The 56,658-nt window shown below is 37.5% G+C and overlaps 3 protein-coding genes and 2 long non-coding RNA genes across 8 annotated transcripts; all 5 read left to right on the top strand.

Moving 5' to 3' along the window:
* Positions 1 to 10,508: 10,508 nt before the first annotated feature.
* On the top strand, positions 10,509 to 13,785 carry LOC109157391. The gene is made up of 2 exons (XR_002050231.1): positions 10,509 to 10,820; positions 13,492 to 13,785. It is a non-coding gene; the product is annotated as an uncharacterized LOC109157391 (long non-coding RNA).
* A 1,612-nt stretch (positions 13,786 to 15,397) lies between these two features.
* Positions 15,398 to 18,260, top strand: LOC109157390 (probable tyrosine-protein phosphatase At1g05000). Its single transcript, XM_019305303.1, has 5 exons — positions 15,398 to 15,803; positions 15,960 to 16,053; positions 16,921 to 16,975; positions 17,068 to 17,111; positions 17,722 to 18,260. Exons 1-5 carry the CDS (start codon positions 15,628 to 15,630, stop codon positions 17,971 to 17,973), a joined length of 621 nt encoding a protein of 206 aa, XP_019160848.1. The 5' UTR covers positions 15,398 to 15,627; the 3' UTR covers positions 17,974 to 18,260.
* Positions 18,261 to 33,897: 15,637 nt separating this feature from the next.
* Positions 33,898 to 34,527, top strand: LOC109157286. Its single transcript, XM_019305186.1, has one exon. It carries the CDS (start codon positions 33,898 to 33,900, stop codon positions 34,525 to 34,527), a length of 630 nt encoding a protein of 209 aa, XP_019160731.1.
* A 780-nt stretch (positions 34,528 to 35,307) lies between these two features.
* LOC109157293 lies at positions 35,308 to 35,906 on the top strand. Its single transcript, XR_002050207.1, has 2 exons — positions 35,308 to 35,445; positions 35,531 to 35,906. It is a non-coding gene; the product is annotated as an uncharacterized LOC109157293 (long non-coding RNA).
* A 3,015-nt stretch (positions 35,907 to 38,921) lies between these two features.
* On the top strand, positions 38,922 to 44,890 carry LOC109157354 (probable protein phosphatase 2C 33). 4 transcript variants are annotated; one of them, XM_019305249.1, is made up of 7 exons: positions 38,922 to 39,113; positions 39,219 to 39,339; positions 39,667 to 40,174; positions 40,789 to 41,169; positions 41,242 to 41,359; positions 43,277 to 43,500; positions 44,006 to 44,890. In XM_019305249.1, the coding sequence occupies exons 3-7, from the start codon at positions 39,923 to 39,925 to the stop codon at positions 44,423 to 44,425; spliced, it is 1,395 nt and encodes a 464-aa protein (XP_019160794.1). In that variant the 5' UTR covers positions 38,922 to 39,113; positions 39,219 to 39,339; positions 39,667 to 39,922; the 3' UTR covers positions 44,426 to 44,890. The 4 variants fall into 4 exon arrangements, with proteins under 4 accessions (XP_019160794.1, XP_019160795.1, XP_019160796.1 ...); XM_019305250.1 differs by having other exon boundaries at positions 38,922 to 39,233; XM_019305251.1 differs by having other exon boundaries at positions 38,922 to 39,339; positions 39,765 to 40,174.
* The last annotated feature ends 11,768 nt before the right edge of the window (positions 44,891 to 56,658 follow it).

The following is a 56,658-nucleotide window of genomic DNA, read 5'->3' as shown; positions in this document are numbered from 1 at the left end:
TGTATTTTTGTAGGCCATTATATATTAAATTGTGTGCATGATAGTAATTTGTTGTGTGCCCATTATTTGTCCTCACAGTCCTCTATATATTGTTGTCCTCATTTGAAATCAACCATATATATATATATATATATATATATATGGTTGCGTTCACATGAGGACAACAATATATAGAGGACTGTGCGGACAGATAATGGGTACACGAAAAATTAGTATCATACACATAATGGCACACAACTCTATTAATTAACAAATCTAAGCACACGACATACAAATTATGACACACAACTACATTCGGCCATGCACACAACTACATCTGTCCTCACAGTCCTCTATAATATAGTTACCCTCATTTTAATACACTTCTATATATATATATATATATATATGTGTCATAGACCAAGAGTCAATTCAGATGTTGGGCTCTAAACGGTTCTGATGATATTAAAGATGTAACTAGGGTGGCGAACGGGGCAGCTAACTAGACCCAGCTGGGGTTGGTGTCAGAGTGCATATTCCGTGTCAACACTGGGCTGCATGCTGAGCAAACATACGGCTACCTACAGTTTCATCCTAAATGCTGGCAATGGAGCTATCAATGCCACTGCGAATGGGCCACTGGTGTGTGCTAAACCCGTTAATTGCGGAAGACATGGCACTCCGAGAGGCTCTTTCGTTGATCAAGATGTGGGGTTTTCTAATATTCGAATGGAATCGGACAATTTGGTTTTTTGTTCAACGCTTATTGATAACTCTTTAGATCATTCCTATGTGGGGGCAATTGCACATGCTTGTAAACTTCTTATTAGTTCTATTGATCATTGTGAGGTCTGCTATATTTGTAGAGATAGTAACCATGTTGATATTCGCTTGCCAAAGCGGTTGGGGCGTGGTCATCCCATTCGGAGTGGAAAATGTACATCCAGATTGGTTGAACAACTTACAAGATTAATATATCTGAGTTGATTATTTCCAAAAAAAAAAAATGTAAATGTAAATAAAAATTAAATAAATAAAAATATCTCAAGTACCAACAAGTATTAAATGTAAACCAGACTTTTAAAGCGAAAATGCAATAAGTTGATATCATTTCCAGCTTATTGGTATCAATAAGTTAAGTGAAAAAGTTATTTACTAAACACTCATTAATAGCTATTTGACTAGTCAAAAGTTAAAACTGGTTAAACAAATAGACTTTGACTGATAAATCATTTCCCTAACAACCCCTCGAGTTCAAATATTTGATGTTATCAACAAATATTAAAAACTAGAAATTTTAAATATGTATACGTGTTTTTGATAAAGATTTTATTGTTTAATTAGGGCATCCTCAATAGTTGGGGTTTTTTTTCTATTTTTTGTGGGCCTCAACATCCACTCATCACTTACTATGTCACTCGATCACAAAAACTCTTATTCCCATTGTCTTTTCTAACTTTTTGTGGACCCACTATTTTACCACTATTATATTTTATTTCTTTATTTATTATCATTATACAAATTATTATTTTTATTATATTTAAATTATACATATCAAAATTAAAATATTTTATCACATAGAAATTTAATATAAAAAACTTAAACCAAAAAAAAAAAAAAAAAAAAAAAAAAAAACCCAAAGCAGGTTGCCAACGACGAGATTAAAAACAAAAGAAAAAAAAATAAAAATAAATTTCAATTGGTTCGCCAAGAATATGGTGATGTCCGGGGTCTTTATGGTGAAAGAAGCAGAGGCTTTGAGCATCCGGGAGGCTTTGAGTTGGTTGAAGCATACAGGAATGGGTTCCGTGGATGTAGTGATGGATAGTCAGGTTGTTTATCCTGCAATTGGTTCGCCAGCTTTTAATTCTGCTTTTGGTTTCGTTGTCGATGATATTAAAAATTTAGCTTTGGAGATAGGTAATGTTAAATTTTGTTGTGTTAGGCGATCTGCGAATAGTGCCGCCCACACTGTTGCTAGGGAGGCCTTTTCTGAGTCAGGTTGCGGGGAGTGGTTTGACTCTTCACCATCTTTTCTTGTAAACGTTATTCTTGGTGATTCAATGAATTAATCTTTCGTTTTCAAAAAAAAAAAAAAAAAAAAAAATCAATCGAGAGTGGCCGATAGTTGCCAGCCACTCTCAATGTTGGTAAACGCGTCTCACTCTTTTATTTTATTTTATTTTATTTTTTTTTTAAGCTGACAAGATAAAATTCACCCATCCCATTTGTCAAAAATTGAGTTTACAAGATTTTATTGTTTGAAGGACTTTGTATGAACCCCATTGGGAATGCTCTTATTCATTTGATATGGATGTATTTTGTGTTTTTAGTAATTTGTAATAGATATGTTTGGTTGACATAAATTGTAATTCAATGTCAATGTAATTCTATGAAATAGTAAATTACATTATTTAGTTGGAGGGAATAACAATTCCTTCAATTCAATGAATTATAGTTTTCACATACAAAGAAAATGACATATTTACCTTTAAATATTATTATAATTAATATTATTACATAATGAAATTTTAATCTTTATATCCACCTTATTCTTTTCTCAACAAATTCATTTCCTCCTTAATTATTTTCTTCCAACTCAATCCCAATCTATATATATATATATATATATATATATATATATATATATATATATATATATATATATATATATATATATATATATATATATAACTAGCATTTTGTACGCGCGATGCGTGAAAACTTATGCCCAATATTAAAATATTGTTAAGTAACAAAATTTAAAAAATTCGTTAAAATTATGTTTCACAATTCCTTAAAGTGATCCAAACAATATATATATATATATATATATATATATATATATATATATATATATATATATATATATATATATATATATATATATAATTTACAAATAATAATAAGCTAACACCCACATATATGATATATTGATATGTATACACAAAAAATATATATACATATTATTTATAATTAAAATTTAATATTCATATAAATATTTAATTAAAATATAATTTATAATTAAATTAATTGTTATATGATAATTTTAATAAAATGATAACTAAAAATAGGAAAAAGATATGATAGATGTAGGTGTATGGTAAGATTGGTGGACATATTAAATACTAACGGTGTTATAACGGTGTAAAGGTAATTTTGTCCAATACAAATCAAAATGTACAACAATTAAAGCAAGATGTATATATTTATTAGCATATAAAAAATGGACAAAAATCAAGGACATAACTTGTATTGACACTTATTATGTTTTTAGATAAGGAGAGGAGTTAATACCTCCCATGGTCCTCCGACTATTAATGATTTACTAGCTGTGGTCATCCGAGTTTTGAATGACCTCTAATGGTCCTCTATGTTTTAAAAATAACCACCCGTGGTCTTAATTTTTAAAAAACTCCGAGTTTAAAATGACCACAAGACGTTCTAAAAGAACCACGGCTGATTATTTTTTAGAACATGGAGGACCGTTGAATGTCATTTAAAATTCAAAGCTGATAAATCGCTAATACTCAGAGGACCATTAGAGGTATTAATATTAATATAAGGAGAGATATGCTTTTTTTTTTTTTTTGGCTCCGGATGATCTGTATTTGTATACTAGCATTTTGTACACACGATGCGCAAAAACTTATGCCCAATATTAAAATATTTGTAAGTAACAAAATTTAAAAAATTAGCTAAAATTATATTTTGTAATTTCTTAAACTGATGATACTTTTGAATTATCATATATTTGAATAATAAAGTGATCAAAACAAAAAAAATAAATTATACTTTACAAATAATACTAAGCTAACACTCACATATATGATATATTGATATTAATACACAAATAATATACATACATATATATATATATATATATATATATATATATATATATATATATATATATATATATATATATATATATATATATATATATATCTTCTTCTACTATAATAAAGTAGAGCCAAAAAGTTCCCGCCAAAGTAAAACACACTAAAACACACGGAAGCAATTAAGGGTGGCAGTTCAATGGGCGGAAGTATTTTTACAAAATGCATGCATTTTAATTTATTTTTTTGTTGTCTTTGAAATTGATATTTAAATATCTTGAAACTCAAAAGGTTGCTTGAAAAACTCTTTGTATCCTTAAACTATTAGTACAAGCCATTAATACATGTGTGAATACAAAATGAATTTAAATGAGAGATGACTGTTGCAATCTTCAAAACTAATATATATATATATATATATATATATATATATATATATATATATATATATATATATATATATATATATATATATATGGAGGAAAGAGTGCAAATAAGCATCATCCATTGTAACCAGGCTGCAGGGAAGACGGTCCAACGTTCTTGAGCTTTCAAAGAAGATTTGGGAAAGTATCTGAAGACATTTGGTTGAAGATTAAGGTGTCTGATGAGGCAAATGATCTTTTTACAGGGAGGAGGTGAGCTGATGACAAATGGCAGCTGCAAAAAGAATAAAATTTTGGAAAAATGAAAATCAAATGAGGTATCAAAATCAATCTATCTATCTGCAACCTAAAAAAAAAAATCAATCTATCTATCTATATATCTATTTATCTATCTATCTATTGTTGGAGAAAATGCAACGTCAACGCGCGATCTGGAAGCCTTTTAAGAAGCACGGACACTATTGGTGTATGGTTGAAAGGAAATCTGTGCCGTGTTATAATAACACTACCTTAAAAGCGTTATTTGCCTGGTAACGGTGCAGTTAGAATCCTGACACGCTTTCGACAGGCTACATAGATCTACTACGGATAGCATGCACTAGCAATCGCGTAGGCGAACCTCACTATTGCTCAGACGAAGGGAGGGAGAAGGAGAATAGAATAAATGACTCGAATTCAATGTGTGTTTTAAAACGATGTTGGGAGCTGCTATTTATAGTAAGCAGCCCCCTCCATCCAACCACAAAAAGGATGAAGTGTGTTGTCCACACACTAGCGCAAAATGTGCTGCTCCTAAGAATGGAGCGCACTGCGCTGCCACACAAATAATGGAGAACTCTAATTCTCCATTATTTCCCATAACAAATGTTGAAGTGTTATGGAGGTGGACCAACATCACATTTCATATTTAATTTTCCAACAATCCCCCACAAACTTAAAAATGAAATGAACTGACAATGTCTGAGCAATACAAATGAGTTGGTCTTAATGTCAGTGTTTGAGAACTTGAACTGACACGTAGTGACACTAAGTAATCTTCTTCCCGGGAGTGATGTGAATCTTGAACTCACCGGTTAGATAAATTTTGAACTCGAATGCACACACCAACTCAAAAAGCAGGTTCTACAAAAGTCAAACTCTTTGACTTCTTATGAACACCCTTAGTATTAAAGAATGTTAAGTTTGTCTCAAATATGGACTTCTACCCTGTCAAAGTCTATCACAAAATAGACTTTTAACTCTGACAAGTCTTACAACATTATAGATTTTTTTTCCGTCTTGTGAAGTCCATCTCAATACAGACTTTTAACTCTATCAGGTCTATCTTGGTATAGACCACCATTAAAGGCTAATAGAGTAGTTAAAGACATAAATCAGTTGTAAGTCTTTTCTTTCTATCATAGGCTGTTATTTGCAATGCAAACGACAGTTAGTGAATCACAATGAAGGAAGGTGTTGGACACCCCCACAATTACACGGTTATCACCATGTTTCTTAGCCACTCAGCTTCTTGGGATAACCTCATTATCTTTCATAAGAGGCGGTTAGCCCTTTTCTACTCAAGTTAGGGTTCTCTTTGGGTCTATCTCAACATAGACCATGGTAGCCATTTTCCACTCAAGTTAGGGATCTCTTTAGGTCTATCTCAACATAGACCATCCCAATTGAGTATAAGAGGCTAAACTTCCAATGTGGGACAACATGGATAGGCAAAAGGAAGCCTTTCCTTTTAAATGCTCCCAACAATCCCCCACCATTAAAGGGACTTAGGCTGATACTGTCATTGCCTGACAACGATCAAAACAAATTTTCATGGCAGTGTATAAAACTTGAACTGTCATATAGTGACATTAAGTACTTCTCTAAACGGGAGTGAATTTGATCTTGAACTCATCGAATAGACAAAGTTTGAACTTAACGCACTTAATTTGCTTTGGTCGCTTTAAAATATGTGAGGTCATACTCTTGACCCTGAGATATCCCCTGTTAGGCCTATTCTAGAATAGACCTTCAACTCTGTCAAGTCTCCCTCAACGCAGACCACCATGACTGGCTACAGAGTATCTATGGGCACCACGAGCACTTTGTACTCATGTCATTATGCGGTGAATTCATTAGGTTTGTCTCAACAAAACCACCCTTTCTCAAAGAGTTATGAATTCATTAAGAGTTGTAGCTCAACCTCACATGCGGTGAATTCATTAAGAGTTGTAGCTCAACCTCACATGCGGTGAATTCATTAAGTTTGTCTCAACAAAACCACCCTTTCTCAAAGAGTTATGAATTCATTAAGAGCTGTAGCTCAACCTCACAGGTACACACACTGTCGGAATGACCAACTAGTGTACTATTTTGTAACTCTTTTCATGGTTTCGTTTGACCACAGAAGTGGGATCCACCACGAATTCATTACCACTTGGACTTTAAGTCCTTCCAATGAGTCAACGACTAATCCTCATAATTAGCCCTCAAGTAAGTTGATTCTCTTGACCAAACTTACATGCACTTTGACGAGTACTTCGTTTACTCGTAAATAATCCCTTGAGATTTTCATGTTTAACATGACACATTCTCGTTCATCATTATTCTCAATACCACATAGAAACTTTTGATGAAAATATATGGAGTTTATTACCCCCAAAATGCAACACTTACAAATATTTTTGTCAAGCGTATTTGATCTCTTACCCAGACTGATCTTTGGTGCCCAACTTTAGCTCCTTTGTAGACTGAGTTTTGCCGATTTGCTTTGTGGAGCATTATAGAAGCTTCGCACTCTGCCTGATACATGCTCAACAGTTGAATATATTTCAACAAACTTGGTTATCTCAATTGATCACAATTACCCTTTAACTAGGAATTATAGGTATTTCAGTATGACTCAACCAAGAGTTTAAATAATATATATACAAATGCTCATTGTTAATAAGCCATAGAAATAATGTTGTCCACATGCTACATCAAGTTGAACAACATGATCACAAATTTCACACCATATTCTTATAAGAAATTAATCTCATACAAAAGGAATATGTTTGAGTTCATATTTATTCGGAATATCTCTCAACAATGAGACTTCAGAGTTGCCACTAGCACAATTTTTCCTTCCCTTGAGGAATTTAAAACTCATATAAAGCATTCATAGGATGCAGATCAATATTACTATTGCAGTACTTCAATGACTTCTATTGCAAGGCTTTGATTGTAGTAGCAACATATGAAAGTCAACCTCATTTCAGGTAAAGATCAAGTGGCGCTCTAACTAGCCTGCATGATCAACACCCTACTTCTTAAAAACTCCCAGGTCGAGTGGTGAAACCGAAGTTTACTTAAAAACCATCTTCCTAGACAGAGTGTTCAAGAATGATGACTTTTCCATGTTCTCACTAAATTACAATTGAAGCCTATGATATATGCTCTTATTTTTATACAAATAATTTTAGTAAAAATTTTTTAGCAATATCTATGCACGAATTATTTCAATCAATGTCATCAGTATTCAAAATACTAAAGAAATAAGTACTACTAAGTAATCAAAATCTAGACAGCTCAACTAGAATTCATGTGCTACGATAACCATACTTCATGCGAACCCTTAGAACTAGAGCAAACATAGTTACTCAAAATAACTATTTATTTAAAGAGACTCAATACTCATCTTGCTCTGTTAGATTGACTTTTGCTAGTTTTGCCCTTGTGATGGTAGCACTGGTGTGCTCGGTGTCCTTGCTTTCTGCACGTAAAACACCTTCCTTTAAACTTTTTTATTTTTCTACTCCTTTCGTTGTAGACGGTTCTGACACTTTGACTTTCAGTTCCATTGGCATCGTACTTTTCTGACAGTGATTCCCAAATGACTTTTGCCGAATCTTGTTTGACATAGATGTCGAACAAATCGTCATTCATTTGTGACAGCAGGTATCCTCTGGCTGGCGCATTGTCATTTCTAAATTGAATCAGAGTTACACCCGGTTCTTGACCCGGAATGTAATCTATTTCAGGACCGCTTTCTCTCGATTCTTCACCCGGAGTGTAATCAGGTTCATGATTACATTTTGTAGCACCAAACGGAGAGAACACTGTTGGAGTAAGTTCAGGTGCAACTGAATATAGCACGTAAACCAACTTTAATTGTTCAAAAAGAATAAGCATTCTTTGAGCCCATCTGCTGTAATTTCTCCCATCAAGCGCGGTGATTTTTGATAGATCCGGTATGACAGAAGGTGTCATAATGCTAAAGGTTGACTGTTGCAAAATAACGCTTTTAACTGTTGGAGAAAATGCAACGTCAACGCGCGATCTGGAAGCCTTTTAAGAAGCACGGACACTATTGGTGTATGGTTGAAAGGAAATCTGTGCCGTGTTATAATAACACTACCTTAAAAGCGTTATTTGCCCGGTAACGGTGCAGTTAGAATCCTGGCACGCTTTCGACAGGCTACACAGATCTACTACGGATAGCTTGCACTAGCAATCGCGTAGGCGAACCTCACTATTGCTCAGACGAAGGGAGGGAGAAGGAGAATAGAATAAATGACTCGAATTCAAGGTGTGTTTTAAAACGATGTTGGGAGCTGCTATTTATAGTAAGCAGCCCCCTCCATCCAACCACAAAAAGGATGAAGTGTGTTGTCCACACACTAGCGCAAAATGTGCTGCTCCTAAGAAAGGAGCGCACTGCGCTGCCACACAAATAATGGAGAACTCTAATTCTCCATTATTTCCCATAACAAATGTTGAAGTGTTATGGAGGTGGACCAACATCACATTTCATATTTAATTTTCCAACATCTATCTATATCTATATATCTATATATATTATATAAAAAGACAATTGCTAGCTGATTTAATACTTGGCTTTAGTATAAAAATACCAATAATGCACCTTAGTACGTCTAGATTTATAATGTCTACCATTAACTTTTTACAAAAAAATGTATTTGTCTGAATGAAGCTTTGGAGTCCCGCGGTGAATGGTCGTACAATATACCTCCCAGAAGGTAAGTGCAACTGATAGGTTTTATAGTTTAACTACAATCTGTTAAAAAAGAAAATAAAACAAGCATACTCTCATTTTGATTTTCAGTAGGACAAAGGACCAAACTGCATTCAAGCATGACTAATGGACTCGGAGTGAGAAATATGAGTATTTGTAAATATCACAAGAATGCAAATTAAAATGATTTAATATTTTTCATTTTATCAGGGCATTCTGTACATATAACTAATATTGTTGTTTTAAACTTATCTTGATGTAGTGCTTTAAATCTGAGTCTAAAATGTTGTTCTGTTATACATGTGTGATTACCTGTCGCCGGAGTAGCCGATGCCGGAGAGCCAGAGTAGCCGATGCCGGAAAGGGAACTGGAGAAACCGATGACGGAGATTCGGAGGAGATCTAGAGAAGGAAGAGATTATTGACAGATGGAGTAGCGGCGCAATAATGGATTAGGATATATATCCAACTAAGCTTTTAGTTGAGATGGAGCACATGCTTCAATTATGACAACGTACATTAACACATATTATAAAGGCCTATTTTATTATATATTACATGATTTAAAAATTTTAAATTTAAATACATAAAATGTACGTATAAAATGAAAACAACACCTAAACTACATTATTATATAAGTTAATAAATAATATTTTGTACAGGCAACAAAATGATATTCATTCAACTCATGTAGATAAAATTAAAAAAAAAAAAAGTAAAATTCACTAAGATCCATATACATATCTAAATTACAAATTACTAAAGACTTCCTTGAAAACAACATTTGTAATTGAAGAACAATATTCTCCCTTCTCATCGCACATTAAAATTTTAAAACTCTCAATGTAGCCACATATAATTAACCATGTACAAATAATAAATTCAATATAAAAAATATACAAAAAAAATTACATAATTAAATTTATATATTGCGACGCACAAATAGAACATATTATAAAATTCATGTAATAAGAAATTAGTACAACATAAATACGATCAATGATATAAAAATATATTATACAATTATTAAGTGATACTGTATAAGATTATTAACAAAAAAATGTGATTGCATGTAAATTCTTTTTTTTTTTTTGCCAAATAATAAATTGACCATAGTATGATATATTTTTTCCATAAATATTATCATATCATACACAAAGATGATATATGTACATCAATCTATACATAAAATATAAAATAGTACAAAAATGGCCCAAATGACCCAATACTTCTGCAACCCAAATTTTGTCCCACGGCCCATAGATAAAAGGAAAAGAAAAATCCTAATTTTCAAACAATAATCTTCTTTCTTCCTCCCTTCTCGCGTCTCCTCCTTCACTCTCACTTCTCTCAAACTTAATCTAGAAGGTTCACTAAAGATTTAGCAACCAATCTGTACTCATTTCATTCTTGTGCTGAAAGATTGCACTTAGCCAAATCCCCCTTCTTCAATCTTGACAGTTCACACATCGTCAACGATTTGAACCAAAAAACCCCAAATCCATAACCTACGGATGCTTGGATCTCAATTGCGATACAAAAACAAAGTCGTTCTGTGAGGTTATAAGATCATTCTACAGTATAAAAGGACAGAGAAATGCATCCAAACACAAGCCATAGGTAATATACGGTTTTCCCTACTTTTTTTTTTCATTCTGTACGGAAATGTATGTATATTTTGTGTTTTTTTGGGTGCATGTATAATATATAAATTCCATAGTTGTTAGAGATAGGAATCTATGCTTAAATCTGTATCATAGTTGAAACTGATCATGTTTGTGTCTGTGTGTGTGAGATAATATTTGTATTTTATTTTCTGTGCATTTATATTATGTAAATTGAAAGGTTGTTAGGGTTAGGATTTTTTTACTCAATCAGTAGCCTATTTTGAATCTAACTGTGTGTCCTTTGTTTGTATGCACATTTTTGTTTGGCAAAATTCTGTTTTTTTCAAAAAAAAAAAATAAAAAAAATTCTATACATCCATATTATGGAAATTACATGTTTGCTACGGATAGGACTTTGTCAACCCATCCTTACCCTAATTTAATATTGAGTGTGAAATTTGTTAACATATAATTTTTTCAATTTAAAATTGTTTACATATTCAGTAATTACCAAAAATAAAAATAAAAATAAAAATACAACATATACACACAAATTATAAAAGAATTATAATTTCCTTTTATACTCCTTATAAGCACCCATGCAGTATAGGAAAGGGATTCATATCTCAATATCCTGACAATTTTTTATGTTTTTTTTAGCTTTTGAATTGTCTGTCTCAACTCTCAAGTTTGTCTCAAGTTCTTTTCACATTTCATTCTAAAATACAACATTATCTAAGAAAATAGATAAAAGTCTTATAAAGTACATAATATGCAGATCATTTATAGGAAAAATACACAATTCTCATATATTGCAAAAATTGAAAAAATTTTAGTATTCACATCTACCATTTTTTTTCTCTTGACCTTGTAAATGTATAAGTTTTGTTATCTACCTACTTGGAAAGAATGAAATCTTATGATTCAACCCAATCAACATGTATTTCAATCTGCCTTCCTGCCACGATCTGTTGCATTTGCAGCAATACATCAGGCCTTCCCGTGGAATGAGTTTTTTGTTACATGCACCACCCTTGCATGAAACATAGAACCAGTTTGCCAAACTCTCTATTCCTACCATCTTTGCTGCAATCCAACACTCCTCCAGCTGTATTTGTAAAATATTACTTAAGTACTATTAACAATGCAAAAACATATGTCAGTCTAATATTATGTGAACTAAAAAAAAAAATCTTACTTCTTTTCTTTGATAAATCTCTTCAATAGTAGACACAACCATGTCATCACTCACCGAATGTGTAACCGACATAGACAAAGAGAGTCTAGACCCTGAATCTATACTCAATGGTGTGTGATGTTCTGGCAAACTGGAAAAAAACATGAGGCAAAAATAAATAAAATTAAATAGAGTTGTATATCAGTTAACAAAAAGAAAGGTTATTCTAACCTATTCCTAAATGCCCAAAATTCCGGGGAATCGTGGTTGAACAATAACTGTGTGGCATTAAAAGAGCCCGCAATACATAAATCACCATCTGAAATAAAAATAGGAGCCAAACTCATTAAAAAACCAGAATTGTACACAATCTGATAAATGTTACATAACTCATTTTAAGCCACAAATATTTATAAATACTCTTAAATCTGAATTGCTCTTTGTATGTACACAATAATAACATAACTTACTGTCCAAGATCTTGCAGTCTGCACAGCCAAATCTGATAAATGTTAACATAACTCATTTTAAGCCACAAATCTTTATAAATACTCTTAAATCTTAATTGCTCTTTATATGTACACAATAATAACATAACTTACTGTCCAAGATCTTGCAGTCTGCACAGCCAAATCAAAACAATTAGGGACTCATCCATACTACAGTTGTAATATGGGAGAACCTTGTTAACATGCTCACCCTAAACTGTACACTTTAGCTGCCTGTGACTGAATTCACAAATTTGAATACAACACTTTATACAAAATACATTTTCTTTTACAAACCTTTTTACCAAACAAACTAAAAACCCAGTGCATATGAAATTATAGTCTTACCTAGCATCCTCAATAAGAAAATCTATCACCCGTGTTTCTTTTCCAGATATAACTTTGTCAAGTGGAGAGTATATGTCCAATAACATCTATAGTTACACAAGAAGAAAACATATTTCAGTTACATGAAGAAAAAATACAGCAGTAAAGAAATGATTGAATAAAAAATACCTATTAGTTCTTTCTTGTCAACTTCTCTTTTGTCTAGCTCGTTTCGAATGACTTTAAACGAAACATTTGGTTAGGGAATTCCACTATCTTGTACTCCTTCACAGTTGTGTCATGCTTAAACTTTACCATGTAAAGTTCTGTGATTATTTTATACTTTAAGAAGTTTGTAATGACCAGGAAATTCTTTAGGCCATAAACCTTCCCTTCTTTGAAATGATTTTTGTATTTGTCTACATGTTCCTTTGGTATATGAGCATGCACAAATGTTCCTAAAGTAAGTGAAAAATATAGTTATTTCCAAAGCTATAATATGTTATATACAAATACATTTATTAAATTATGATATAAAAGAAAACTTCATTAAATTTTGCATTACTCACCTCTGCATCATGGAATACACATTCTCTCTCGGCTCTTGATTATACTTTTGCATTTAGCTTCACATACTTCATAGTTCATATGTATGAACTAACCTCACTTCATGACTTTCCTTGTCTGAGCAGGGTGGAGTTGAGTAGCAAGAACAAATTTTCAGAAGCAAGAACAAATTGTCCTGCCATGAGGGTTGCTGCTAAATTCAATTGCCCAAGAAGTTGAATTGTATTTGTGTTGTGTTTACCATGTAACCTTGGCTATATATATACACAAAGGACTGTAGAATCAAGTAGTACACTAATAGGGTAAGAGGGTAAGTAGGACACTAATAGCTTTGAAAGACTTTTCTCCAAAACCATACGGCACCTTCAGAGGTTTACTGCTTATCTATGAAATTCTATTCACGCTATGAAATTACTCTATTCACGCTATGAAATTATTTTATTATATAAACTGCTATAGGTTTACTGCTTATCTATGAAATTCTATTCACGCCTAAAATTTAGGCGAAAAAATATATTTTGTTTTTATTTTCTCACCTGAAAGTTAGGCGAAAATAGTTTATTTTTTCAGGATTTGATTTATAGTAATAACATTTGATTATTATTTCGCCGAACCAGTGGCCGATAATAGAATTCATTAATTCATTTCAATGGCCGAGTAAAGAATTGTATATGTTCATTGATGAATTATGTGATAACATTTATTTATTTTACCTTAACAGTTATGGCTCGGAGAATGGTCAATTCCGGTCCAATCGACACGTCTGTGCTGACAATACAACACAGTCATCGTTCAAGATCTATTTGGACAGATGCAAATGTTGCAAACAATCCACAGTTAAAGAGTTGTCGATACGAAGGGAATTTAGAACCACCGCGAGATCACAGAATGATCCAAAACTTGCGCATTAGCGGTTTTTATGGTGTGGCGCTCATTGACCGCGTTAGGTTAGATCATTCATTGATCTGTGCACTTGTTGAGCGTTGGCGTCCGGAGGTCCACACGTTTCACCTACCATTCGGTGAGGTCGGTATAACACTTCAAGATGTTGAAGTGTTATTTGGATTAAAGGTGGATGGTCTAGCTGTTACGGGAGTACATCAACGGACTAAACAACAATGGCAGTTTATGTGCGATAAATTGTTGCGTTTCGCTCCTCCCGCTGCAGCTTTTCGAGGCCAAAAAATAAGTATGGTGTTGCTTCTTGACATTCCAGAGTTGACAGATGCGAGCACAGATTATGATGTCGCGTTTGCAACGCGCGCGTATTTAATACGTGTGTTAGGGGGCTTTCTATTTCCAGACACGTTGAACAGCTTGTTAAATCTTAACTTGCTGCCGTTTCTGGAAGATTTCGAGGAGAATGGTCAGTACAGCTGGGGATCAACGGTTTTGGCCTATCTGTATAGAGCTTTGTGCAGTGCCTCTGAGAATGACAGAACTCATGTGTGCGGGTGTCTACTCCTTTTGCAAATTTGGGCATGGGAGAGGCTACCAATGGTAAGACCGCAGGGCTTTTTACCCGCACATGACGGACAAGACTTGCCACTTGCATCACGGTTAGTAGAAATATTAATTCTACAAAAACAACTTCGTTTTAGCACAGTATACTCTTCTTGTCCTTATTTAATTTCTCTTACAATTGCAATTCTAGGTGGGGAGGACCACATGCTTGGGCAACTGTGCCGAACCAGGTGAAATTGCATATATTTGGAGTGTTCAGTGGCCTAATTGCACTTTTTTTTTTCGTTCAGTGATCTAATTGTATTTTCAGGTTACGTTTAGTGGCCAATTTAAACCTTATTCCATTTATTTGTGTGACAGTTATATATAATAAATCTCTCATATATTATTTTGCATTTATATACTTTAAATTACTGATTTAAATAAACAAATTCAACATTTATTTAATTATGCATGAACATCTTCTATATAATATTGCATTGATATACTTTGAAATACTTATTTAAAAAGAATTATTAGACATTATCCTATAGAAAAACTAGTAATTATATATAAATAGGAACTCCGCCGAGGAGACGAATCCCCTAACCAACACCTCAATTTGCTTAGAATCCCATAAAAAAGCTTCCAAAACTCGAATCAACCCTGGACGCTTCTTCCGATTTCCTCCATCCCCGTATTACCAAAACAGCAACAAACCCTCTCTTGTTCTTCTTTTTCTTCTTCTTGGGCATTTGATTTTCAGCTTTTTTTATTTTTCCCTGGGGGAGCAGAAAAAGAAAGAGGAAAAGTGGGCAATGGGTTTGATTCATGATGGAGAAGAAGATGAGAAACGGAGTATATCTCGCGACGGGGTTTTGATGGCTCCGCCGCCCAATTTTTCCGCTGTGGAAGCTAAATGCATTTACCGATCAGGATTTCCCCAGCCCTCCAATTTTCCCTTTCTTCACTTCCTCAATCTCCGCTCTGTAATGTATGTATCTTGTTTTCTTCAATTCGGTTGTTGTTTTTTTTTTCTTTAATTTATTCTTCTTATCCTTTCCCGTAAATTATTTAAATCCATTATATTTATTGTTCTCATTTGACCCTTTTCTCCATTTCTTGATTTCAATGGTGTTTTTGAGCGCAGATATTTGTGCCAAGAGCCGTACCCGGATGAGAATAAGGAGTTTCTTCGACTTAACAATATTCAGCTTTTCCAATTCGGAATAGATGGCACAAAGGTATTGTCTTTATGCTGCTAATGATGTTATTAGTACTGTATTAACTATTCACTTTCAAACAAATTTAAGAGAATTTGTTGTTATGAGACTGCAAGTTTTACATTAAGGAACTCACATTTTGAATTCTAGAAATGCATTTTTATTTGGGAGAGAGATTTGTATAGGTAAATAAGGTCATATGTATATATATATATATATATATATATATATATATATAGGGAGAGAGAGAGAGAATCATAATCAGTTAAGAACCAACCTTAACCTGCTAATTACGAACTTTTGAAGGATTGTACAGCAACTACTACATGATTGCACCGTTACGGCTCCCAAACATCCCTAGACATCCTGGAGGACCTTGCGGTGCAATTGTATCCGGGTTCGGTGCAATCATATAGTAAGTTCAGTGCAATTGTATCGGGGTGCAGTGCAATAATATAGTAAGTGCGGTGCAATCCTTCGGAAGTTTGCAGGTTCGCACGTTAAGGTGAGTTTTCACCTGATTATGGACCTATATATAAATTTTTAAAAAGATCTGTTTTCTTTTCATCTTTGCTACTTGATATGTTTGAATTAGTGTCCATTTCAGAAGTAGCCTTTTTTGATCTGTTTTTGTTTTTCTAAGCTTTTCCATATCGTTAATGAGAATGCAGTGGTGTTTTAGAATTGAATTATGTTCTTTTATGTGGAAAGAACAAAAAAGAAAGAAACATAGGTTACCATTCCACAAGCCTTGGCTTTCTGATACCCTTTGCTGCTTGATAGAGATAAAATTATGTTACATGTTTCTATGTTGACTGTTGTGCTCCCATTTTCAGGTTTTGTAATATTGGTAGCGCCTTCGTTTTTTTTTTTTTTTTTTCCTTTCAGGAGCCATCCACTATTCCCATGACTACCATAACCGAGGCTTTGAAAGTTTTAATTGGTATTCAATCTTATCATTCTTCTCGTTCGTTGATTATCAATCTTTTCTGTTATTCTTCCCCGTGTAATGAATTTCTTTCTTTAATTGTGTAGATGTGAGAAATCATCCGGTCCTTATCCATTGCAAGCGCGGAAAGGTACTGCTCAAAATCATCCTTTCTTGTTCATTCACCTGTCTGAATATATGACTATATTGTGCTCTGACATTGGTGTCGTTAGGTAAAATCTCATGACAGCCATTTAATTCGTGGCTTGCGATTATAGATTATGAATAATACATAGTCTACCCTGGACTGATTATCGTCAACTTATATTCTTATAGAAGTGTATAATTGAATGTATAACCTCGAACTTGATAGTTTGATTAAGTGAAAATTGCCTAAGTTATAGGGAAATTGTAGGATTTGTCCCTATTTGCTGGTCGTGCTCACTTTTCATCCCTAAACTATAATTGACATTGCAAATTTTGTCTTTTCTCTAACAAAACAGTAGGGACGAAATTTGCAATTTTAGTTATAGCGTAGGGACGAGAAGTGAGAGCACGACCAACAAGTAGGGACGAGAAGTGAGCACGACCAATAAATAGGGACGAGAAGAGAACACGACCAGCAAGTAGGAACGAATACAGCAATTACCCATTACCTTATAACTTAGGACAAAAAGTGCAATTTCCCCTCTAATTAAATATCAAATGAGTCCAATATGACTTTAACCCAACACTATTTATGTTTTTTTTGTGTGTTGCAGCACCGAACCGGGTGTTTAGTTGGGTGCCTGAGGAAACTGCAGAATTGGTGTTTGTCGTCTGTGTTGGAAGAGTACAAGCATTTCTCGGGCACGAAGTGGAGGGAAACGGACCTAAGGTTTTTGGAGACGTACGATGTGTCGTGTGTAAGGCATTGCCTCCAGAGCGTTATCTATCGCTACTACACATCGAAGAATAGGCGCATACTCCACAGAGAAGATTGCGTAAAGAAGCCGGGGATAGCTTCTATTTAGCGGTCGGTCGGGCAGGCAGGCAGGGGTGGAGCCATCTTGGTTTTTAATATGGGATTGGATTCACCAAAAAGACATTGTGGTGTTAGAAGTTGCTGCAGCAGATTCTTCTTCTTCTTCTTCTTTTTATATGTTCATTTACTTGAAAATAGGAACTAGTTTAATTTGTTATATTCCCGGCGCAATATAAGCTTGTTGTGCCTGTGATTTCATTACTGTCAAGGATGATGGACATTTTACTTCCAAGGTGAAATCATTAATACAGTTTCTAAAGTATTTTATTATTGTTATTAGTAGTAGTAGTAGTTACGTCTGTAACATGGCCTTAGTAGAAAATACACATTTGTTTGAACTTAGTAGAAAAGTATGGTATATGGCCTATTTGGTAAAATAGTTAGCTTATCAATTAATGTTGGCTTATTTGACCAATATTAATTGTTTGATTTGGTTAAAAAATTAATACAAGTGTTTGGTTAATTAGTTTTTTATAATTCTAAAATGTTAAAATAAAAAAAGCTGTTCAAATCAACATTTTCAATTAGCTTTTTGAGAAAAGAAATTATATTAAACAGCTATCAGTTAATGTTATCAATTAGTTATATCTTCTAGTTAATGTTATAAACTAGTTATACCCTCTAGAGATGCATTATCTTTGTAAAAGAGAAGAAGAAATGCAGGAAGTTAACCGATCTACCAAAAACTACAGATGTACGTTAATACAACACCAAATCGAAATTAAAAATTAAAGTGTATACATTTCCCATCTCCAAGGAAAGAAATATCCCCATCATCAAGTTTCATGACTTTTGAATAGCAGTCTCAAAATCCATCTCGTAAGTTGCATTACCAGCTTCCTTCTAATTCTGTGCCTACGGCTTCCTCTTCTCCTCCTCCTCCTCTAATACTTTCGTGGGCTTTGCCTCTGGCTTCAGCTATGGAGTAGGTTCTCTGATTTGACTGGCCGCTTCCTCTCCAGCGAGTCTTCTTCTGGAATCTCTACATCTAATTCAACCTGTAATGTAACGACATATTTATATTATTGAATTAGATGTAGAGGTTGGAGTAAATACTCATTTTGAATTTTTAATTTCATCTCTAATCAATTAATGTTAATCTTTGAGATATTGTAAAAGTCATTGCTTGGGTTGATAAATACACTTGTTTATCTGTGCCAAAAAAATACACTTGTTTATCTAGAAGATTCCTTTTATTGAGCGGGAAAATTTTTCTTAATTTTATTTTCCAAAAATGTTTGGCTTTATTATAGTATGCATAATGCATAATAGAGTTTTAATGAGTTGCAACATCCTACTATCCTACTAATATAATAAAGCCATAAGATTTTGGCCAATCAAATGGCTCCATTTTCCCGCCCAATGGAAGTGACGTCTTTGGCCATTAACTAATTGTGTTTGTATTGGAATTAAATATTAAGTTATTATTATCAACCACATTTTTGGTTTCCCAAATTTGTGGGAAGTTGTTCCGCCATTTGCATTAAAAAATACATCACTGTAAATTCAAAATAAAAAAGATATAAATACATCATTGGAACTCTACAGCCTTCAAACCTCTTCTATAAATCTTTGTATACACAAACAATCCACACATTGCATTAACCCACCGCGTGTTTATTATTCACTACTTAGACTTTGCCATCCATCTTATATAACCTGAAAATGGCTCCATTATTCATTTTAGGGAAGGACATCTGCAGAACTTGAAGGCCGAAACACTGAGGTAATGTTTTCTTTACAAACCTGCAAATAATGCATTCTTATTTAGAAAATAATATTTTCATTCTTGATAGGCACATATGTGCATGTAAACATTCCTAAAGAATATGTCCCACAATTTAGAAAACTATTAAAGGTAAAGTCTATGCTGTAAAAGATTTTGTGGTCATGTATCACTCATACATGCTCTACAGGTTCCAATGTTCCATTATCAAGAGGTCTGTTATCTTCTCTCTCTCTTTTTTTTTTTTTTTTTTTTTTTTTTTTTTTTTTTTTTTCTTGTTTTGTTGTGTGAGTGTAAATCAAGGGGTGATCTTACTAACGGTAAACCATCAACATGTCTATGCAGCAGATATCTGAATGTGACAAAAAGTACTGTGAAGCATTGGATGACATTCCTAAAGATTTACAGATATAGAAAGTTGAGGTAAGAAATCAATGAAAACAATAAATTACATAAAAAAAACATTGTCAATGCTAAAGGTAAACAAGCAGATGAGTGTATGCATTTAAATACAGTAGATAAATTATTCAACCAGATGAGTACTACCGTTTTACCTTTTTTTTTTCTTTAACACAGTATATGGTTTATTTCCTTTTAAATATTGCAGGGGAATTTTGTTCATGCGATGTTTCAAGGAGCATCTAGAGAACTATTAGACTGTTCTAGGCTTATTGATTTTGTTCATGCTTCTCTTAAGAAGATACATCTGGAAATGATTCACTAATTGTTGGAAGTTATTGCAATTTTGTTTTTTTTTTTTTTTTTTTTTTTTTTTTTTTTTTTTTTTTTTTTGCAGGGGTAGCATGTACCAGTGAACATGTGGAAGACTATTCTTATCTTTCAATAAAGAATAGTGTCAATTAAGGGTATTCAGAAACCAAGTTACATGAACAAAATGCAATGAACCAGTGGAGATTTTCTCTTTTTATACATGTAAAGTTAGCTAATTTATTGATTTTTAGTGTTTTTTTTTTCTTTACTTGCAGTCTGTTTTAAACATGCAGAGTAGACAAAAGGAAATGAATTAGTTTTTTGAAAAAAAGGAAATGAACACTTAACTTCACAGAGTATGTTATCTTACATACCCAGATTTCCTACTATATGAATGCATCTAACTATTTTGATCATCATCAGCCTATTCTGTGATGTGTGTGCCTTTTTTGAGAGTATGCACTTTTTAGAATTCCTTTATATGCTATGTTTTTTTGGTTTTATTTCTTATTTTGTTATCTCTATTGTTCTATATTCTAACTCCGTATTTTAGTTTACAACCACTATTCTATAGCTTTAACAACAACAAGGGTAAAATTACTTATGCACATGTTGTTTGAATAGAATATTAAGGCTACTTAGTAAATATCATTCTTATCAACTACAACAAGAAGGCTAAAAACTAATTATGCAGATTTTGAAGAAAAAATAGATCAAACTACGTCTTTGAAAATAAAAGAAAAAATATACCTTTGATAGCTATGTCTTCATACACATTTACAAACCAGTTTGATCAACTTCATACACCATGTAAATACAACATTAAGAAAACAATATCTCTTATCTGCTTTTCAAAACTATTCATCGAGCTAATCCTCACACAAAACAAAAGAAAAATGAATGTATTAGTTAGTAATAATTACGCAAAAATTATCAGAATGAAACAGGCAACCTTAAGTTAGAAATAGAAAATATTAGTGTTTTTAGCGGCAATCAAAATTTTGAGAGAATAAATCTGTATAATAGGTAGGCTTTTATGTTGATGTTGGTGTCAAGGTCGAAGAATGAAGAAAAGTAGAAAACCAATTAACCAAACCTGGTGGCTGGTGTCAAGGTGAGTGGCGCGGGAGCGGTCGGAGGCGGTGGACTGGCAAGCGGCAGCCGGCTGGGGCGGCACTGCAGCAATAGTGTATGGAGGCTGTGCCCTGGTCTCAGTCGCAGTCTCGCAGAGGACATGTTCGAAAATCGCAAAGGAAGAAATGCGGCTTAGTCTGTAAGAGAAGTGGAGAACAAATAATATATATATATATATATATATATATATATATATATATATATAGGGTCAAGTTTCTGTGAGAACAGGTCTTCCCGTGCGGTCAGTGCGGCATACACCATTAGGTATGTATAAATGTACCACACAGTGTCTAAAAATACACCATTATGTATGGTGTATTTTTTTTTTTTTTTTTTTTTTTTTTACTTCAGTCCCCACTCCTCACTTTTACTGGAGGCAGGGGCAGTGGGAGCAGTTGCCCCCACTGACCAAAATTACTCAGAGTTCGCAGAGGAAGAGAGACGAGCAAGTGGGAGAGAGAAGCTCTACAATATGTCTGGAGGACGAAGCCATGCCTCCAACCGTAACCGCGAGCCGGAAGCCGACTTGAGAGAATAGCTGAACCAACGAAATTCGCAAAGCCAGGAAAATGATTCGGCACCCCGAAACCGACCCCCGCCGATGATACTTCTCACCCCCGAGCAGATTCGGGCCATTGGACGAGCAATCGCTGCTGAAAATCGAGAAAGAGGAGAACCGTCGGCTTCACGACCACCACCGCGCAATCAGCAACCACCCCAAAGGTCGGATGGAAACCGACAAGGAGATCAACGAGCGGAAGATCCGCTGACGCGGTCAGTCCATTCGAGGCTAGGCCCAAATGCAACGCGCCAATCGGCGAGAAAACGATTGGGGGAAAGAGAGCCCAGCCGTGTACCGGCGAACCAACGAAATCGAGATGCCACCCGAGAGAGAACCCGTACCAGGAAAACTCGAACTCGGGAGCGACAGACCGAGCGACCTACCCGCAACGATGAGCGGCAGGTCGATTCACAGGTCGGCGAGAGTACTGAGTCCACAGGGAATCACACTCGAAACGCTGGAGACGTGGCTCACCTAGCCCAAGAAATGCGGAATCTGAGAGACCAAGTGGAAGGTAAGACCAAGTCCCCAGGTCGGACGTTGTTTACCGCCTTGCCTTTCTCGGCCGAGATCATGGCCTATAAGATACCCGGCGACTTCAAGTTCCCGGAGCAAGCTACTTTCGATAGATCCGGCGACCCGCGTGAGCATCTTTTGAGCTATCAAGCCAAAATGCAAGTCCTAGGGGTCCGAGACCCCGTCATGTGTCGCGCTTTCCTGCCGACATTGAAGGGCTCGGCACAGAGATGGCTAGTGGCTTTACCCCCGGGGTCGATTCACAGCTTTGAAGAGTTGGCTGACCGCTTCATGAGCCATTACGCGGCTAACATCAAGCCGCAGAAAGATCTAACACATCTGGGAGATATCCATCAAGAGGAGGGCGAATCTCTCAAAACCTACCTGGCCCGGTAGCAAAAAGAGATTCAGTCCATCGAAGAGGTCGAGGACCAGACCGCTCTCACCTTCTTCATCGAGTCCTTGCGGTCCGGGCAACTATACCGTGACCTGCAGGACAACCGGTCGGCCACCTACGCGGAGGCCATACACATGGCTAACAAACGGGCCAATACGGAGCAAGCTATGAAACACAAGCGACAGTGGGAAGTCACAGGATCCTCTGGTGGAAAGTGAACTCGCGTGGAAGTAAAGGAAAGGCGTCCAGAACCAGGCAAGCGACACGAAGCCTGGCGCACGTATCACAGGTCTAGCATCCAGCCCTATAGGCCGACCCCCCAGCACCCGGTGCACGAAGTACAAGCGGTCGCGCTGCCTCCGCCTCCTCCGACCGATGAGTGCGCAGTAAACGAGGACTCAGGTAAGACGTCTAAGTACTGTCGTTTCACAAGTCCTACACCCACAACACAAAAGAGTGTTATTACTTGAAAAAGATCATGGAGGGGATCATCCAGCAAAGGACGCCGCCTCCCAACCAATGGCGAAGAAGAACGACGACTAAGGAGGATGGCGACGCCTCAGAGGCGGTCCGGCGACCGATGAAGGTGAAACCCAGTGGAGGCAGAAGCCGGTTATCAATATGATAGTCGGCGGACCTGAAGGAGGCGACTCTGCCAACACTAGAAAGGCCTGGGCTCGGCAATTGTATGTAGGGACGGTATATGGGCAAGAAGGTGGCTCAAAGAAAGCGTGCCGAGAGCCTATCGTCTTCACAGACAAAGATCTGCCTACCGGAGAGACACCGCATCGCGACGCCCTAGTCATTGCAATGGATGTAAACGGGGTGGTCGTCCGGCGAATCCTGGTAGATACCGAGAGCAGCGTCAACGTCTTATACCTCAAAACCTTCGTCAAAATGGGGTTACCACGAGAGCAACTGACCCCAGTCAAGACGCCATTAGCCAGCTTTACGGGCGACTCTGTGGAGGCTGAAGGATCCATCACCCTGCCGGTTGAGATTGGCAATTACCCCGACGTACAAAAGCTGGACATGAAGTTCATTGTGGTCGATCTGACATGCTCTCACAATGCGATACTCGGCCGGTCGGGTTTGGAGGATTTGGGAGCACTAATCTCCATCGAACATCTCTGCTTGAAATTCCGCACACCGAGTGGGGTAGGCACGGTCCGCTGCGATAGGAGAGTCGCCCGCGATTGCTACCTACAAGCCTGCAGAGGAATGGGCAAACGAGAGATGCAGGTCCACGAGATCACGGAGCGACCCCTGAAGAAGACGATGCCACCTCGTCCAGAGCCGGCCTTGGAGTTGGAGGAAGTTGAGATTGATCCTGAGCGACTGGAAAGACGAGTGAGGATCGGAGTCGGCCTCCGAGAGGAGGTGCGAGAAGAGGTCATAAGAGTGCTTCGAGAAAACCGGTTGGTCTTCGCGTGGGGACCTGAAGATATGCCCGGAGTGGACAGGTCTATCATCTCTCACCGGCTCGCCGTCGACCCCGGTCATCGACTTGTGATCCAGAAGAAGTGATACTTGGCTAACGATCGAAGAGAGTTCGTAAAAAAGGAGGTAAATACGCTGTTGGCCTATGGCCATATCAGGGAAGTCAAGTATCCGGAATGGTTAGCCAATGTGGTACTTGTGCCAAAACCACCAGCCTGGCGGATGTGTGTAGATTACACCGACCTTAACAAGGCCTGCCTAAATGAACCTTTTCCTTTGCCCAGGATTGATCAGTTGGTCGACGATGTGTGTAGATTACACCGACTTTAACAAGGCCTGCCCAAATGACCCTTTTCCTTTGCCCAGGATTGATCAGTTGGTCGACGAGACGGCATGGTAGTTTATCTCAACTAAAGCTTAAGCTGATAGTTGGATTGCACATTAATGGCTATATGCATGCTCAACACGCCCCCTCACGTGTGCGGTGGGTTCCGAACCCATGACCTTTGGTCTGGCTCTGATACCAAATTGAAGCATGTGCTCCATCTCAACTAAAAGCTTAAACTGATAGTTGGATTGCACATTAATGGCTATATGCATGCTCAACATCACCAAATCTACATGCACAATGCCGATGAGGAGAAAACGCATTCCTGACCCCGGATGGCATGTACTGTTACCAGGTCATGCCCTTTGGACTAAAAAATGCGTGGGCCACGTATACACGAATGGTCGCCCGACTGTTTCAGGATCTGTTGGGAAAATCCATGGCGGCATACGTGGATGATATGCTGGTGAAGAGTCGGGAAGAAGTCAGTCATGCCGGGGACTTAGCCGACTGCTTCCATGTAATGCTTAAATATAATTTACGACTTAACCCCAAGAAATGTGCCTTTTCCGTGCAAGGGGGGAAGTTCTTGGGATACATGGTAACAAAGAGAGGCATTAAGCCCAACCCCGAGAAGGTGCAGGCTATAATGGATATGCAGCCTCCTCTGCAACGACTGACCAGTCAACTGGCCGCCCTGAGTCACTTCCTAAGCAAGTCGGTGGACAAGACTGTGCCCTTTTTCGAGGCCATGAAGAAGAAAGAGGGTTTCGTGTGGACGGCCGAGTGCCAACAATCCTTTGAAGAGCTGAAAAGATACCTTTCCACACCTCCGATACTGTCCACCCCCCAGGTCGGCGAACCTTTATTCTTATATCTGGCGACGTCCTCCAAGGCTGTGAGTTCAGTACTTGTCCGAGAAGAGGAACGGACTCAGCACCCGGTGTATTATGTGAGTTGTTCCCTGAAGTCGGCTGAGACTCGGTACACCCCTCTGGAGAAAATAGTTTATGCCTTGGTGATCACGGTACGAAAGTTGGCACCTTACTTCCAGGCCCACACCGTCCGAGTCCTGACGGACCAACCTCTGGGAAGTGTGTTGCGAAATCCCACGTCGTCCGGACGACTCGTGAAATGGGCAATAGAGTTGACCCAATACGGAGTCGAGTACCAACCTCGCCCTTCGATTAAAGGGCAGGCCTTGGCCGACTTCTTGGTCGAGTGCACCGCAGGAGAAGATGACAATGTCGCAGTCTTAGAGGATGGCCCCGGCGAATGGTGGGAGATGCACGCAGATGGAGCGGCGAGTCGCCAACACTGTGGCAGCGGAATCATGTTAGTTACACCCGAAGGGTTCAAGCTCTACTACGCTCTGAGCTATCTATTTCAGACATCCAATAATGAGGCCGAGTACGAAGCAGTACTGGGAGGTCTACGACTTGCCAAGACATTAGGGGCAGATCGCCTGCGGATCAAGATTGACTCGCGTTTGGTGGCAGGACAAGTGTCCGGAACCTGTGAAGCTAAAAGCTCTCGGATGGCTCAATACAAGGAAAAAACAGTGGAGCTATTGAAGGGATTCGGTGCCTACGAGATAGAGTACATTTCGCAGGCCGACAACACGGAGGCAGACATACTATCAAAAATCACCTTGGAAGGCGTGCCGGACCATCTTGTAAGAATTTGTCAAAAGGAGGAATTGCCTCGACCCAACATAGATGAAGCAACCACGGAGTTTCAACAAGTAACGACCCAGGAATGGGATCGTGAGAAGAACCCTGAAATGTTCTGGATAGAAGACATCCGTCGCTACAAAGAGAAGGGAGAACTGCCAGACGACCCCGGGGCTCGGGTCCGCCGCAAGGCTCCATCGTTCGAGATTATAGACGGACAGTTGTATAAGCGATCGCTTGGGGGTCCTCTCTTCAAATGCCTACTCAGAACGGAGGCGGAGAAAATAATGGACGAGGCTCACTGTGGAATATGCGCGGCCCACCAAGGTGCTCACACTCCGCCTGAAAGCTAGTCGTCCAAGGCTACTATTGGCCCACAATGATGAGAGATTGCATTGAGTGGATAGCCAAATGCGTAGTACGTCAAGCATTCACCCAAAAGGATACTCGGCCAGCTACCTTTTACACGCCAGTCACCACAGCCATCCCATTCGCGAAGTGGGGTGTCGACCTACTGGGTCCTCTACCGGTCGCCCCTGGACGTCTAAAGTTTTGTGTGGTGGCCATCAATTACTTCACCAAGTAGATCGAAGTCGAGCCACTGGCCACCATCACGGAGTATCAATGCCGGCGTTTTTTGTGGAAGAAGGTGATTTGTCGTTTTGGATTACCTGAACATATAGTTAGCGACAACGGTCGACAATTCGACTGCCGACCCTCCGCCGATTTTTGCCGTCGACACAACATACGACACACTAAAGTGTCGGTCGCCTACCCCCAGGCCAACGGCAGGTAAAAAACGCAAACCGCACGATCGTGAACGGTATCTGAAAAAAGTTAGAAGACATCAGAGGAAACTGGGCGGACGAGCTTGACCGAGTCCTATGGGCGTATCGAACTATCCAAAGACGGGCGATTGGCGAGAGCCCATTCTCTTTAGCATACGGCTTCGAAGCCAAGGTACCTGTAGAAGTCGTCGAGCTCACTCACAGAGTCCACAATTATTCAGACGAGGAAAACGAGGAAAGCCTCAGGATTGAAAAGAACTTCTTAGAAAAACGAAGGGAGGCCGCGCATGCCCGCATGGTGGAGTATCAGCAGACTGTGAAGAGATACCGAGATCGACGAATTCACCCATGAACCTTCCAAGTGGGCGACCTTGTGCTGCGAGATCGACAGGCTAGTCAACCCACGGAGGGGGGAAAGTTCGCTGCCAAGTGGGAAGGACCTTATCGTATTTCCGCTGTGGTCCAGGCCGGCACATACAAGCTAGAAACTCTAGAAGGGAAGCCCGCCGACCGAATCTGGAATGTAATCCACTTAAAGAAATCCTATCAGTAAAAGGTTAGCCTCATGTATTCGTTTAAAGTCCAACTCTGAATAAAATGCCTATTGCTTTTCGCATATTGGCAGCAGCATCTAAGAAAGAAACGACGGGGCACAGACCCTAAACAATTTCCAAGTAAGAAAAAGCCTAAAGGGTCACCTCGACTGAGGGACTCGGTGAGAAGAGATAAGGAAACAAGGGCATTGACCCTTAGACGTTTCCGAGAAAAAGCCTACAGGAGTCGCCTCGACTGAGGGACTCGGCGAGAAAAGAAAGAAACGACGGGGCACTGACCCTAAACAATTTCTAAGTAAGAAACAGCCTAAAGGTTCGCCTCGACTGAGGGACTCGGCAAGAAGAGATAAGGAAACAAGGGCACTGACCCTTAGACGTTTCCGAGAAAAAGCCTACAGGAGTCGCCTCGACTGAGGGACTCGGTGAGAAAAGAAAGAAACGACGGGGCACTGACCCTAAACAGTTTCTAAGTAAGGAAAAGCCTAAAGGGTCGCCTCGACTGAGGGACTCGGTGAGAAGAGATGAGGCTAGCCGAGGCGATAGTCGCGCTCGCCGAGGTCTAGCAGGTACTCGTCTCCTTCCGGAGTCGCCATCCACTCCTTTGCCAGCACCTCTTGACGACTCGCAACCGCCGACTTCACGTCCGCTTCAAAGGCAGCCAACTTCTTGTAATCCGCGACGACAGTAGCGGCGACAACAGCGACCCTGTCTCGCTCCGTCTCCCATTGGCGAGTGATCCTCAAGAGCTCGGCGGTGTGGACCTCCCTCGCCTTAGCGTAGACAACTTGTTCTTCTTGGCGAGCCTCCTCCGACTGGCGCAGGCGATTGCCAAGGGAATGCATGGTAGCCTTAAGTGCCCGCATCTGCTTCCTCAGCTCCAACTGGAAGGTGAGGTTCTGGAAAAGGAAACATGTTAGCGACAGTTCATGGTAAAAGAAAATGGAAATCAGAGGGAAAAGTCGATGGGTGCTTACCCGGTAGGACTTGCGCAAGGAAGCCTCTAGGATGTACTCATCCTGCATTTGACTCGCCGTCTCCAGGTCCTTGGAGAGGAGAATGTGCTCGGCCCAGTTCTGGACCGAGTAGCTGCCCTGCCATATCTGGGCGTCCTCTTCGAGCTCTAAGCTCAGTCGGATCTTCTTGGAGGGAGGTGTGTCCGACTGCTCCAGCGGACGCTTGGAGCTTGGGCTCTTCGTTGGGACCGGAGGCGGAAGCCTGGAAGGAGAGGCGACAGGAGACGGCGACAAGTCCACCACATTCCTTGGTGGAGGTGGAGTTGCCCGGGGAGCCGAAGAAGGAAGAGAGGAGGAAGCTGCTGGAATACCTGTCGACCGCTGCGACAGTCGGCTCCTCATCTTTTCAGCGCGATCGGCCATGGCTGGGGTTGGAGCTTCAGCTTCTTCCGAGCTCGTAGAGTCGGAGTCGTAAGGACCTGCACAAGATTGAAAGAGTCAGCAGTCGGACAAAGGGAAGAAGTTAGAAAAGAAGAAGTTATGGAAGGCTACTTGTGGTGGCCGCCCCATCTGGCAAGAGACCCCATTTCGCCATAGCCCACAGTCGCAACCAATACTTGGCCGAATAGGGCCCCATGCTCTTCAAGAACTCGGCGCCCTGGATCACGTCCTGGGTGAAGACAGCGCGCCGGGAGCAAGGTTTGAAGAGAGCAGCCGGCCACATGGTGGGGAAGGTGAAGGTAGAAGAGGAAGGACGGACGAAGAAAAAATAGGGCTTCCAGTCCTTTATGGAATCTGGAAGACCCTTGAAGAGTTGGCACCCAGGTCGGGCAGAGACTTGGACAAACCCTGGGGAATGCGACCCGACCTTGTTCACCGTGAACAAACACCTAAATAGATCCAGGTCGGGCTCACAAAGCCACTAGTGACACAGAGTGATGAAGCAGACGAGAAGGCGGTGCGAGTTGGGTACAAGTTGACCCGGGACCAAGTTGTAATGGCGAAAGAAGAGAGAGAGAAATGGAGAAGGTGGCACTCGGAAGCCAAAGTCCACCGAGTGTAGATGAATGCCAACGCATCCCTCCGGCGGGTCGTAAATCGACCGGCCTTTCGGTGGAAGGACGGTGGCCGAAGGACCCAGAAGGAAGCGGGCCATATCGAGGTCTGCCTCGGTGATTAACGACGGAGACCCCGCCGGCCGGGATATGGGGTCAAACTTACCCCTCGGCCATTGGGAACCGTCGGGAAGAGCCGCCACTGTCGTGAGGGGGGCCGGGCTCAGAGGAGTAACCACCCTCGAAGAAGAGGGAGCCGGTTGGGATGAAGACGCCGATGGAGGGCTGGACGGAATCTCCATACGGCGAGGCGGAGAAGAAGAAGATGAAGTTGAGGAAGAGGAGGTTGAAGTAGAAGACCCCGTCGAGCGGCGGGAAGAAGAAGAAGAGGAAGAAGAAGACATAGTCGGAGGCACCAATCTAGGAAGTCTCCGGCGAAGGAAAGAAGGAAGAGAGAGTTGAGATCGATTTGAGAATCTTTGCAGAAATTTCTAGGTGAAGTGCGTGGATGAAGGATGAGGAAGTATTTAAACTTGGGAGAATCCCAAGGAGTTTCCACGTGTCGATCATCTAATGGAGAATAGAGAAGGTCGATAGGATGTGATGGGACGACTACAATTAATGCCCTCGAAAGGCGGAACGACGGTTGAGCCTAGGGTTGGCCTAAGACGGCGCGTCTGTAAACCCTAGGCCTAGGACGAGTTGAAGTGACCCGACCTATTGACATAAGGCCCATCCTAGGTCACGGCCTCTGGGCTACCCGGGTATAGGTCAAGACATCTAAAGAGTGATCGCTGGGCCGGGCCCATCATTCGGTATGAACAACTCTAGACGAGTAAAAGACCAGGCCGAGTCCATCGGTCGACACCGACCTCACGTCGCAACAAAAATGAAAACAAGGTCGACTAAAAGCATAGTTTAGTGACAGTATAAGTCAAGTATGAAATAAAAGCAAGACAGTTTATTGATCGTGGATGGATAAAGGCCTACATCTCGGCCAAGTTACAAGATAAAGGGAAAGACAGATCATGGGTCAGTTTTCTCTTCCGCCGGACGAGTAGGAGGCGGACCCTCTAGGAACAGCTTGGGGCGAAAAGGAGGTGGAATCGGATCTGGTTTTGGCACATCGTCCAAGTAAACTGCCGGCTTCCCATCATCGATCATTTGGAGGGGCCTCTCAAGGGCACTGGGAGACATGTCCACCCCAAAAGAGGAGGAACCTCCTACACTTCTTCTTCGTCCGGCGCCGGCTCCTCCACTGCCGGCTCCACTCGTCGCTCAGTCGACTCCAGAGGAATTAAGTCCAGCATGTCTAGGGGGACGACAATAGGATCTGAGGTGGAGTCGCCCACCAAACGGCCACCGTTGGCCAGCCTTTGCTGCCATAACTTTTCCAGTCGAGCATGCTCCTTTTGGCGGATGGAGAAACGACGATCGCCGATTCGATAACTCATGGTCAGAGTTGCGGAAATGGAGAATGGTGAAGAGCATGAGTAGAAGTGAGCCCCTTTATATAGCCTAAAAGGGGGCGAATATCCAGGCGAAAATCACGGAAGGAAATCATAACTGCCATCCTCGGGCAGGATTGGACAATATTCGGGAATCTCTGCCAGGGAAGGGTTCCATCAAATCCGCTTGGGAAGAACAAGATTCGAACTTTAACTGGAAAAGTGAGATCTTTCAGGGATACTAGGAGATTACGGTTGTCAGACATCGGGATAAGACACCAAGCCGACTCGGAGATCGGCCGACTGGTGAACCTAGTCGAGTGAAAAAGAAAGACTTCAAAAAAGCGAAAATTACGTGGATTATTATTATTCAAAAGGGAGGTACATCAAGAAAGAAACTTATTACATCAACAGATAAATATATATATGTTCCTTTTGTAGCTCTCCCTTTAAAACTTCACTCGGCGCTACTGGCAAACCCCGGATGGCACAATCACTCGTCGGGGGAAGAAGGCTCGTCCTGAAAGAACATATCCTCCGATGGTCCGGTAGGAGAAGAAAAAAACGAATCCCAGAAGGTCGGCATAAGAGGCGGAACGATGGGCGCCTCGTCATCCGGATACAGCTCAAGGTAGCGGGCGAAATCAACATTGGTCATCAGATCAGTCGCCGACCCATCCAAGTCGTCGAGAGGGATGGTGAAAGTCATTTTGAAGGCCAGTTGCTCTGGAACCACCACCTCAACGAATGATCCATCCTGTGCAGTGACCCGAGCCATAGTCGGAGGCTGGGGGTCGGCCAAGGATGGAGCGTTCGCCACGGAAGATGGATTCGTAGTCGACAGTCGGGAAACAGAGGAGGTGGCGCCGACATGATGCCTTCTGGAGGAAGGTCGAGGAGCCATCTTCTTGCCCTCTTTCTCCAGTCTCGACCGCTTAGAAGGGAGGGGGCGATGTGGCGACCCGAAGTCAATCTTCTTCCCTTTCATAGGGGAGCGACCCATGATTGATAAAAAAAAAAAGGTGAGAAAAGATGCTAGGAGCAGGGCGCTATTTATAGGATCTCGAGAAAGAAGGGAGGAATCTAAACGGCATCGGCGAATCAGGCAAATCACGAGAGATCTGGGCGTTACTCAACCATTAAGGGCAGTAGATAGAGAGAGATTTGCGGACTGAGGAAATAAGCGTTTATACTTTCCGATATCCGAGTTAGAGGACCAGATATTGGAAAGTGAGGGACTAGTTGATGGGGTATGGACCCCGGCCCAAGAAGAAAAGCCCAAGAGGAAGGAAGAAGCCCAAGAAGAATGAAGAAGCCCAAGGGGTGGAAGCCCAGAAAATAACAAAGCTCGAAGGGGACTTGGACCGAGCCCGGGAGTCGGGACGAGGACTTGGTCAGATTGACAAAGAGCCGTTGGAAGACATTTATGACGGCATTGAAGAGCTCGGTCAAGGAGCATTTGGGAGGCCCAGTAACGGCAGCCCCAACAGCCCTTCGACATAATTGACGCTTAAGACCCCTTAATGTATTTTAACTCGGATTAAAGGATGGCCTACTATAAAAAGGCCCCTCCACAGATGTAAACCAAGCGAGTCCATGCCCAGAGAATAGAGAAACACTTTTGCTACTTTTATTTATTCATTTCTATTTTTCTAACTTTATTGAAAGGTGAATCCACCAACTAAGGTTGTGTTGGACCTCCCTGGGCCCAAAAACCCTAAAACCAACAAGAGGTATCCCTTCCACATTCTAATTAATGACGAAGAATTGAAAACATTTTCTATTCCTATTCCCATCCTGTCCCAGTAGGTATATGGGAATTCTGTTAAATTTTGAAGAAACTGCCATATTATATATATATATATATATATATATATATATATATATATATATATATATATATATATATATATATATAATTTAAAAATTTTCAAATATGTAAGAAATTACGAGTAAAATTTTATAAGTATAATTAACATTTAAAATATGAAAATACTTCTTTCCCAGTATGTTTTTACCTCATAAAATCTCTCCTTAAAATTATTCAATTAAGAGGCTCATTAAATATCATAATGTTGAATAGTCAAAACATTTTCATTGGTGGAAATAAGAACATCTCCAACTGTTTGGTTTTTGCACAACATTTTAGGAAGCCAAGTAGGAGAGAGAGAGAGAAAAAAAAAAGGATAAAAAGCAGTTGACAATTAAAAAAAAAAAACCTAACGTTAAAAAGGTCAGAGTGGGGAGTGGCCGCCAACTCTGACGCGTCGTAGCGGGCGCGTGGAGAACACACGCCCATTGAGGAGTGCAGTGCGCTCCAAACGCGCGAGATGCGTTTTTTTTTTCTTCTTCTTCTTCTCTTGCAAAAATCATGTATTTGCAGGAGAAAAAGACCTTGAAAAACCAGTGTTCCCATTAGTTTTCTTCTCATCCAACCAGTTTTTTCTCTGAAAAAACCCAACAAAAACCACAAATGTGGATGCCCCAACGGTTTAACTTTTTCTAACTCAGACGGTAAAGAAATGCAGTGAAAAGTGGAGGGGTGTTTAGCATTACCCTAAATTATTATTGTAGTTGTAGACTTTAAGTCTTTTTAAATTTATTAATTTAAAATTATAGTAAATTAAAATGAGTTATTGCTGGTGTATTTGGAATAACAGGAATGATCTTGTGTGGAATAGTCAGCCATGGAACTCAGTCAGAAATGAGGCAACATCTCTAGTTATGGATTGGTTGGGAAGCATTGAAGGTGGTGGGCTTGGATTAATAACTTCAAATAATCCAAATACGGTCCCTATCCATAATGCAGATAGTGTAAGTGTGTTTGTTGATGCTGGTATTTTTTCCGATACTGGTGAAGCTTATTATGACATCTTTGTTCAAGATGGTAATGGAACTTTCGCAGGAGCTAAAAATGGACATGTCAAATGCTTGAATGATGCTCATCTAGAGGAGGCCTTGGCGATCAGGGAAGCACTATCTTGGCTTAAGGATAGGGGTTTCAACAGAGTTGCCGTGTTATCAGATTGTCAAATGGTTTGCAGGTTTCTCAATGGCACGTCTCAGGATCTTTCATATGCTGGCTGCGTTTTGCGAGAGTGCCGTGATCTTAAAAGACACTTTGAATCAGTGTCCTTTCAGTTTGTTTCTAGATCAGTGAACAAAGTAGCTCAAGCCTTGACAAGAGCAATGCGTTCTCAAACTGGTCCTAATTGTTGGTTATTTTCTGTTCCTTCTTGTATTGAACATCTTCTTTAAAGAAACGTTTTGCTTAGGTTTTCAAAACAAAAAAAAAAATGAGTTACATTTTAAAAATAGGAATTGGATCGAAATAACCCACATTCTACTATTACTTAACGCAACACAATTCATATTTTAGTCAGTCGTTATATCATGCACTACGGTGCATAATCGATTATGCACCGCGTGTCAAAACGGTGCCGTTTTTACAGTTATAACGGAGTGACACTACAGTGTGTCTAAACTGACACTGTCTCACGTATTATTTTTATATTATCAAATGAAATTGCAGTTATATCAAAATGATACTGTAGTTGTGGTGAAATGAAACTATAGTATATATAAAATGAAACTGAATAACATTTCATATATTTGAGAGTATATTGTACAATGAAGTTGTAATTATATTGAAATGATCATGTAGTTGTGTTTTAATAAAACTATAGTGCATATAAAATAAAATTAAATAACATTTTCACATATTTGAGTACATAAATATTGAATGAAACTGTAGTTATATCGAAATGAAACTGCAGTATATACAAAATGAAACTGAAGAACAGAGTTATTTTTTGTGAAAATTTTAATTTTTTTTATTAAACAAAATGACATCGTTTTGATGCACAGTGCATGATATTAAACAAAACGACATCGTTTTGATGCGCAGTGCATGATATTAAACAAAACGACATCGTTTTGATGCGCAGTGCATGATCGATCATGCACTGCGGTGCACGATATAAATTGCATATTTTAGTATGACCCATATGAGTGTAGACGAATAGGGCACAACCCATTTGATATCATTACCCAAAAGAGGAGGAAGAAAGAAAAGGGCAACTTGATGTTCAAACCCTGAGGGCAAGGTAAAAATGTGGAAAGACAGAGGACCCGGAGTAAAGATCCTTTGGCTCTGGACCATCGGAACTGCCGCCGGTATTTTTTCCGATCTTCTTCGTCAATTTCTTCACCGTCACGGTAGATGATGGACGCCTTATTTATTCTCGTTTTTCTGTTGCAGTTTTGGTGACTAGTGTGGTGAGGACTAGGCTGAGAGACATGGATCAGCAGTTCATGAACGCTACTCAACAACCGCCGAACCCTGAAGCCACTGCTGACTCCGAAATCCTCATTGACGACAACCCACCTACTGGAAAATCCATGAAAGTAGACCAGTTATAGTAACTCTCTCCATGTCAGAAGCTCCTTGAAATTGGAGTTGCATGTCACCTGTTCGACGAAATGTCAGTGTAATAACAATCGTCCTTTTGTCCAAGAATTTCAAAATTTCTTTTTCCTCGACTCTTTTCATATTTTTTTTTTGTGGGATATTTATCTTGCTGAAGAAAACTAAAGTGGGTTAATCTTAACCAGGCTTCAGCTTCTCTTTTTTACAAGTATTGCATGTTTTCACCTGTTGCCTTTCTTGCAAAGAAATTTTCAAAATCGAAGTGTTTGATGGTTGACTTACTTCTTCCAAAATGTTGAATCCTCAACCCCTAAGGGCTCATACTTTGGTCAGACAGAGCATTTTGGATGATGTAAATCAGGGTGACTCAATGACTCAGCAGACATGGCCAAATGTCGGTGCTCTCAAGAGATCTATTCACTTAGGGCATAAATCTCGCTCAAGGAATATGTCCATTTAGAGCATAATCCCCACACTATCGCTGTCGAAGTTTGAACTTTGATCTCTTCTTTCAAATATTACCTACTGGACCAGTGAACTATGCCTATGCAAGCTTAATGGTTGACTTGCTACTAACAGCACTTGGTGGCTTTGAACCAGGTGTGTTTAACCAAAGTTATTGGGTTCAAACTTTGAGAATCTAACTATTTTAAAACTCATGAGAGAGGTTTTGCTTGGGTACGAACATGATTAGTTTTGGTGCGTGGAATGTTAGGATGAAATTTATGATTAGAAAAAAATAATAATAAACAAAGTGCAGATGTATCTGTGGTTCTAGTATATATTGATGTCAGAACCAGAGCTGCATCACTTTCATTGCCATTCTTGAGTACGACACTCGGGGTGGTTCTCACTCACCCTGTTTTCACTCTTTTCATCTCTTTCCATACACGACCATGCTCATCTAATCTTTTGACGACGCTTCTAAATGAGAACCGTAAACAAAAAGCGTGTGTCAGAACTGTACGTTGTATTGGCTCAAACGCATGGACCACTTGAGCAACCTACTTGCTGACCCTGAGGCCCTTAACACCGCCTCGAGGGGTTGGTTGGTGAGGACCTGCATGGGGTGTGCTTGGAAGTAGTTGTCGTGGTGTCCACGACGAAGATTGCCTTTTCTGTGGGTGAGTACCTGAGCTCCGCACCTCGGAGGGCTCGGCTCATGTAGTACACTGGTTGTTGGGTTCCCACGTCATCCCTGACCAGCACAGAGCTGATCGCGGCTTACGAGATGCCTGTAACACCCCCAAAACTTAAACATAAAACAAGACATTCAAACTTAGAGATAAGTAGAAAGTCTAACCAATTAATTTAAAACTAAGCAGAAGATAAACAGTTAAGAGATAAACAGTTAAGTAGGGATTTTATGCCACATCTAGATTTCCAACCTAGATGCACAGGCTTTACAAAAACACTATCCAAAAAGAGTCTACAAGTCCACGACTCACAGGCCAAAACAACTAAGCTAAGGGGGAGGGAAAGCTAGTCTAAACCGGGCTCCACTACGCGTTCTCGGATTGACTATTCACCTGAAAACATAAGGTATAACAACCGTTAGCAAAAATTGCTAAGTAACTCACTCCAATGCGTTGAAATACATAACATATACTTTATAGATGAAAACCGTTTTGAGACTTGAGAATACATAAGTATAGCCTTAACAACTCTACCTTTACAAATCACAAGGAATGGAAGCAATACACCGACCATACAAAGAATGTACTCCACAATACCACTCAAAACCACGGATCAACGATATGAATCAACTCAAAGAATAGAGATAATGAATCAAGAGATAACCAACGATATAGATGTAACACCCATAATTTTTAAACATTTAAAGTTTACGAAATAAAGACGAATCTAACATTAATTCCCAAACAGAGCATAAACTAAGCATAGCTTAGGGATGAAAAATGAGTAAGACCAATTCTTAGAGACGAATTCTATAATTATTTTATGAAAAATACGTACTATATGTACTCTCACACTCTACTCCCAATTTTTACTCCACACTTAAAATTTTGATGTAAACACATTTACATGGCCCAAATGAAGAAAATAACCTATCAGGCCCCGCCACATATTTGAAGGAGTAAGATTTAGAAGTCAATCATTATTGTGTGGATCATATTATCAAATAATGTATATTCCGTACACAAATAATATACTTTTAGTATATTAAAAATATGCATTGTATTCAGAGAAAATATATTATTTGAATATTGAAAATACATTATTTTATAGGGAAAATGACATTTTTTCTCCCTAAATTATATAGTTATAGCACTTTTCCCCCTTAAATTATTCATGTAAGCACATTAGTTCCCTCAATTATTTTCAAAGTGGCGGTTTTTTCCATTGATATATTAAATAGATATTTCTACCCTTAAAGTAAACATTTTATTTATTTTTATTCTCTAACAAATTATTGCATATACGTAGGGATGACCACGGTTCGGTTCTAATTGAACCGGACACTATAGCAATCGAATTAAAAGTCTCTAGTTATGATTCAGATCCAGAACCCAATATTTGGATTTAAGTTTATTAAAATTATTATGAATTAAAAAAACTGGATCCTGAACCGTGAACCAGCGGTTTTGGATCCGGTTCGCGATTTTGAACTGTCTTTATTTTAAAATTTTATTTTATTTTAAAATTTTATTTTATTTTAAAATTGTCTAAATTCAACAATAAATGTATTTTATTTTATTTTATTTTCAGTTCGGAACATGAACTGGCCATTCTGGTTCGCAATTTTAATAAACTCTAAATATCGGGTTTTGATTCTTAATTATAATTGGAATGTTTTGATTTGGTTGTTATAGTATCTTGTTTGGTTGAACCAAATTGTGGTTACAATTTGTTAGAGAAGAAAAATAAATGAAATATTTATTTTAAGGGTAAATATGTCTATTTAACATTTCAGGGGAAAAACAGCTACTTCAGGAGAAAAAGTGTTATAAGTATATAACTCAAGAAAAAAAGTGCTATTTTTCCTATTTTATATAATGTACATTCAATATACAAATAATGTACTTTTAATATATTAAAAATGTACTTTTTGTTATGATCCACACAACATTATAATTTGTTTTTAGAAGTACGCGTAATAGAACTCTTATCCTATAAATTAGGGATTAAATTTTTCCCATAAAAACAATTATTACATCGTTATAGTTGAAACTCCCTATGTTACTAAAATTAACACAAAACAACGAGGCATGGCTTGCCCACATGTCGGATCTTGAAAAGGAAACGGTCGGGCCGTGTAAAGCTTTGCACAGCCACAAACGCAAAACCTTAAAACAGCCTTCCTGGATTTCTACCCTTTCACCATTAACATACGCACAACATACATACGTATCTTATACACATTCATGGATGTAGTGCTACATTTATTGCCAAACTTGTAATAAGTCCTATCGGCGATTCTTTTGCAAATCTCAATCCTCTCCTCGTTTCTCTCTGCCCGTTTTGTTCGTTCATCTTCCCGTTAACTTGTCTGTTTTTGCAGGAAAAAGACAGGCGGGTATGTATCTGATCACCTCTTCTTGTTGAACAATTCTTGTGGAACTGCATGCCATACTTGTTTTTTTTGGTATTAATTTGGATTTGGATTTGATCCGAGAAAAAAGGTACTCTCTCATGATTGGATTTCTGGGTAATTCTGCTTATTTTCAGCTGATATGGGGGTGGGTGTTTTAAAATTTTGAGTATTTTATATATGATTTACATTAGGGGTAGAAAAGTTTCTCCTTGGATTGAAGAAACTTAAAGAGATCACTGGTTTGATAGATCTGATCTTGATGCTCTCCCCTGCTTTTGGTTTTCTTTAATTTTGTAATAATTTAGGAAGAACAAAAAGAGGGGAAAGAGGAAGTGAGTGGGTGTTTATATTCTTGTTATATATATATATATATATTTTAATATATTATTATACTATTCATATTGTACTTTTGTAGGTGTGGTATTAAAAGTTAGTTGCCTTTTGAGGCTGAAACAAATTTGGGGGATTGGATTATTGTGCTGTTTCCTAGTTGAAGTTTATTGGATTTGGCAGTGGATGCAAGGGTGATTTGATTGGATTGGGGAAAGTGGTCTGAAGAGCTCAGAGAGGGTATTATTAGGAGGGCTGTGACGGAGGCAAATACGGAAAATAGGGGTTGTGATTGTTTATCTGTTCTGGATTGCTTATCGAATATATTGAGGGCCCTCCGGATGGGGTCCTGCTTTTCTTCTGAAAGCAGGAGCCCGCATCCGGGTTCTCCCATGTCTGCTATTGGGATTCAGAAGAAGAAAAGCTTCAAGAGGAGGGCAGCGTCTCGGAATTCTTCGTTTGATTACAGGAGGGAGGAGCATTTGCACCGGATTCCAGGGCGGAGGTTCTTGAATGGCTCCAGTGAGGTGGCTGCCCTCTTTAGTCAGCAGGGGAAGAAAGGAACAAATCAAGACGCGATGATTGTTTGGGAGGTGTGTACTCGTATTTGCATCTCCATTAGGCACGGCACATAATAATTATACTGTTGCATCACTAATCATCTTTTAGGCTAATTAAATAGACTATGTTCGAATCCCAGCCAGCCAAGTTGGCTAAGGATCCACAAGGTCACGAGTTTGAATCCCAGACTCCTTGGTTTGAGCCGGTCAGCTATGGGCAATTTAGGCTGGTTTACCTTCCTGTGGTCCTTTGCCGGCTAGGGTCAAAAGGCGGGGTTTACCTAGTCTGGGGGGTTTCCCTTGTCACCCCAAATAGACTATATGTTTCATAAGCATCAAAGTATCATAGTTGAGCACTGCAACTGAAAGAAGTAAAAGTATCCAATGAAGTAGTATTCTTTAGATAATAGACATTGGTGCTTTGTAGACATGACTAGCATACAACTGCTCACTCTATGCTCCATTGGAAGTCGTAGCTATTATACAAGTTTCCTCCTTGCTCTATTATTCTCCAGTGCCTAGGGCGTTTCGTTTTTGTTTCTGTATATAATTTTCCCGTTTTCTGGCTTTTGCGTGTTCTTTTAAGATGATTTCTTTTCCTCTGAGAAGGAATGGTTAAATGATCCTTGTATTATTAAAATTTTCAGAATTTTGGATCAAGAACAGACACCGTCTTTTGTGGTGTTTTTGATGGCCATGGTCCTCATGGTCACATGGTTGCAAAGCGGGTGAGAGACTCTCTGCCCTTGAAATTAAGTGCCCACTGGGAAGTTAATACTAAAAGCGAGGATGTCCTTAGAGAGATCAACCTGAATTCTCTGGATAGCCTAAATTCTCTGGATGTTTCGGTAATAACTGCAGTTGAGGAGCCAAGTGCCTCTACTGACGTTGAAGAAGTTCAAAAGCACCCCGATGCCTTGAAGGAATCATTCTTAAACGCTTTTAAGGTCATGGATAGGGAATTGAGATCCGTTACGAATATAGATTGCTTCTGTAGTGGGACTACTGCAGTAACTCTCGTGAAACAGGTAACTATACAAACTGTGGGGTCAAAAGTCGCGTTCTATCTTATTATGCCATTACAAATGTTACTTTTTCAGGGTCGGGAACTTGTAATTGGGAACGTTGGAGACTCTAGAGCTGTACTGGGTACAAGAGATAAAGACGATTATATTACTGCTGTACAGTTGACTGTGGATCTTAAGCCTAATCTTCCAGGTGAATTTGCTACTATTTCTCAGTGTCTTTGTTTTGAACTGATCTCCTAAGTTTGAATTGCACCATTTCTTGGGCATGCCACTATCCTCGACCAATATTGAGCTCTACATTTTAAAAAAATAATATTTTCTAAGAGTTAATTCCAGCAATGGTCCCTTGAGTATGATGATTTTCCACAATTGGTCCTCGACTTTTAATTTGGACAATTTAACCATCTGACTATCAAAATCTTTCCAATTGTAGTCCTTCCGTCAAATCCTGGTTAAGTGGCTGTCAAATTGAGGGATAAAAACGTACTTTTCCTACTGAGTGAAAATTGGACAGGCCGACTCCTTTTTTTCTTCTCCGCCCCATCCCAGCTTCTGGTCCACAAGAAACGTAACCAATAACTTTAAGAACAGTAATGACGGTGCGGCCTCAGCTGGTTCGAAGATTATTGACCGGAGAAAACATTCTTCTCGGTCTCGGGGGGCTCTACGGCGTTGCCAATCTCGCCGGCACCGGAGTCGGCCACCAACTCCTGTTGATAAATCCATTGTCCGACTCCGAGTCGAAAATGCCGTTAATCTCGAAAGGAAGGAGACAGTGTTTTCCTTTCTTCTCCGGAGTCAGATGTTGATTCACTTCTATCAGCCCAAATGGGAGACGTGAGTGATGAAAATTTTGAATTTATAGAGGATGATGAAGAGGATACTTTTCAACCCCAGAAGGGTAATGTAGTGTTTGTATGTGCACAGTGCACTTGATGGGTGGGCTTTAGTATTAGTTATTTTGTTGAATTTTATGCTTCAAAACTTGGTGCAAGTTCATTTGCATTGCAGAAGGCATTTTGGGGTCCTAGATATTTCAACGCCAAGACCAAGATGATTGTAGGTAAGAAGGGAGTTAGTGGAACCAAGGCTCGGCCAATGTTTGTGCAATTTGTGCTTGAGAAAGTTATCAAGTCAATCTATGGCAGGTTTATCAAGCTGCATTGGAAGCAGATGGCGATAAGGGGATGCTTGAGAAAGTTATCAAGTCATTCAATTTGTCCATACCTCCTCGTGAACTTCAACATAAGGATCCAAAAGCAGTGCTTCAGTCAGTCATGAGCCGCTGGCTGCCCTTATCTGATACAGTTTTGTCAATGGTTGTTAAATACATGCCTGATCCCGTCTTTGCTCAGTCTTTTCGAATATCACGCTTGCTTCTGAAGAGAAAAGACAGTGGAGGTAACTCTGTCCAAAATGTTTGCTGTTTCATCAAAAATGCTTCCTCGCGGAGAGATTGTTGATGATAATGGAAATGGTGATTCAGAAGAATGTTTCCTAGCATGTGCTAGGATCTTTAGGGCAGAAGATTTTTGTTCTTTCTGCTCTTTATGATCCATTAAAGGTTGAATCAATGCAGAAACATGTGCAGGAGGCTGACTCCGGCTGCCGGCGAGATTGGCAACGCCGTAGAGCCCCCTGAGATCGAGAAGAACGTTTTCTCCGGTCAATAATCTTCGAACCGGCTGAGGCCGCACCGTCATTACTGTTCTTAAAGTTATTGGTTACGTTTCTTGTGGACCAGAAGCTGGGATGAGGCGGAGAAGGAAAAAAGGAGTCGTCCTGCTCAATTTTCACTCAGCAAGGAAAATGACGTTTTTACCCCTCAATTTGACAGCCACTTAATCAAGATTTGAAGGAAGGACTACAATTGGAAAGATTTTGATAGTCAGATGGTTAAATTGTCCAAATTAAAAGTCGAGGACCAATTGTGGAAAATCATCATACTCAAGGGACCATTGCTGGAATTAACTCTATTTTCTAATTTTGTAATCTAGGAACTTTGAAAGCTTGACTAGTAATTTAGATCGAGCTATCCCCTATCCTGCATTGTATTTGAACTACGGTGTCAAACTTCTCTTGAACTTTCCTTTTTCTGATTTAACAGTGGAAGCGGAGAGGATTCGCAAATGTAAGGGGCGTGTATTTGCTCTCCGTGATGAACCTGGGGTAGCAAGAGTGTGGCTTCCAAATACCGACTCTCCTGGCCTTGCCATGGCACGTGCTTTTGGAGATTTTTGTCTCAAGGATTTTGGTCTCATCTCTGTGCCAGAAGTTTCGTATAGACGTTTAACGGACAAAGATGAATTTATTGTCTTGGCAACGGATGGGGTATAGTATATAACTTTATTTTGTTCTTGTAGCATCTCCTTTCTTGAAGATTTTATTTTAGGAAAAATTGCACTTTTGGTCCCTAAGTTATAGGGTAATTGTAGTATTTGTCCCTATTTTTTAGTCGTGCTCAATTCTCGTCCCCAAACTATAACTAACGTTATACATTTCGTCCTTTTTTCTAACAGGTCGTGCTCACTTCTCGTCCATATAGCTTAGGGACAAGAAGTGAGCACGACCTGTTAGAAAAAGGACGAATTTATAACGTTAGGGACGAGAAGTGAGCACGACTTGTTAGAAAAAGGACGAAATTTACCACGTCAATTATAACTTAGGGACGAGAAGTGAGCACGACCAACAAATAGGGACAAATCCTACAATTACCCTATAACTTAGGGACGAAAAGTGCAACTTTCTCTTTGAATTTTTAAATTGTTACTTTTATTCTTATTATTATTTTGCATTTTCTTCATGTCCACCCATCATGAATCAATAAATTTTGCAGATTTGGGATGTTCTCTCTAATGAAGAGGTAGTTAAGGTAGTGGCTTCATCAACGCGTTCATCTGCAGCTAAAGCGCTGGTTGAAACTGCTGTTCGAGGCTGGAAGACCAAATACGCGAATTCCAAAGTTGATGATTGTGCGGTTGTCTGCCTCTTTCTCAATTCAAAGTCAAATGATATGTCTTCGGCCTCCAGGGCTGTTGCAACGGAAAAGGAGGCTGACCGACATGAACAGGGGGAACTTTCGGACGAGAGTCGAGAGGAAGTGTTAGAGCAAGAGGACTTGAATGAGGAAGTCGGGAAAGAATGGTCTGCCCTTGAAGGGGTGTCTCGGGTGAACACCCTGGTGACGTTGCCAAGGTTTGTGCCGGAAAAGGAGGATAAGAAAGCTATTGGAGGGACAAAGATGAAGAAGCAATGAAAAAAAAAGACTCGCTCCCACCTTTGAGGTCTGATTATTCCTAAAACCCCAATTTCACTTTCCTTTATTTTTTCATCTTATCTCTACTCTACAATGGGGGAAATGATTTGTAAAACCATTGATGTTCATTCTGCACTGGAGGGGTGGACCGGGCTATATTAGTGTGTCTGGGAATCATTGTTTTTCTCCCTCGAGCTAGTGTGGGTAGAATCCGAGTTTTGCCATATCCAACTGGCCATCATTATTAATGTCTCTAATTTTGCCCGTTGAAGTTGTGTTATACGGTCAACAATGTTGTTAGTGTTCCGGTAATATATTGTGGCTAGGCTAGGCTAGGCTAGGCTAGGCTACTTGTTTCCAAGTGATTTCGTGTTCCTCCTCCCCTCCCCATTCCCCATCCCTCAAGAACTTCACAATATATTCATTTCATTTGTGGTTATGGAGTTATCTTGCTTTCATTTCTAAGAGCAGGCTTCTAAAGATATTATGTGAAACTGAAACCAAATGGATGGACCATATTTAGGATTTGTGACAATGAGGCTTCTGGAATCTTTGTTGTCCGAGGTTGGGGGAGTATTGTTTCAACTTTAGTTAACTTTTGGTTGGTGCACAACACACTTTCCTGTGATTCCTGTGGGGTAGTGCTTTGTGAGCAAATTATTGTGTGAACCATAACAAAAAGTACATTTTTAATATATTAGAAGTACATTATTTGTGTATTGAATGTACATTATATAAAATAATGTATTTTCAGTATTCAAATAATGTACTTTTCCTGAATACAATATATATATTTATAATATACTAAAAGTATATTATTTGTGTACTGAATGTATATTATTTGATAGTATGGTTCACACAATTATGATTGTGCCTTGTCTTTCATCTTTTCAAGATTGTTAGTGTTTTGTGGGCCTTTGTGGATGTGTATTATTAGTACTTTTTTGTTTTTGAGTTTTCTAGAATGTGAAAACGAAAACTCCTTTGTCTTTATTTTTTTTATTTGGTGTACCTACTTGAGCCGGATGAAAGGAAACATTCACGTCCGATTTCGAAGGGGGAGCTCCTATGGAATCCTATCCCAATTTTTCTTTTTCTAGGCCCATAATTAAAAATCCACTTTTTTTATGATTACGGAATTTATTCGAATATGAAATCCAATCTTGGAAATACAGAATCTTCTTTTTTTTTTTTTTTTTTTTTTACTACCGAAGGTTTTGATACATTTTGCAATTGAGAAATTTCTACGGGTGCGGGGCTATCCTAGAACAATTAGCTGATCTAGATTTACGAATTATTATAGAGAAGAATTCGTTAAAAATGCATGCATTATGTCAAAATTACTTTGAGAATCACATGTTATCAATTAATCTTTAAAAAAAAAAGAGAAATATAATTTTATTGATTGCTTAAAATAAAGCTTGATAGTTTGTTGATAGTTTAAAATAAATTATAAACTATAAAATAAGTTATGTTGAATAGAAAGTGAAAAAATTTATTTTGTTTTGTGGATTGTTCCAACGTTTTTTAATCTACTATATATACTAATAAGACACCAAGAGAGTTAGGCCTATAATGGGTAGAAAAAATGGCTGTCAAATTTTTTAATCAAATGAATAGATCAGATTGATCAAATTTTAATTTTTTCTTAAAATTTTCTAATTTATCCTTAATGAATATGATTATCCGTTAACTTTTCCGTTAAATATTATCTTTTCCGTTAATTTCTGTTAGTTCACCGTTAACTTACTCATTGATTTCAATAAGAAAGGTCTTAGGTTCGAACCTCATCCCAATCAAAGTTGGCATAATTAGTACTCTATTTTACTCTTATTAAATTACTAGTTTTTTACGGGCATTGCGCGATTGGGATAATGCCCAATGTTATTCTTTTAAATAAATACTTTAATATATCAAGGCAAGATTATATTGGAATTGTTCATGCATAGATAATTGAATGTTATATTTGCGTATTTAAATAGGCGATTCTAAGTTTACAAATGTAAGATAATATAGTCAAGATTGATTATAATTGTCAATAAAATAATTGTACGTATAGGTATGGTTGAAACCAAATACGGGATATAAGGGAGAACAAATAAAAATTAGGGCATAAAATATTAAATATATACTAATATTGAAGAGCTAACTGCTTATTGCCAAACAAGGACATTACAAGATAGTTTCCCACTTCAATTTGTTATGTGATTTGAATACTCGTTTTGTCAATAAATCTCCAAGTAGTTAATATGATTGGATTAATTATATTTTTTTATTTTTTAATTTTTTAAAACAATTATATATTAATATTGAAGAGCTAATGATTGCCAAACAAGGAAATCGCGAGATAGTTTCCCACTTCAATTTGTTGTGTGATTTGAATACTCGTTTTGTCAATAAATTCCCAAGTAGTTAATATGATTGGTTTAATTATATATATTTTTTATTTTTTAAAAAACAATTATTATTATTATTATTATTATTATTATTATTATTATTATTATTATTATTATTATTATTATTATTATTATTATTATTATTATTATTATTATTATTATTATTATTATTATTATTAAATATATGTATACTCTTAGGTCATTTTAGATGTTAATCTAAACAGTTAATTTTTTCAAATATTTTTTTACTAACCGTTGATATAATCTGCTGGTCAAATTCACTAATATAATCCGCTAACGCTAACCGCTAACTGCTGATTGCCAAACAAGGACATTGCGAGGTAGTTCTCACTTCAATTTGTTATGTGATTTGAATATTCTCTTTGTCAACAAATCCCTAAAGTAGTTAATATGATTGACTTTATTAATTATACTAGTTTTTTACGCGCATTGCGCGATTGGGATAATGCCCAATGTTTTTTTTAAATAAGTACTTTAAAGTATATTAAGACAAGATTATATTGAAATTGTTCATGGATAGATAATTGAAGGTTGAATTTGTGTATTTAAATAGGTAATTCTTCTACCAAAGGTTGAGTCCCCTACCCCAAGGGCCCCCCACACTCTAACCCGACAGAGCATTGTAGGAAGTTGTAAATCACGGTGACTCAATGGTTCAGCAGACAGGACCAAATGCCGGTGTGAACAAGGAATCTGCCCACTTTGGACATAATTCCCGCACTGCCGCCGCCGAGGTTTAAACCTTGGTCTCTTCTCCCAAATACTGCCCACTAAACCATTGGCCCGTGCGGGTTAAATAGGTAATTCTAAGTTTACAAATGCAAGATAATATAGTCAAGATTGATTATAATTGTCAATAAAATAATTGTATAGGTATGGTTGAAACCAAATACGGGACATAAGGGAGAACAAATAAAAATTAGGGCATAAAATATTAAATATATACTAATATTGTTTGAGGAGATTTCGACATTAGGATTTGTGGTTAAGTTCTATTAAGACTTTAATATTAGAATTAGATTAATGATGTAATTATAATTCTATATTAGACGTTAATATTATAATTAGACTAACGGTGAATTAACGGTATTTAACGAAAAAGTTAAATGGATAATCATATAATTAAGGATAAATTAGAAAAATTTAAAAAAAAATTAAAACCTGAACAATTTGAACCATTCATTTGATTTAATAATTTGGCGGTCATTTTTTCTACCCAATGTTAATAATTAAATAAATTCGTTGGTCAAATCCGCTAATATAATCCGCGCGCTAACAGCTGATTGTCAAACAATGACATTGCAAGGTAGTTCTCACTTCAATTTGTTGTGTGATTTGAATACTCTCTTTGTCACAAAATCTCTCAAGTAGTTAATATGGTTGGCTTTATTAATTATATATTTTTAAAATTTTTTCATGGTATTAATAAAATACTTGGTAAATAAATATATAGCATTATTTTGTATTATAACTTTGATATTTAATTAGAAAAATAGTGCAAAAAAAAAGATAATAGACAATGCAGTGAATATAATCAATTGATGAATTTCAATGTAAAAATTTTTACATTTGAGAAAAATAAAGACAATATAACTAATGAAAATATTTCTCTTAATTAATTTATTGATAATGAATAATTTTTTTTCACTGAATTAAGACATTGTAAGGACAATGTAACGAATATAATCAATTAATAAATTTGAATATAAAGAATTTTTATATTGTAGAAAAAGAAAGACAATATAACTAATACAATTATTTCTCTTATTTAATTTATTGATAATGAATAATTTTTTTTTGAATAAAGGCATTGTGGACACATAATTCTAAATTAAAGAAATGCATATCTATAATTTTTTGTTGTAGCTACTACATTATTATTTATATAATTTAATAAGAGTAAAATAGAGTACTAATTATGCCAACTTTGATTGGGATGAGGTTCGAACCTAAGACCTTTTTTTTATTTATTTATTGAAATCAATGAGTAAGTTAACGGTGAACTAACGGCAATTCTTAAAATTTTAACGGAGTTAGTAACGGTGTGTGGGTATTTTAGGAAATTTTAGTGTAAAATTTAAATCTTATCAATCTTTTAATCAATCTGAGCCATTCATTTGATTAAAATCTGTGACCGCCATTTTTTCTACCCATTATAGGCCTAACTCTCTTGGGCTCTTTTTAGTATAGTAGATTTTTTTAATTTTTTCATGGTATTAATAAAATACTTGGTAAATAAATATATAGCATCATTTTGTATTATAACTTTGATATTTAATTAAAAATAGTACACAAAAAAAGATAATAGACAATGTAGTGAATATAATCAATTGATGAATTTGAATGTAAAGAATTTTTACATTGGATAAATATAAAGATAATATAACTAATAAAATTATTTCTCTTAATTAATTTATTGATAATGAATAATTTTTTTTTTTAATAAAGACATTGTAGGGATAATGTAGCGAATATAACCAATTGATGAATTTGAATGTAAAGAATTTTTATATTGGAGAAAAATAAATACAATATAAATAATGAAATTATTTCGTTTATTTAATTTATTGATAATGAATAATTTTTTTTTGAATAAAGACATTGTATACACATAATTTTAAATTAAAGAAATGCATATGTATTATTTTTTGTTGTAGCTACTAAATATAGAGTACTAATTATGTCAACTTTGATTGGGATGAGGTTCGAACCTAAGACCTTTCTTATTGAAATCAATGAGTAAGTTAACGGTGAACTAACAAAAATTAACGGAAAAGATAATATTTAACGGAAAAGTTAACGGATAATCATATTCATTAAGGATAAATTAGGAAATCTTATGGAAAAATTAAAATATGATCAATCTGTGCCATTCATTTGATTAAAAAATTTGACCGCCATTTTTTCTATCCATTATAGGTCTAACTCTCTTGGGCTCTTATTAGTATAGTAGAAATAATAATTTAATAGCTACAACAAAAATAATACATATGCATTTATTTAATTTAGAATTATGTGTCTACAATGTCTTTATTAAAAAAAAAAATTATTCATTATCAATAAATTAAATAAGAGAAATCATTTCATTAGTTATATTGTATTTATTTTTCTCCAATATAAAAATTCTTTACATTCAAATTCATCAATTGATTATATTCAATACATTGTCCATACAATGTCTTTATTAAAAAAATTATTCATTATCAATAAATTAATTAAGAGAAATAATTTTATTAGTTATATTGTCTTTATATTTCTCCAATGTAAAAATTCTTTACATTCAAATTCATCAATTGATTATATTCACTACATTGGCTATTATCTTTTTTTGTGCACTATTTTTTAATTAAATATCAAAGTTATAATACAAAAGAGTAAATACCCAAAATGGTCCCTCGACTATAGCTAAATTCACAAATTGGTCCTCGACTTTCAATTTCAACCAATTAAGTCCTTAACTTTGCAATTTTAACACAATTTGGTCCTCTGTCTATTTGACCGTTTGTTGATTGTGATTTTTGAGGGTATATATGTACTTTAATGGTCAATCGTCGATTTTTTAAGGTTCCGGTTGCATTTCCAGACCGCACTGTTACATTTGAATCCACTGTCGAAAGCAATCTACCAAATCTGGTCGTCTTTCTTCATCCTCCCTTTGGATTCAATGTAGTTGAGTTCGTACCAGAGCGAAGAAGACGACGTGTTTCCGTACCGGTGCAATGTCATCCTGGAGATCGTCGATGACGGCACGGCCGCCGCCGTTGATGTAGAAGTGTTCGAAGGCCTGTTTTCAGTCGGGAATGTAGGGTTTACATATGGGATTGAAGATTTCCGGCCGATTAGGTGAAGAGGAAGAGGAGCTTCTCCAATACCGGGAGAACGAGCGGGCCGATTGTGGTTATGTTGGATTTGAGGGCTTCGCCGGCGGTCTTCTGAGAGGTTGATTCTGACTTTCCCTTGCGAATCTTCCTGCTCGTAAACGCAGCGGTAGGCTTTGTCGTCGGTGCCCTTGTGCGATGGACCATGAAATTACATATATATCCTCAAAGATCACGATCAACAAATGGTCAAATTGATGGAGAATCAAATCGTGTCAAAATTGTAAAGTTAAGGACTTAATTGGTCGAAATTGAAAGTCGATGACCAATTTATGAATTTAGCCATAGTCGAATGACCATTTTGGGTATTTACTCAATACAAAATAATGCTATATATTTATTTACCAAGTATTTTATTAATACCATGAAAAAATTTTAAAAATATAATTATTAAAGTCAATCATATTAACTACTTGAGGGATTTGTTGACAAAGAGAGTATTCAAATCACACAACAAATTGAAGTGAGAACTACCTTGCAATGTCCTTGTTTGACAATCAACAGTTAGCGGTTAGCGTTAGCGGATTATATTATTAGTGAATTTGACCAGCGAAATATCAACGATTGGTAAAAAGATATTTAAAAAAAATTAGTTGTTTAGATTAACATGTAAAATGACATAATAATAGTAATAATAGTAGTAGTAGTAGTAATAATAATAATAATAATAATAATAATAATAATAATAATAATAATAATAATAATAATAATAATAATAATAATAATAATAATAATAATAATAATAATAATAATAATAATAATAATAATAATAATAATAATAATAATAATAATAATAATAATAATAATAATAATAATTGTTTTTAAAAATTAAAAAAATATAATTAAGCCAATCCTATTAACTACTTGGGGGATTTATTGACAAAAAGAGTATTCAAATCACACAACAAATTGAAGTGGGAAACTATCTCGCTATGTCCTTGTTTGGCAATCCGCAGTTAGCTCTTCTATATTAGTATATATTTAATATTTTATGCCCCAATTTTTATTTGCTCTCCCTTATGTCCCATATTTGGTTTCAACCATATCTATACAATTATTTTATTGACAATTATAATCAATCTTGACTATATTATCTTGCATTTGTAAACTTAGAATTGTCTATTTAAATACACAAATTTAACATTCAATTATCTATGCATGAACAATTTCAATATAATCTTGCCTTGATATACTTTAAAGTACTTATTTAAAAAAAATATTGGGCATTATCCCAATAGCACAATGCGCTTAAAAAACTAGTATTCTCTATAAAAGTGAAATATAAGTTCAATATATAGAAGTTAAGAAATATGGAGTATTTCATTTAAATCAACATATAGAATGTGAAACAAACAAGCATGAGGTCATAGATGCTAGTCCATGCAACTTATCAAAGAAGCAGTCTTTAGTTGTTCGCAGATCACTTAACAAATAAGAAATCAACATGAGTAAAATGACTCAAGATTCTTTTTACATCCAATAATTTGACAACAACAAAGTTCATTTCTTGATGGTTAGGAGCTAGATTTAAAAAGATCGAAAAAAACCCTCAGCCTCAGATCTTGCTTATCCTTGCTTTTTTGTCACGTTATCGCTGGCCTACAGCCGAAGCTTTGATGGAAATCATTTGGATTTGTTTGAAACTCTTTATGTTCCTTCTGTTTCTAGGAATTTAATTTCTTTGTCAAAACTGGACTCTTATGGATTTTCCTTTTTAAGTTTGGAAATGGTTGTTTCAGTTTATTTAAGCAAAATCATTTTATTGGTTCTGGTATTCTTTTCGATGGTTTGTACAAACTAGAGCTTGACAATCTTTTTGCTGAAATTCTTTTAACCCCGCATCATTGTATTGGAACTAAACGAAGTTTAGTGAATGAAAGATCAGCTTACTTGTGGCATAAACGTTTGGGTCACATATCTAAAGAAAGGATTCAAAGACTTGTAAAGAACGAAATCCTTCTTGAATTGGATTTTACTGATCTTGGTATTTGTGTGGATTGTATTAAAGGAAATATTCAAACCACACAAATAAGAACGCAGCCACAAGAAGCACACGGCTCCTTGAAATTATACACACTCATATATGTGGACCTTTTGATGTCCCAACATTCGGAAAAGAAAATATCATCACATTTATTGATGATTTTTTTCACGTTATGGTTATGTCTATTTGTTGCATAAAAAATCTCAATCAATAAATGCCTTGGAGGTATTTGTGAATGAGGTCGAAAGACAAATGGACAAAAATGTGAAAATTATAAAAGATCTGATAGGGGTGGTGAGTATTATGGAAACTATAATGAAAGTGGACGATGCCCTGGTCCATTTGCTAAATTTCTTGAAAGACGTGGTATTTGTGCAAAATACACAATGCCTGGTACACTACAACAAAATGGTGTTGCAGAAAGGCGTAATCGTACATTGATGGAAATGGTTAGGAGTATGATGAGTTATTCTTCTTTACCCTTATCACTGTGGACATATGCTTTAAAAACCGCTGCCTATTTATTAAACAGGGTTCCTAGTAAGGCAGTTTCAAAAACACCATTTGAACTGTGGACAGGAAGGAAACCTGGTTTAAGGCACCTTCATGTTTGGGGATGCCCAACGGAGATACGCATTTATAATTCACATGAAAAGAAACTGGACTTAAGAACAACTAGTGGATTTTTCATTGGTTATCCAGATAAATCTAAAGGGTATAGATTCTACTGTCCTAGCCATACTACTAGAATTGTTGAAACTGGAAATGCCAAGTTCATTGAGAATGATAACATAAGTGGGAGCATTGAACCACGAAAAGTGGAACTTAAAGAAGTTACGGTGCAAGATTCTCTGATATCTTCTTCTCAATTTGTTGTTCCGGTGCGTCAAATTACTCTACCTAAAGTTACTCAAATTGCTCAGCCTGCAACGGTTGAACAATTTAATCACATGCCTGAACAACAAATTAATGATAAAGAGATTAATGGTCAATCACTCCATGATGAAGTTAACAATGAACCCACAAATGATATTCCTACAGAAGTAGCATTAAGAAGATCTCAAAGACAAATGAGATCTGCTATATCTGATGATATGTGGTTTATCTTCATGAATTAGATTTTGACATTGGTATTGATGAAGATCCAGTTTCATTTTCACATGCTATAAATAGTCATAATTCTTCTAAATGGGTCGAATCCATGAAAGATGAGTTAAAATCAATGGAACATAATGAAGTATGTGATCTTGTTGAATTGCCTAAAGGTTGTAAACCCGTTGGCTGTAAATGAGTTTTTAAGGCCAAACACGACTCAAATGACAATATTTAACGATACAAGGTCAGGCGTGTTGCCAGAGGTTTTACTCGAAAGGATGGTATTGATTTCAATGAAACATTTTCACCTGTTTCAAAGAAAGATTCATTTAGAATAATTATGACACTAGTAGCTCATTATGACTTAGAGCTACAGCATAAGGATGTGAAAACTGTCTTTCTGTATGGAAATTTAGAGGAAGAAATTTACATTAAGCATCCTGAGGGTTTTTTTTTTTTTTTTTTTTTTTTTTTTTTTTCAATTGAAGGAAAGGAACACATGGTGTGTAAACTTAACAGATTGATATACGGACTTAGACAAGCTTCCTGACAATGGTATCTTAAGTGTAATGATACTGTAACGACCTTTGGATTTAAGGAAAACACTGTTGATCGGCGTATATATCTAAAGGTCAGTGGGAGCAAGTTTATATTTTTGATTTTGTATGTCGATGACATTTTGCTCGCTACTAATGAACTTGGTTTAATGTACCAGACTAAGCATTTTCTTTCTAAGAATTTTGAAATGAAAGATATGGGTGAGGCATCCTTTGTGATTGGAATTGAAAATATTTCGTAATAGATCACAAGGAGTGTTAGGATTGTCTCAGAAAGCATATATCAACAAAGTCTTAGAAAGATTTAGAATGTGGAGTTTGTGCCATGTTTTATGGCCAAAAATCATGGATTATGGTTGCGGAATTTTATTTCGGGACTTGGAATTGTCGATAGTATTGCCAAGCCGCTGAAAATTTATTGTGATAATACCGCAACAGCTTTCTTTTTCTAAAAACGACAAGTATACAAGTGGTGCTAAACGTATTGATTTGAAGTATATTGCCGTTAAAGAAGATGTTCGGGAACGGAGAGTATCAATTGAACACGTTAGCACTAGATTAATGATTGCAAACCCATTCACTAAAGCATTGCCACCAAAGGCATTTCATGACACTACTACAAAAAAATATATCCACTACACCCATAAAATGCTTTCCGCTACACCTGTGCAGGTGTAGCGAAATCCAGTGTCACTGAAAGCCCTGGATTTCCACTACACCCGTACAAGGTGTAGCGGAAGCGTAAAAAGTTGTTATTAATTTTTTTAATATAGAATTTTCGCGGCACCTGCTAATCTTTGGGTGCAGCGAAAAGTTTTTTATTATTTTTTTAATAATTGATTTCCGCGGCACCCACGTCACCGTGGGTGTCGCAGAAACCATTTTACTTTTTTTTTTTTTTTATATATAATTTCTTTCCGCGGTATTGCGGAAATATTTTTTTAATTAAAAAAAAAAATTTAGACATCAGCACTATTTATAATAGTATCATTACAATAATTAACCACAAGCAAAATATTATTACAATATCAAATTTTACATATCAACATTGTTTACAATAATTTACCACAATAAAAAAATTATTACAATAATCACAATAAAAATATTATTACAATAATTAACCAAAAGATTTCAAGCAAAAATTTTTACAAGCAACTCCATAAAATTCTTCCCGGCAGTCGAGCTTGTGCTGCTCAACATAGCTTCGTACCTCGACCCACTCTCGAAACCAACCCGCAACAAAGGTTGAGACTTAAGAGAGAAAGAGAGTGAGCGCCATAAACAGAGAGGTTGAGAGACAGTAGAGCTGACCCAAAAAAAGTAAAAAATAACAGATCTAGAAAGTGGAATCAGAAAGAAAAAAAATTATAATAGAAAGAGGAAATGATGAAATCAGATCTGGATGGTGTATGAACAGATCCGTTGCTCATATGGAGAGATCGAACAGATCCGTAGGTCTCCATAGCGGTCCTCGTCCCTGTCGTCGTCGCCGCCTTGTGGGTTTCTGGACGGCCGAGTTATCTTCTTCGATGGAGCGGCGGCCGTGTGGCGGTGGCAGTGGTAGAACGACGACAGATCTAGTTTCTTCTTCTTCTTCTTCTTCTTCTTCGATGGCCATTCTCTCAAGCTGACAAACCAAGAGAGAGGCATTAGAGTCGGTCACTGAAGTGGTGGCTGCAGGCATCGGCGGAGGCGGCATCATCTGTGGCTGAGAGAGGCAGCGGAGGAAGTGAATCTGAGAGAGGCGTAGGAAGTGAATCTGAGAGAGACAGTAGATTGAGATCTGGGTGGATGGCTAAGGATGTGTGAGTTTAATAATAATAATAATCGATGGAGGAGAGGAAAATAAATGAGTCAATCTGATCTAATTTTTTTTCCCTTGACTTTCCGCGGCACCGTATGTCATATGGTTCCGTGGAAAGGTAAATAATATTTTATTATTTAATTTTCTGCGACACCCTCCCTTTGGGGGTGCCGCGGAAAGTAAAAATAATATTTTATTATTTAATTTTTCGCGACACCTTCTCTGTGGGGTGTCGCAGAAAGTTTTTTGTTTTTTTTTTTTGTTTTTTGTTTTTATGTTTTTTTTTTTGTTTTTTGTTTTTTTTTTTTTTAAATGAAATTACTTTCCACTACACCTTTAAAAATAAAGGTGTAGTGTATTCTTCTTTGTTTTAACTATTCACTACACCATTATTAAGGGGTGTAGTGTAAAGCACTACTTATATGTGCAATTTTGTAGTAGTGTGAGCATGTTGAAAGATTGGGCGTTATTGGAAACTGTTAACATTATGTTAATGTT

Source organism: Ipomoea nil, unplaced genomic scaffold (assembly GCF_001879475.1).
Source record: "Ipomoea nil cultivar Tokyo-kokei standard unplaced genomic scaffold, Asagao_1.1 scaffold2779, whole genome shotgun sequence".
Taxonomy (NCBI): domain Eukaryota; kingdom Viridiplantae; phylum Streptophyta; class Magnoliopsida; order Solanales; family Convolvulaceae; genus Ipomoea; species Ipomoea nil.
Note: the sequence above shows the minus strand (reverse complement) of the source record. Positions and strands in the feature narration are given on the sequence as shown.

What these genes read in the sequence shown, in the direction of transcription:
- LOC109157286 (XM_019305186.1), top strand. Translation starts at nt 33,898, where the DNA reads ATGAGTTATTGCTGGTGTATTTGGAATAACAGGAATGATCTTGTGTGG.
- LOC109157354 (XM_019305249.1), top strand. Translation starts at nt 39,923, where the DNA reads ATGGGGTCCTGCTTTTCTTCTGAAAGCAGGAGCCCGCATCCGGGTTCT. An exon ending in ACGCGATGATTGTTTGGGAG is followed by an intron (nt 40,175 to 40,788) that starts GTGTGTACTCGT and finishes TAAAATTTTCAG; the next exon opens with AATTTTGGATCAAGAACAGA. An exon ending in TCTTAAGCCTAATCTTCCAG is followed by an intron (nt 41,360 to 43,276) that starts GTGAATTTGCTA and finishes CTGATTTAACAG; the next exon opens with TGGAAGCGGAGAGGATTCGC.
- LOC109157390 (XM_019305303.1), top strand. Translation starts at nt 15,628, where the DNA reads ATGGGTTTGATTCATGATGGAGAAGAAGATGAGAAACGGAGTATATCT. An exon ending in TCGGAATAGATGGCACAAAG is followed by an intron (nt 16,054 to 16,920) that starts GTATTGTCTTTA and finishes TTTTCCTTTCAG; the next exon opens with GAGCCATCCACTATTCCCAT. An exon ending in TCCATTGCAAGCGCGGAAAG is followed by an intron (nt 17,112 to 17,721) that starts GTACTGCTCAAA and finishes TGTGTGTTGCAG; the next exon opens with CACCGAACCGGGTGTTTAGT.